Source organism: Coffea eugenioides, chromosome 11 (assembly GCF_003713205.1).
Source record: "Coffea eugenioides isolate CCC68of chromosome 11, Ceug_1.0, whole genome shotgun sequence".
NCBI lineage: Eukaryota > Viridiplantae > Streptophyta > Magnoliopsida > Gentianales > Rubiaceae > Coffea > Coffea eugenioides.
In genome coordinates, this window is record NC_040045.1 from 17,903,419 (window position 1) to 17,975,507 (window position 72,089).

At 35.7% G+C, this 72,089-nt stretch overlaps 2 protein-coding genes across 2 annotated transcripts; both read right to left on the minus strand.

Annotated features, from left to right (window-relative positions):
• Nucleotides 1-7,478: 7,478 nt before the first annotated feature.
• Nucleotides 7,479-10,728, minus strand: LOC113753792. The gene is made up of 2 exons (XM_027298038.1): nt 10,439-10,728; nt 7,479-8,336 (listed from the first exon to the last, which is right to left on the minus strand). Exons 1-2 carry the CDS (start codon nt 10,604-10,606, stop codon nt 7,794-7,796), a joined length of 711 nt encoding a protein of 236 aa, XP_027153839.1. The 5' UTR covers nt 10,607-10,728; the 3' UTR covers nt 7,479-7,793.
• Nucleotides 10,729-49,813: 39,085 nt separating this feature from the next.
• On the minus strand, nt 49,814-66,854 carry LOC113753016 (delta-aminolevulinic acid dehydratase, chloroplastic-like). Its single transcript, XM_027297094.1, has 12 exons — nt 66,281-66,854; nt 61,938-62,049; nt 61,691-61,764; nt 56,805-56,873; nt 56,646-56,729; nt 56,500-56,569; nt 54,048-54,103; nt 53,672-53,793; nt 52,578-52,649; nt 52,406-52,487; nt 52,242-52,319; nt 49,814-50,259 (listed from the first exon to the last, which is right to left on the minus strand). Exons 1-12 carry the CDS (start codon nt 66,581-66,583, stop codon nt 50,092-50,094), a joined length of 1,290 nt encoding a protein of 429 aa, XP_027152895.1. The 5' UTR covers nt 66,584-66,854; the 3' UTR covers nt 49,814-50,091.
• Between the last annotated feature and the right edge of the window lie 5,235 nt (nt 66,855-72,089).

Below are 72,089 nucleotides of genomic sequence, written 5' to 3' on the forward strand. Positions count from 1 at the left end.
TACTTAAGAGTGACTTTTAGGTGAGAAATAATATGTGATTAGGAGCAATGATAAAAAGTTAGTGAATAGGAAGTAAAAACCCTAGTACGTGTGATTTGAGGAAAAAATGTGCGAACCGACGTGTGCCGTGTACTACCGATTGAACCCACCACTTGATCACCACTTTCTTACCGTACAAGATCATTATTATTTGAGCAAAATATCCCCTCAATTCCAGCTGGCTTTGACCAAAAATTTGGACCAAAATGGCAAGGAAAAGAAACAAAAAAATGAGTGGAGGTTGGTGAGGACACTTGTCGGCCATCTAAGGGCCTTGACCAAGACTAATTGTCTTGCCTTCTTATCACCATGGAGCAGCCTTTCTTCCTCATTTTTCTGCTACCTTGGCCGAGAGAGAGAGAGAGAAAAACCCAAGGGAGAGCTACCCAAATCCATCTTGAAATTGGATCATCCAAGTGAGGAAACAAAAAACTAAACCGATTAAAACCTTCCTTGAGTGTTTAGCTAGTGAGGTGTTGGTGAAATTTTGGAAGGAAGAGCTAGGGTTGCTCTTGGTAGTCACTTTAGCAAGGTAATAATGCTGATTTCCCCATTTCTTGCACTTAATCTTGTTTAACTTGGCTTAGCACCTTAAATTTGTGGTGGATGATAGCTATTATCAAGATTTGGGTGGATAGTGTATGTTTTTTTTTAGTTATATGAGTTAGGGTTTGAAAGATTGCTGCCTATACTTGCTGTATGGTTAATATATGTTGTATCTAAGATTATATAAGGGGTTTTGGTAGTGATTGAAGCAAGAAATGAAGAAAGTTTCCTTTGAAACCGAAAATTTCAGATTTCTGGAAAATTGTAGCCCTGTTCTGTCTGGTTCCATTTTGTGATGTTAGAGGCTGAATTAGGCTTAGTATAAAACAGAAAAGTTGTAGATAATGATATTTTATAGTTTCCTACAAAATTTCAGCCCAATCGGAGCAACGTAGCCTGTTAAAAGACAAAATACCCTCACTACCCTAGGATGCATTCCAGTGATCCGTTTTAGACAGTTCATCCGTTTGGCTGTGTTTATTCACTATGATCCGTGCTGATTTAGCCATTTTCCAAAACATAAAAGTTTTAGTACTCTGCCTTAGATTTTCAACTCCTCAAAGAATGCCTTAAACGGAGTTTGGTAGCCTGAGATATGGCCATTTAAATGTAGTACGGTTAATCAGCCGATTAGTTGGAATTTGGTTCTGTAAATTCGGAATTTGACTGGGTTACACTGGAAATTTGACTAAGTGATCTTCATGGAAGTTGTAGGCCTTCGGCTTAGCTTCAAAATGGTATAGGATTCACCCCAATCTGATAAGCGTAGCCTCAGATGTGTTCTTTCCGCAAAAACCCGTCAAATCTGTCTTTTGTAAACTTCATTTCCGCACTTGTTGTTAGCTTGATTTTGACCTTGTATTGTCTTGAGCCTATTGAACGGCTATTGAAATGGATTTGTGTTGTGTGTACCTTTGGGTTTGAATGAGGAAAATAATGAAGCCATAAATGGCTGGAAATAGGAAAATACAAAAGGGCATGCTGCCCAAATTTACGCTCGAGGACTAGAGAAATATACTTGCGAGTAAGGGTTAAGAGTGATTACCACTTGAACTATCTAGGATATTTGCATCTTCTTTTACCGAGGTATATAGGTAAGGATTTGGCCGAACTTGTACCCTTGAGAAATACAACTATGACTACTAGGAATACGTTTTCCTTGTACTTTCGACTCAAATGGCATTTCCAAGTATAAATGTTACAAAGTTATATAGTTTGAAAAGCGAGCGAGTGTTTCACGAATATTCTCCAAGTGAATTTCCATTTCTTGATTCTTATTGAACGAAACGTCTACGTTTCGAACCTTAGTTGATTTTTAAAGTTCTGAAACAAAGTTTTATCGCCGATTTGGACTCCGAACCCGGAGTATAACCCAGACGTGATTACTAGGGGCACTTCATTTTGGTGAGTGCTTCCAAATACCTGATTGAACTGGACACTTGTTTCCAATACTTGATCAATATGATTAAATGATATATGATTGGTTTGATCGGGCAAGAGTGTACTTTATCGCACTTGCCCTTATTTGATATATACTTGTTTATTGTAGAAATTGAATTGATATACTTGTTTATGTTGTGCGCACTTCCTGGAATTCCAGAAACCCTGCGGCAAGTTACTCGAGTCGAGCCGGCAAGGGCTTGGTCGATTGGGTAACGAACCCTGGGTCTCATGTTTGTCGAGTGGAGTGATATCTCCTCGACTAATCGGTATACTCGAGTATTACCACCCGTGTTTATTGAGGATTTTGGGCCCAGTAGTGGGTGTGAATGGTGGACGGAGAGTAGTGTAAGTGGTGTTCTACTGGATTGGTTACTTACTTGAAAGTTGACGGAGTGTCAACTATTACGTGATCAAGCTCCTGATGATGAATGGAAGTTGGCTCCTGAGAGCCATCCGTATCCTTATGCTTTGGAATGATTATTGCTTATTGGATTATTGTTTATTTTGAAAAAACTTTTACACTCGCTCATTTTGAGATTGCTACTTGACGTGCTATTGCTCACTTTTATGAACTCTTCATGCTCGTTACTTTGCTATATCGAAAACTTGTACTTATAAATAATGGTCAATTTGCTATTTTGAACCTCACTGGGCTTTTAGCTCATACCACGCCATTTGTTTTCCTTACAGGGGTACGAGCGAGGCGTGAAATATGTAAAGACTAGCGTAGACTAGTTGTTTTTGACTTTTGACTTGTACTCGCGCTATTACTCGAATAGAATGTTTTGTATCTGGATTGTATACACTTTGAACCAGTTTGGGTATATTGAGGTTTTGTATCTTGATTGTGCATCGATGTAAATTATAAGTTTGAATTGTGTCATTATTTATGGTCTATGGATGTATGCACGTGATACGAGTGAGTGAGTCCTGGCGAGAGCTGGGCAGGCGGTCCGCCGAACCCTTTGGTACGCCTTAGGGGGAGGTGGGGTCGTCACAGATAGTATCAGAGCTTCTATTGAGCTCGTGCCGGGAGAGGGTTCTCGGACTGTGGGGATTGACTTGTTAAGTGTGGAATGATTGTCTATTGTTGGGAACCTTAGATATGTATGTTGGGTAGGAATCTCTAATACGGGTGATTTGCTCTTGAGCCTGGCCAGCTTGAGTGGTGAATTATCATATTTTCGGATTCTTGTCCCCGAGTACCAAAGAGTGATACCTTTACGATAAGTTGAGATCTCGCGTAATATTAGGATAAGTTTGGATGGCGAAAGCAAAAGCACGGGGAATGCGAATAGTCTGGACTTGAAATATATTGAAGAGATTCGTGGGATTTGGGATCCTTATGATTCACGTGCTTCGAGTTTTGATTAAGTGTAGTGCCTGAGTAATACCCAAGGTTAATGTACCGTAGGATGTGTTAATTGCTATGATATGTATATAAAGAAAGTATGTTATTTTCAATGTGTTTTGAAAATGCTTTTATTTGCTTATACTTATTTATGAATAAACACATGAATTTACGAATAAATGCATGAATTTCGAGGACGAAATTCTTTTAAGGAGGGGAGATTGTGATACCCCAACTGTTAGGATACTATTGTTGTTTAGTCTCAAAGAGAATATTACGGTTTCTTTATTTTATTGTTTTGTTTTACAGACTAGAAACCCTAAATTCTAGAAATAAAGTCGAATCAAAACCCTAGTTTTTACTTGTGACTAACCCTTTTCTCAAATTTCTCATATTTTAACCGAAACCCTAAATTCAATTTACGGAATTGTAAAATCCCTCACGTTTTCTTAAAAATGCCCTTTTTATTGGAAATTATGATTTTATAATAGCCCTACCACCCAATCACCCCACAATAAGTGCAAATGAACATGAAAGTGAAGGTTTTCACTTTTCGTTTTCAAGTTGGAGCAAGTTAGGGTTTTCACGTTTTTCCGTAGGGTGATTCTTCGGTATGGAGTAAGGATCAAATTTGGTACTTAAGAGTGACTTTTAGGTGAGAAATAATATGTGATTAGGAGCAATGATAAAAAGTTAGTGAATAGGAAGTAAAAACCCTAGTACGTGTGATTTGAGGAAAAAATGTGCGAACCGACGTGTGCCGTGTACTACCGATTGAACCCACCACTTGATCACCACTTTCTTACCGTACAAGATCATTATTATTTGAGCAAAATATCCCCTCAATTCCAGCTGGCTTTGACCAAAAATTTGGACCAAAATGGCAAGGAAAAGAAACAAAAAAATGAGTGGAGGTTGGTGAGGACACTTGTCGGCCATCTAAGGGCCTTGACCAAGACTAATTGTCTTGCCTTCTTATCACCATGGAGCAGCCTTTCTTCCTCATTTTTCTGCTACCTTGGCCGATAGAGAGAGAGAGAAAAACCCAAGGGAGAGCTACCCAAATCCATCTTGAAATTGGATCATCCAAGTGAGGAAACAAAAAACTAAACCGATTAAAACCTTCCTTGAGTGTTTAGCTAGTGAGGTGTTGGTGAAATTTTGGAAGGAAGAGCTAGGGTTGCTCTTGGTAGTCACTTTAGCAAGGTAATAATGCTGATTTCCCCATTTCTTGCACTTAATCTTGTTTAACTTGGCTTAGCACCTTAAATTTGTGGTGGATGATAGCTATTATCAAGATTTGGGTGGATAGTGTATGTTTTTTTTTAGTTATATGAGTTAGGGTTTGAAAGATTGCTGCCTATACTTGCTGTATGGTTAATATATGTTGTATCTAAGATTATATAAGGGGTTTTGGTAGTGATTGAAGCAAGAAATGAAGAAAGTTTCCTTTGAAACCGAAAATTTCAGATTTCTGGAAAATTGTAGCCCTGTTCTGTCTGGTTCCATTTTGTGATGTTAGAGGCTGAATTAGGCTTAGTATAAAACAGAAAAGTTGTAGATAATGATATTTTATAGTTTCCTACAAAATTTCAGCCCAATCGGAGCAACGTAGCCTGTTAAAAGACAAAATACCCTCACTACCCTAGGATGCATTCCAGTGATCCGTTTTAGACAGTTCATCCGTTTGGCTGTGTTTATTCACTATGATCCGTGCTGATTTAGCCATTTTCCAAAACATAAAAGTTTTAGTACTCTGCCTTAGATTTTCAACTCCTCAAAGAATGCCTTAAACGGAGTTTGGTAGCCTGAGATATGGCCATTTAAATGTAGTACGGTTAATCAGCCGATTAGTTGGAATTTGGTTCTGTAAATTCGGAATTTGACTGGGTTACACTGGAAATTTGACTAAGTGATCTTCATGGAAGTTGTAGGCCTTCGGCTTAGCTTCAAAATGGTATAGGATTCACCCCAATCTGATAAGCGTAGCCTCAGATGTGTTCTTTCCGCAAAAACCCGTCAAATCTGTCTTTTGTAAACTTCATTTCCGCACTTGTTGTTAGCTTGATTTTGACCTTGTATTGTCTTGAGCCTATTGAACGGCTATTGAAATGGATTTGTGTTGTGTGTACCTTTGGGTTTGAATGAGGAAAATAATGAAGCCATAAATGGCTGGAAATAGGAAAATACAAAAGGGCATGCTGCCCAAATTTACGCTCGAGGACTAGAGAAATATACTTGCGAGTAAGGGTTAAGAGTGATTACCACTTGAACTATCTAGGATATTTGCATCTTCTTTTACCGAGGTATATAGGTAAGGATTTGGCCGAACTTGTACCCTTGAGAAATACAACTATGACTACTAGGAATACGTTTTCCTTGTACTTTCGACTCAAATGGCATTTCCAAGTATAAATGTTACAAAGTTATATAGTTTGAAAAGCGAGCGAGTGTTTCACGAATATTCTCCAAGTGAATTTCCATTTCTTGATTCTTATTGAACGAAACGTCTAAGTTTCGAACCTTAGTCGATTTTTAAAGTTCTGAAACAAAGTTTTATCGCAGATTTGGACTCCGAACCCGGAGTATAACCCAGACGTGATTACTAGGGACACTTCATTGTGGTGAGTGCTTTCAAATACCGAATTGAACTTGATACTTGTATTTGATACGTGACCAATGTGATTACATGTTGTATACGTGAATTGTTAGGGCAAGAGTGTACTTTATCGCACTTGCCCTTACGTGACATATACTTGTTTATTGTTGCAATTGACTTGACATACTTGTTATGAGGTGCGCACTTCCTGGAATTCCAGAAACCCTGCGGCAAGTTACTCGGGTCGAGCCGGCAAGGGCTTGGTCGATTGGGTAACGAACCCTGGGTCTCTTGATTGTCGAGTGGAGTGATATCTCCTCGACTAATCGGTATACTCGAGTATTACCACCCGTGTTTATTGAGGATTTTGGGCCCAATAAGGGGTGTGAATGGTGGACGGAGAGTAGTGTAAGTGGTGCTCTACTGGATTGGTTCCTTTACTTGAAAGTTGACGGAGTGTCAACTATTACGTGATCAAGCTCCTGATGATGAAATGGGAAGTTGGCTCCTGAGAGCCATCCGTATCCTTATGCTTTGGAATGATTATTGCTTATTGGATTATTGTTTATTCTGAAAAACTTTTACACTCGCTCATTTTGAGATTGCTACTTGACGTGTTATTGCTTACTTTTATGAACTCTTCATGCTCGTTACTTTGCTATATCGAAAACTTGTACTTATAAATAATGGCCAATTTGCTATCTGGAACCTCACTGGGCTTTTAGCTCATACCACGCCATTTGTTTTCCTTATAGGGGTACGAGCGAGGCGTAAGACGTGTACAAGCTAGCGTAGTCTAGTTGTTTTGAATTTTGTACTCGCACTAGTCGCTCGATTAGGGTTGGATGTACTGAGAACTTAACTCTTTTGATGTATTTGGGACTGTATGGATGATTGAGATAGAAATGAATGTATTCGTATGTTCCAAACTTGGGAACCGTTATTTCGTTTATTATTGAGATTGCACCTTATTTTAATTAATGCGAGTGAGTGAGTCCTGGCGAGAGCTGGACAGGCGGTCCGCTAAACCCTAGGGTACGCCCAGGGAGAGGTGGGGCCGTCACAGAATTTATCTCATATCAATTGTGGAAGGAGCAGTGTGCTTGGTCATAACTATGAGGAAAAGTCTCACTCTTTGAGCTAACTTTTGGAGCGAAAAGGTCCAACAGCACCCAACACTTAGAGTTTAGTTCTGACAACTCCCCCAGTAAAAAGACTCAGATGAAAGGTAGATGATCTAATCCAACTTAAAGTCCAATGCAAATACTCGAATAAAAGATTGATATTGTCCCAACCGAATGTTCGATGTGTGATGGGAGAGATTATTGAATTTATCTCATATCGGTTATAGTAGAGGCAATATATTGATTATGAGTGTGAGAGAAGGCCTCACCTCTCGAGCTAGTGTTTGGGGTGAGAAGATTGAATATCATATAATATTTTTCGTACCACCTAGGCTTCTGTACCAAATGACTTTCGCTTTGATAAAGAGTTGCTGACTAAATTTCAAATCAACACTAAACTCCAAAGTTTAAATTCGCTGTTTTGTAAGGCAAAGCATTGCTAGCGCCAAGCCACCAACTCCATTAAAATGTTGCATCCCAATTGACATCCACTACAAGAGATGAAAGCTTTTTCATTAGAAGGAGCATAGAATAAGGACTTCATTAATAAATCATTTGGAAGGAACACGGTTGCAATTCCAAAAGAAACTCAACTTAACATCATTGTCCATTAATTCTCCAAGTCTTTGGATTGCATCACGATTCATTTCACATGAAAATGTATATTGTTCAAATTGTCCCTAAATCACATTCATGCAAACTCAGAAGCTCCATTCTCATCCTGAAGATTGAACTTCCCTTTCACATTACTGACGAAAACAATGTCGAGATTATAAAGCACTGGAACCAACGTTATAGAACACAGGAAAACAAGCACTGGTCCAAAGATCCAAAGCAGGAGAGGCAGTGCAGCGTAGAACAATCTATTTCCTACCGTGTTTAGTACAAATCCCTTTTCCAGCAGCTCCGATACGTATTCCGGCGTCACTATCCCCGTCTCATCTCGCGGGCAGTTGACGAGGAAATTTACCTGGTTGGTAAACCTGATTGACAGAGAATGGCAGATGAAAGAGAACAAGAAAATCAGGAGCACTGAGACATATTTGAGTGCCACCATGAACTCCCCGTGAGCCCCAAATACAGAGTCATTGATTGGTTTTTTCACGCTGTACGTACTGCTTATGACAGCAGCAAGGCCAGAGCAGAGAAGTATCGATGTGGTGGCCATCAGTGTCGAACCCATAATCGTATTCCGAAGTGTTTGTACAGCCAGGATGTTTTTCTTGTCATTATCCTGCATTACAAGTTGGCATAGAAATTTACACTTTGTTGTTGATTTTTTGCATAAGACTCAAAATGTCTTTGACAAAAAAGCAACATTGTCGTTAGATAGTGCCGCACCGGATGGAACACAAAATGGTGACACTTATGAAAGTCCACAGCAAAGAAATAGTACTAAGTTTTTTTTTTTTTTTTTCAAGATTGCGTAGCTTCCGATTTATCATAAATTGTCTAAGCAGAAGAAGTATTTTAATGGTCAACGATTGTTTTAATGATTTGGCTATTTTTTACTTTGGGGTTTTTTTTTTTTTCCTTCTTTGGGTAATAAAAATTTAGGAACTAGGAGATAAATACATTCCAATGGAAAGCATGACATGGCGCATGGAGTTTATGGTAGTATTTATATATCGCCTACCAATGAAAGATTGTTAGCGATAAAGTTTCGATTTTATATTGGTGAGAAAGCATTTTGTGTCTGCCACTTGCAAAAAATAAAAAATAAAAAATCCATGTGGAATATTACTTGCCGTGCTTTACAAGATCAAGCGTGTCAGTTAAAGATCTACTCGGAATAGATTGGATGCTTTGAACTCTAAATGGCAATCATGCAATTTTGGTGTAAAGAAAGCTGTACCGGAAGAACCAATCGATCGCTTTTTGGGGAATAAAAACAGATAAGAGAATATACGTAACTAACAGCAGCTAAGTCACCAATACTTCAGCAGAAAACAAATGCTTAATTGGGCATTAAACAAATTCCTCGAATAATAAACTCTTGTATACCTGATTAGATTGCATATGTCAAGCAAAAATCATCCATTGGATTGTGACTTGGCTGAGAACAAGTTCTTTAATTAAGAATTAATTAACTTTGTATCTTGGAATTGTGCCAAAAGATATCAAATGTGCAATTGTCATATTCTCATTCATGGCATTTCAGTGCATATCTTGGTTTTTATGAAGAAAAGGGAGAGATTATATCTAGTAAGCGTTTCAACATATGCTTATTGTACCAAAAAGATATCGAATATGCAATCGTCACATTCTCATTCATGGCATTTCGGTGCATATCTTGGTTTTTATGAAGAAAAGGGAGAGAATGTAAATAATAGGACAAAATACACTTTACTGCCTATGGTTTAGCATTTTTTACATAACCTTTTATGATTTTAAAAGTTATACATAACCTCTCATGATTTGAATTAAAGTGTCAAAATGATGGAATTTGCATTCTATAACTGAATCAACTAAAATGTTAAAAGTACTCCTATATAAAATTAAAAATTATTTATTAACCACAGGGAGTTATGTATATATTTTAAAAATCATAAGGGAGTTATATGGTAAAATATAAAATCATATGGAGTTAGAATGTCATGCATATTATGTTTATATATTTTAGTTTTTAAACAAGAGTAATTTTGACATTTTCATGGGCTCCGTTACAAATGATATACTTTAATCCAAATTATAAGGGGGTTATATATAATTTTTAAAATTGTCGGGGGATTATGTAAAAAATCACTAAATCACAGGATAATAAAAATGTATTTTACCTTAATAATAAGCGCTTCAACATATGCTTTTTATTTTCAGTTAAAGTGGAGACCGCTAAGGACAGGAAACTGTTACTTTTAAGTAAATGTTATTCGATATATGCCTTCACGATTTGTTCAATAACGTCCTATTAACTATTAATCCACTATTATTAAAATAAACTGCGTTTCGTTAAGTTGAAAAATTTTTCCCATCTTAGAATATTTATTCTACCTAATTAAGGAAAATTTTTTCTATCTTGGAATACTTATTCTGCTTAATTAAACTACAAATTAACTGGATAGCTATACGATTCTTGAGCAACAATTTAAAATGTCTCTTACAAAATCTGTGGAAAATGAAAATTTGGTGGTTGTAAAATCCAATTGATAAAGATTTTCTTTATCGAGAAAGTGTTTATCTAAGGTGGAAATCATGAATGATGGGCTTAGCTTATTACCTAACGTCAGACTCTCCAAACGTTTCACATGAAAAACATTTTAGCAATTGTTTCACGGAATGATCAGCAAAGTGTGTAAAACAAAAAAAAAAAAAAGAACGGCGGAGCTGATATGATACCTTCATCATGGCTGAGACCCACAACCGGCGACCTCTAGCATTTGTTCCGATGATGGTGGAGAGGGGGTCGGTCCGAACCTTGCGCCATAACCAAAAATGATACCCTATGCATACTAGAAACCCTAAAGGTACAAGAACAACATCAAGGTAGCATTTCCTCCATTCCATGTTGGTTTTCTGTTTGATCACACACTCTTAGTGACTTGTGATGACTCTCTGTTGGAATGTTATTGTTGTGTGCGTGTGTGTGTGTGTGCGGGTTTTTTTATAAGGATTTCGGCTGTGTGTATCCTTTCCTTTTCTTCATGTTTGGGTTGGTTGGAGCCTTGGAGGACTATATATACAGCAGCAAGGAAATGAACCCGGACTGGTTTGAGTGCAGCATCCGACCTTTCGAGTAAAGGAGGAAAAAAAGGCAAACTCCCACTTTCTTAAAGATACAATAGGGACAAGTTCTAATCATGTGGACCTTTTTGTTCCATTTTGAGCATTCTATCCTAAATATATTTGCCTCTGTTTTCAAGTATATTTACAGTTCTATCTAGGGTCCAATAATTTTGAGAACAGATTTAGTGTTGTCCAAAGCTGGAAAAAGAAAAAAGAAAAAGAAAAATGAGAAGAGTATCCGTTGAATCCTACATCATAATTCTGGTTTGTTACTGAGTCAAGTTGGATCATTAGGTACACTAACAAACACAAAAAAAAAAAAAAAAGATCATTGAACCTTGTGGGGCACTTTAGAGGTTTTAAGGACCCTGGAGAAGAAAAAAGATATTGCATAAAGTTTGTGCTGAACTCCGAATGACAAAATTTGAAAACGGTAGTTAGAAAGAAATATGTGCAAAACAAATGACTTGGCGATTCTGAGCATCAAGTCAGATGCTTAAAAAAATACATTAAATTAGATTTTTCATATGCTTTCGTCAAGCTAGCCTTTTCCGATTAGAATTGCTGTAGTTGGCTTTCAGATTCTTAAAATTCCCAGTCTGTTATCTTGCTTTCATTACAATACATAAAAGACACAATTGCCAAAAATGGTCAGGTGTTGATAAAAATATATATTTAGTTAGATAGGCTTGGTTCAGGAGTAGAATTGTAAAACCATATAAGATATTAAACTATACCATAGTCTTGGTGATGTATGCTGATTGATGTATGAAAAGTGATAATGAATTTTGTACAATAATGTAAGAAAACTTCTGTGACCGTTGAATATATCACATGATTTAGAAGTAGAGTTATAAACACAGTCTATTAAAGTAGATGAGCAAGATGGCACTAAATTCAATTTCAATTTTGCTATTTGGGAATATCAATGAAAAGTATATCTTACAAAAAGAAAAATAAAATCCTTACACATATTTGGGTAATTCAAGATTATGCTTCTTTAAATCGAAAATTGCAATTAAGTTCCAATTCCACTATATAGAGTGTAATGCATCCTAAGAGAATATGGAATACTCTTTTGGGTATTTGGCACTGAAAGCAAATTAGTGGAAGTTGATAAGTGCACAAAGTTATCCGATGTTACAAAATAAGCAAAACAACAATTGGTGGTGCAAACACAAACCGCAACTTATGCCGTTATGAATGTTCAAAATTTTCCTTTTGCCTATCTAGAATAACATTTTCTGGCTTGGACCCCATACCGCATCACCTAGCACCCAAATCTAAGAGTGCACTTGATAAAATTAAAATTTGAAAACTGAAATATGAAATTTAAAGTCTAAATCTATTAAATTATTGAATTGTTAAATATTAAATTGAATACATTTGAATACATATTACATTTAGTAATAAACGAATAGTTTATCATTTATTTTTGAAAACAAGTTTTGGTTAGAAAATTTAGTGCCACTTAATTAATTTAGATCTTTAATTTTTTATTATGAAACATGTTTTAATATATTAATATCTAAATTCATTAAATTTAAGTACTGTATTAGTTATCAAATGGGGCCTAAACCGAGAATTGGCCTCTTACTGCTGCACCTACGGCCTTGAATCTGTTGATAAGTAACCAAATGGTGGAATCTGCAAGTAGTGTAGGATTCATTACCCATTTCGATCAAATCATGATTTGAGCCAATGACTCTTCATTGTCACACCATGTGTGTTTGTCTAGCATTACTGAAAAGGATATGTGGAACTTTATTCAGTTAAAGAACAATCCAGTCACATAATAGGCTTTATGCTTCGTTTACCAAATGGTGGCTAGGGGCTTATTAGTTGCAAATGGAATGAAAACAAATTTTTTGCATGATTATCCTCGAATATATACTTACCAAATGTATATTACTTGCAGCATCAACAAAAAAAAATGGCCGCATATGTTCATTGAAGAATGTATACTCTATCAATCTATATTTATTAGCTAAATTAAGCTAAGAAAAGAAAAAGATTTATGAATGAGATGAGGAATCCTTTGATTCTAAAACGTGATAAGGAAATTTTAAGACAGGGTCAAGATGGCTTTCCACTTGCCAGTGGATTTTGTCGAGCAAGCTGCATGTAGAGATCATGGATTTCTAGTTTGTCAACTTGTTTTGTCTTTTTGAACATTTTTCGCTATTCTGCTTTTTTATTGAGTTGAATGGAAATGTGAATCAACAAACTCTAGTACATGCTATTCTTAAGTCTTCGTTTAACTCATGGCATTGCTTAATTTCTTGCGTTTGTCAGAAACATGAAATTCCGTTAGTAACAACTGGATTGCTGTATCCAAGCCACAACCATGAACAGGCGTTGGTGTAAAAAAGGTACACCAAGAAGATTGGTCTTCCAGCAACAAACAGAGCAAAAAGCTAATTCATACATGTGGAAATAGGGACTCTCCAGTTTCAGTTCTATACAATTATCTAAAATGATTGAATTTCGATGTAAACTAGTACAATTTTAATATAAACGTGAATTATAACTGAATTGGTGCAAAACTCATGATTGCACTAAAAATATATTAATTTATACAAAAATTGTGCAAGTTTATATGATCGGATGGAACTGGACAGACTTAGGGAGGTCCCAAATCCCATACATGTAGATGTGCAGATGTGTGCATATATATATATTGTTTTGTACGTATCCAATTTTCGTACATGGGCGCATATATATATATCCATTCTGACATTTAATAAAGTTGCTCAAAATTACCAATTCCTTGTACGCGGAGCACGTAAGAATTGGCACTGACTTATTTATTAATTTTTACTTGGTGAAAGTTGTTGAGTTTTGTTGTTAGGTTATTAATTTATAAATTATACATTTTTTAAAATTGACATCCTTAATTATTATTCGATAAGTTTACAAGTTAATTACAACACGGGAATTCAGTTGAATGTTACTATGTTATAAAAACTTTGAGCTTGCAGTAAGCCAATACTTCATATTCAATTTGTGTACTTTTGAGCACTTCTGTTATATTTGGGAATTACTTTAGACCAAATAATTTCCAAAGAACTCGAGTTTTGTTATCTTGTAATTTTGGAACACTACATTCTTAAAAATTTGAAAACCGTAATTATAATTGCTTTTTTTTTTCTCCTGAATTAATTGCATCAATTTATTTTAATTTTGCTACAGATCTTCAAGTAAAATGCACATGAGGCAGTTGAACATCATTATGAGGACACTAACAAAAATGAAGATTATATTGCACTTTGGCCTAATTAGGTTAGATGCAGCAGTTGAGTATAAGATTAATAAATTTGCAATCAGCAGCTGTTTGAATATTTTTCTGAAATTTGTCCAATGTCATTAGTTCCAATTTCTTCTTCATACTTATTATTACTCCAAAATCGGAGAAAAAGTTAAAGCCTTTCTTGTTCCTTTCAAGCCAATATTAGGCAGCTAACTTGTAGATTTGATAATTGAAAAGATACATACATACATACATACATATATATATGTCCATTGGATTATAGATGATTTTAATTTAAATTTGGAATATATTTTGGAGCTTACATGTACTAATGAATTATGAAGTTTATTTAGAAAAGTCTAATTAACTATTGAAGAGTCCTGTCAATCTTTTGGCTCAAAACTGAAAAACACCGCAAGTGCCCACCCTAGGCTTTGGCTCTTCCACATACTTGGAGGAAAACTCCTACGGTACTGGTTAGCTACGATGGGAGTTGCTTTTTGTCCTTCAATTTATCCATTAAAAGAATGAATGTTTAGGGGCGACTTATTCAGCCAATGAAACAAATTCAACAATCGGAGTATCCATGTATAGTCTATTATTTTTATGAATTAATCTTTCCTACACGGTCAATGTATATACTGACAGAGTTGGATGAATATCACATTATCTGAATCTGAATTTAAATATTAAATTTTGTATATGTGGCACGCATCTAAATCCGTTAGTGTATACATTATCAGTGTATAAAAAATTTATCCTATTTTTATCCAACTCGACAATTTATACAGCTGTAAATAACAAAATTATGTACGTCATCTCAGCCAACGCCTCTCTTACTTAAAATAGCTACTCCTTCCGTCCCTATACAGCAGACTGGAGTCATTCTTCGTTGTTGTTTTTCCAACTGAATTGCTTGTGCATAATTGCATGCGTGGACGCGTTTGCCAACAAAGGTTTCATAGCAAAAAAATTGTTGAAATTGAAATTGTCACGTTTTGCTCAAAAAGAAAAAACTCGGCAATTTGGGGGATTCAGAACTCCTACAAATACCACTAAAAAAATTGCAAAGGCGCTGAAATTGTTAGCTATAATTACACCATAAAATAGATATAATAATTGAATTCCTATAATGTTCAATATATTTTCTGTCATTAGTACATCTTTTGAGGACCGTTTTAACAAAAAAAAAAAATTATTGCTTTTCTTAATTGGACACGTTCCCAGTATGCTAAATGATTGTCCTAGTCCGAAAACTATCTTCTTAAGGAAATTGCTTCTAATTTCACTTGAATTTAGGGAATTCCCAATCTTCATGTGACGGCAAGAGAAAGAGAGAGTTATACTTTTCAGCATTTTGACCTATTCTCAAGATTCCTATTATTACCTTCGCTTATAAATTTTTGGTCAGAGCTGTTTTCAAGATTACGACATGTGAAATTGTGGGGTAAATGTGAGTCATGTGACTACATAATTTAGAGATATAATTAATAAAATGATTTTTTGTTTACTTGAGATTTCTTTTATGAATAATATGGAATGGCCACCGACGGCAGTTTTCTTCATGGTTTCTGTCCTGTCTCATTAGATAACCTATTCTACCTCAAAAAATCAAATTCAACATCAATTGGTAACACAATTAAAAGCGTCCAAGACGAAATTGGCAATACAAGTTGCTTATTTTTTTTGCCCTTATGTAGGAAAGTGTACAGGCTTTATGATGTTGTACAAACCAATTTGTATGTTTACTGTGCGCTTTCCATGCACGGAAGGTATATTGGGATCATCCAAAGATTTTATTCGAAGTGGTCCACAAAATTACGGTATATAATGGCTATAATAATAAGATTACCAGTTAGTTAACTGGTCTATAAATGTACAATATGAATGACTAGATTATATCGTGAAAGCAAAACTTTGCTCCATCCCACCTATCAATGTCGTTGTAACTGCTCTGGTATAACCACCTATGGTTATGGACAAATGATTAAAATTTCTTTCCATACAGGGCTTTATTTTATGGTATGTTCCTTAATTGGACACCCCTGTATTTAATCGCTTATCCTATTTAGCTACACTTTGTTTTTGTTGAACCATACCAAAGAAAGTAACGTCATTAAGCACCGCCGACATTTGGCAGCCTTATCTGCATGCTTTGAGTGCTAATGTTTTCAATTACTTCTGATTTTTTTAATTTTGTGAAATTGACTATTTAGGATTAGATTTTTAAGTAGAACGTGCGTGTAATAAGGAAAATTATTTATTTAATGTTATAAGGAGAAAAGGAATAATAGATAGTGCATGGTATGCCAGTTTTAAACCAGTTTTCCAACAATCAAGAGCAAACTTTAAGCCAAAACACGTCCTCCTCCTCACTTCATTAATAAAAAATCAGTTTGGCTAACAGGTGTCCCATGGACACTTGTTAAGAGAGGTTCGAAGTATTAATATTTTTTTAGAAAATGTAGTTAATTTAAAAAAGTGTCTAAATATTGAAGTGCATTAATTGTGGCTATATATATTAATATGATAAATTAAATATAATTTAGATGTATTAGCGAATGTCCACCAGACACCTATTAAAAAAGTCCTTGTCAATAATGCCAGAGGAGGTCTTATGGATTTAATCAAGCCTGTCACTTTAAGCTTTTTCAAGACCACCACTCGAAAATGCACTTTCAAAATTGCCATTACCACCTTTCTCCATGTAAAATCCAATAACATCTTTTTTTCCTTAAGGGGAATTTGAAATTGCATTGATGTCATACTGAAAACTGATTTTCAATAATTAATTATATAAAATCAACTTTACGTATAATTTGTTAAATGAGGCACGCACTAAGGTCCACCAAAAATGAGTAGTGTTTGATGAAGTTCATTTCTTTAGTACAGTTAAAAATAAAAAGTGTCCATTACATAAATTTCTGTGTAGTTGCCATGTTTTCTGGGAAAAGGTGTCTAATCTGTTACTCAAAGCGCGTCTCCCGTTTTCTTTGTTGATGCACGGGGACGGACATACCCTTTAGATTACCGCTTCTCTCCCAAAATGCATGATAAAAGGCAACCTGGCTAAGTTAGGCATGTTTGATAATCTAATTCAATATTTAAATTTAATAAATTTAGATTTTAATATGTTCGGACGAGTTTCATAATAAAAAATTGAACATCTGAATTAATTGCGTGGTATCGAATTTTTTAGGCAAAATTTACTCTAAAAAATAACTGATAAACTATTTACTTATCACTAAATGTGATATACATTCAAATATATTTGATTTAATATTTAACAATTTAATAACTTAATGAATTCAAACTTAAGATTTCAAATTTCAATTTTATTAAACACACCCTTACTAAATAAAAATCAAAGTTATTAAACCCGCAGACAAGTAAAATGATATTTATGAATACAAATAGTGTTTAGTTCAAGGTTCAAAAATTGGCCAAAACATGTGGTGTTTAGTTCGAGAAACAAATACCAACGAGGCCTTGATCAAACCTGCAGGCCAAACGAGTTTGATTGGGTTTTAATCAGATTACTTCTTCAGTCAGATTAACAATCCGACTCTGCTAAGTAGTCTGTTCATCAGGCCAAGTGGTTCAATTTCCAAGATGGGATAGACTGATTTTAAGAACTATGCCTCTAATGATTTTGTTGTAAGCAATTCTACATAGACGCGTCTAAAGAAATCACATAATAAGTTAATGCATCTGCTAGAGATAGATACTCCATAGTTTTTGTTCCCATTTTCGATCTCTTTTCACTCTAATTACACAGATTTTCTAAACTTAGACTACATGCACAATCACAAGTTGTTGCTTAACTTGTATTCTCACGCTTTTAAGTAATGTGGTGTATAATATATAGTGACAAGAATATGTGAAAGAAAGTGAAATAGAACTATGTAATGAAAAAGTAAGACCGACAATTTCCAAACATGTAAATTTTCTCCTCACAAATAGCCTTACTATAAATAAGTATATTAAGTAGTGACTTTCATTATCTTCCCAAATTAGTCAAAATCCTCACATAAAACCTTCACAAACAACAAGTACTCCAACTTCTTCAGTAAATCCTAACAATATACATGGGCTGGCGCCATCAACTTTTCAATTAAGAATTCTCCATCAATTTGGGCAGACTGCCAAAAACCTCAAAAAAGTAACGACCTAATTCGCACAATCCCCTTGTCCACTAAAAACAAAGAATTTCGGGATGAACTTCACCAACTCACATCACTATGTACTACAAAAAATTTGAGTAGTGGCATAAAGATCATTTTCCAAAAATTCAAACCCCATCTGCCAAAGCAAGAAAGTGAGATCTGACTAGGATAGTAACAAAACTATTTGAGTTTTGCCAAATGATGCGGCATTTGATTGCGGGTGGGGTCTCTAAGCAGCACTCGTAAACGCCTTTCTCGCGAGGGTTGAAAAGCAATAGGTAAACCAACGTAAAATATATAGTATTCGGTAATGGGCTGCAACCGTTTCGTAGCCGCTGGGGCAATAGCCAATAGCAGGATAGGTTACGTGTTGGCCTAATGACATTTCCCGCTTTACACGACATGACAATATTAGAGTGGCATACACGTGTGAGGAACTAGTTTCGATGACTTGGATAGGTATTGTTCGATAAAATTTCGGGCTTCATTTAGTGGTGATTGGAAACTCTTCCAAATTTTTTGTGAATGTTTTAATAATTTATCAATTAATTGCTTTTAGTGATGTACCAAACCTTACTCCCCGAGTTGACTCGTGCCCCAATTGGTCCAAGAAAGATAAGTTAGGCGCAGTATTTTGAAAATTAATTTACTTTGCCTACACTAATTTGTAAAAATTCTGTACGCATACATACCTCAATAGTGCTAGTTTTGAAGGAGATTTTAAATAATGAAAGTTCTGAAACAATGCACTCACTAAGTAAGGCATTTCGATGAGTTCTTTATTGAAAAAAAAGGGCTTAGACAAATAGAAACTCATGCTGTGAATGCTTTTTACCAGAAAATAATGCATTCACTGAATGCGTTTTTCACTTTGCGAATAGATGTTTTAGAAATACCTCTGTTTGAGAATTAATTTCAAGAAGTCTCACTATTTGGGAATTAAATTGAAAAAGTCACACCTTTTGAGAATTTACTCTGAAATAATTATTTATATTTATTGATTTATCAATTATTAGTAATTTCTTATGAAGTCAGAACTAAGGATATATATATATATATAGGTAGACAAAATTGTTACAACAATTAATTTTGGAAAAAAAATACACCAGACAGTTGAAGGGCATTGTTGATCAGTACAGTATATGAGAAAAGCCGCCTTGCTTTGCATGTAGACAAAGTTGATGCAGAAGAAACAAAAATATATAGCAACAGGGCCTGCTTGGCGAAATATTTGCCCCCTGGATTTTCTACATCGACAAAGAGAATGAGCTTACAGCTGTTTTCTGAATATAAAAAAAAAAAAAAATCATCAACCAGTGACGATGAGTGTTTTTTGGCATTTTATCAGAGTTTGACCTGTGAGAGGTGGGGCTTTATCTCTTGGGTAAATTCTTGCATTCAAGTCTATGAAGTTGGGTAACACACTTTGTTAGTGGCCACTTCATCCCCCTTCAAACATCAAGCTAATAGATAGAACTCAAGTTGGCAAAGACACTTGAATAAAGCTAATAGAAAGAATCTCATTGTTGAGCCTTTTTAAAAGATAGTAAAAAAAAAAAAAAACCCAAAACCAGACTTTTGTTTAGATCAATAAAATTCAAGAATCCAGCCCCCCCTCCCCCGGTCCCCCCTTTTTTGAGGTGAGGTGGGGGTGGAATGGAGAGCTGGAAGGCCCAGTTATAAGTTTTTAGTTTTGAAGGATGTGGAGAGTATCTTGCCATATAGAGGGGGAGGAAGAGCGGATGGTGTAAACTTCTTGTTACTTAATTTGTTTTTGCTTATTTACCCTCCGCTAAATAGTTATATAGTAGAAACCTCCAATAACCGTTAGTAATTTTTGTTAACAAAACAAAAATTATATCAAACAAGCTAATAAAACCTTTTAGTAACTGCTTATTATATTTTCTTATATATATATATATATATATACATGTATATTTAAAATTTGTACACACACAAGGTGTGCATTCCCACTAATAGAAGATTAAAAGTAAAGTTTACCTGCACTGAATTGAGATGGATCTTGAGGCCTTTTTTCTAGTGAACTTAAGCTCCAATTTGGACTGAGTCTTATTTTGGGTTGGAGGAACAACATCCTAAGCAATGCTTTGTTGGATAATTTTGGGCCCTTTAGATATTATATGTCATCGAATTCATTAACTGCAAATAAAATGTTAAGGGTGCACAACAGATTCTCTGACAGTATTCTTAGAACAAATTAATAATCCAAGGAAAAAAAAAAAGGTAGCTGTTGCTCCTGTCGTGAAATTTGTATATTGGAAAGTTTTATTGTAACATTTGATTTTAGGACACATAGTCAGAGCTAGCATATGGGGAACTGTGAATAGATGAAAAAGGTCTGATTTCACCGTAGTAAATTTCAAATGCTACTACGCGGAGAGCTGGTATGAAACCACTGGGCCAATGGCTCAGTGGCCACCAGGGAGGAACTTAAATTCTTCCTTGGACTGTTGGTGAGGGTTGAACCCTCACCAGTAGCGAAAAAAAAATCTAAGGGATATGTCGTAGCACTCCCTTGAACTAGTTTGATCTAGGAGAGCTGGTATGAGAAACAGTCTTCAATGTGGTTTACCACTATCCTCAACGTTCTTGTGTGTTGGAAGTGCAAGTGGAATGGGTCTCCAACATAGTGAACTTAGGTTCTGGGCCAAGAAACGATGTGTCGGCCACCAAATCTTCAACAACAGAGCCCAACCCTTGTTAAAAAATGGATAAAGACACCAACCACCCAATCATTGTTTCTTTTAGATATACTTGCGCGGGTCCGTTTGGATTCCTTGTTTTTTGGTCTGTTTTTGAAAAATTGTTTTTCACATTCCAAATGTTACAGTAAATGTGTATTTCAAAAATAACTCCAAAAACACCATATTCAAATAATATATCAAAAACAACTCCAAATACATATTTAATATGTTTATTTCAATTTGTATATTTCAATTATGTATAGGATATATATATATATTATATTAATTTAAATATATTTATTTATACATATTATAAATATATTATTTTATATAAAATATATTTTTATATATTTATATAAATATTATATATTATTTAAATTGTATATAATATAAATATGTAATTATACATTTATATAAATATTATATATTATATATTATATATTATATATATACATAATATATATTATACATTTATATAAATGTACATTTATACATAATATATATATATTTATGTATATTTATAATATACATTTAGACATAATATTAATACATTTATATATTTATATTTATTATATTAATACATTTATACATAATATTAATATATATTTATAATCTATTAATTTATACATTAATATAATATTCATTTATAATTTATACACATTTATAATAATATACATTTATACATTTATAAATATATTTATATTATTTATTATATATAATATAATACATTTATATATTTATTTATAAATATAAATATAAATATATTTAAATACATTTATAAATATATAAATATATTTATTTATAAATATTTATAAATGTATTATAAATGCATAAATATATATAAATATAAAAGTTATAAATTATAAATTAAATAAATTATAATATACATTTATATAATACTCGTTTATAATTTATACATTTATAATAATATACATATATACATTTATAAATATATTTATATCATGTATTATATATAATATAATACATTTATATATTTATTTAAATATATTTATTTATAAATATTTATAAATGTATTATAAATGTACATTGTTATAAAAATATAAAAATTATAAATTAAAAAAATAATCAATAATATATTTTAAAAATACATCTAAAAATAATCCATAAAACATCTACAATAAAAGTTTTTCATATAGTTTTTGAAAAACAACCCCAAAAATAACTAATCCAAATGGACTTGTATTTGAAAAACGAAATGCTACAGTGTTGTTTTTGAAAAACAATCCCAAAAACAGTTAATCCAAACGGACCCGGGGCATTTGCAAATGCACACTTGTTATAAAGTATATAATATTTAAATTTATTTTAATTTTCTTTTGAAAGTTGCCATATTCACTATTTTGATTGTCGTGGAAACTGTCATACTTATTATAATATATGTCATTTATGTGGAACTATTACCTAAAACAATTGCTAGTTATTCTTACTCAAGAATAAAAATAGCAATTTGGAAAAAAGGATTGCTAGAGAGAATGTTTAGATTTGCTCATTAAAAGAATTGTCTCATCGTTGAACAAGACATTTTGTGATCCCTATTCTACTCGATAGAGTTGAATACATTTTTGGTGCCACATTTTTAACTTTAGATTACTTAATTAGAACTTATTTATTTATAGCCATTAAATTATTGAACTATAGTTAATCTTGGAATTTGTTTTGACTAATCTAAAAATTTTTGGCCATTGGCTAATAGCCGCTCATTCATGCTAGTTTTCTTCTTCTTCTCTGACAAGTCAATAGGAAGTTTGTTATAGACATCACGTTTGACTGCTTCATTAGATACAATTACCTCCTTGGATTAAATGTTTAATTATTTTGCCTAAAATCAAATTGTCCTTTAGAACAACCTTAGCCATTTGATAACATTTCAATTGTATTTTTTCTATCCCTTTACCATTAGATTCAAGAGAACTCTCAATGTAATTTTATTAATCATCCAAAAACTCCATGTAAACAACGACTTAAGGCTATTTGTAACAGCTCAGCGTATGGACTACAAAGGTGGCCCACATGGCCTAGCCTATGGCCAAAGACTGACAACGACTAAGGCCCAACCCATAGGCATGTTGGACCTCTTTATTACACTCTACTAACTGATGAAGGGCCATGGGCCCTTGGCCGAATCTTGGGTAGCTAATCCTCTTGTATGGCTGCGAGTAAGATCACATCTCTAGCTTCGTTGAGGCCCTCAATAGACTTTGGCTCTCCACTGGTCGCTTGGGCTGCACGAACCAATATTTGTAGTGCTTCATTCAATCTCTTTGCGCGGGCTCGTGTCATAGGCCCCAATGGCACCTTCACTTGCTCCACGTGGATAGCTCTCTCGACCTCCTCATCATATTACACACTATCACTTGAAAATCCTTTCTTATCAGGAGAGGGATTGTACACTTGTACAATCTAGAAAATACCATAGAATGGGGCTTTACTTGCTCAAAATTCAAGGTTCTAAAGTAGTATTTATTAACACAAGGAAAAACTGATTTCCTTCATGAAGACAAGTTCAAAATGGTCAATTAGTATTGAAGGATAGGGAAGAGTTTCAAAAACTCAATTCCCGTCAAGTTTGAAAATTTCCAATTTGAGGTTCAATATTTGAAAAATCGTATCTCACTCTTCGTATGTCCAAAATTGGAAAACTTGGTACCGTTAGAAACTGATTCAAAAGTATTAAAAGTTCCTAGAAGACATTTTTCCAAGATTCCAAATGGATAACATTCAAAATTCGGCTCAAAGTTGCTGTTTTGGACCATTGAGACAGTTTATGGGTTGGTTTTTGGCCAAATTTGAAAATTCGGAAAAATTCACACAATGCGAACTAGCCTTTGAAATTTGGAACTCAATTAGAGTTACAAACAAAGTTCAAAAAAAAACCAGCGGGACAAGAATTGGAGTTTTGAGCACCAAGATATGGATGCTCAAAGTTACTGAAAAAGTGAGACCGTTAGGCCAAATTCCAGATTTAATTCATGAACGTTGGGACTTTGATTGAACATCGAAACGGACTGGGAATGGCACCAAATTTAGTAGTATTATCCTACCATATAAGGCCTATTCCTCTACCAAATTTCTTAGGAAAATTCATTCGGAAAGTTGGTTAACAAAACCTTCAAAGTTTCTAAATCTCCAAGGCAAAGCTGCCTTGCACCTTTAGTTTTCTTTTTCTCAAACCTTTGGCCAATAAAATGCCTAAAACATGTCTCATTTATGATAACCAGGTCTAATAAGGATCAAGACATATTTGGTAGGTGATTTACACCAAGAATTTTGAATAGAAAGTCTCAAATCAAGATTGGTTACAAATCTGTCCAACATGAGGGTTTTCTCCCACAAAGTCAGTTTCGAAATCTGGTCATAAATCACTCAATTCAACTCAGAATTGAGCGTGGTTGGTGGCGTTGAAAACTATATTCATTATGATAAAATTTCTTAGAAGAAATCATTATCAAAATCTGTCCACAACCAGCTCATATGTGAGCATCAATTAACTGCTCAAAACAGAACTCCCAGTGTAGACGTGAAACAGGACAGTCATGTTCAAATGATTTGTATGGACGACTCAGGTAGAACCAGAATGTACATTTTATACCATTAGAAAGCTAGGAATGTCTAGTTTCTAGTTCCACAAACGGCACTCAATTTTGACATCGGGGCAAAAAGTTATAGCCAAAACAAGAACACTGCCAGAGCAGTTACGGGAAAAATTTCCAGTTTTGCTGATTTCCGAAAACACAACATTTGGCCAACCAAATCACGTTATTTTTTTATGAAACTTTTTACACAACTTATACTACATATATACATTATAAACAAGTCATTAGAACCATGAAAAATCACCCTATGGGTCACGGACAACACAGGGGCAGAAATGGAAAAATTTCCCTCTTCACATCCTTTGAATTTCCACCAACAACACAACATTATTCCACTAAATTAAGCACTAAACCAACATTAATAACACCATAATTCATCAAATCAGTCCATCCAACCATAGTGGGAATTCATAGAGCCCACACAATATTTTTCAACATAAATAAGACTACCCACATGCATGCATGAGTTTATAAATGCTATATTACTTCCATAAGACAAGATTTGAGTAGTGGATCATCACTTACTTCCTTAGATGAACCAAGCAGAAATTTTTGGTCCTAAGATGCTCAAGAAAACCGTGAAAAGCAGTCCTCTTTCCTAGCTTGATGTGGTCTCCAAGTGATTAGCTAAGTGTGGTTAAATTTTGGTGTGATTTGGTGGAAGATTTGATGAAGAAATGAGGAAGAAATTGGAAGAGCTTCTTGGTTCTTTTTCTTTCTTGATGGCCGGCTGTTGAGGTAAGAAAATGAGAGTTTCAGCCGTGCACTTGAGGTGAGAAAAGAAGGGTTTTGATCTGGTGTGATGCTTCCATGAGAAGCTTAAGAATGTGTGGCCAAAATTGTTCCAAAAGTCAACTAAGGATAGTGCGCGTACGTGCGCGTTTCGTGCTCGATTCCTCTCGAGTTTGTTTCCCTTGTGCTCTAAACCTCTAATGCACTTGTATTCGTACTATTATTATTCACTCTTAATGGTTTAAAAATAATGGTCTTAAGTCCCTCAATTAATCGCGCACGCGAAAACGCGTATTTCTGAATTGTACGTGATAAAGTGGAATTTTCAAGAAATTCTTATAACGATAGTATCACTAACTAATAATTGAACACTTAAACATAAAAATACCTATTTGAAGATTAATGTACTCTCGGATCAAACATAGTCTCGAAAAATATGAACTCCTTATTTCTCGCTAAACGAGCTCTAAAAAAATTAATTTTACTAACGAGGCGTGTTAAAATATAATTGAGACATTATTCCATGTAAATAAGTTTAAAATAGTTGAAATAAATTATTCGGAGAAAATGAGTGAATAAATATTTAATAGAGCCATTAAAATAATACAAAAGTAAGAAAATAAAAATCTGGGTCCTCACATTAGCAACATCCTTAGGTAACTGTAGCCCCCTTTCTTACTTGGTTTAACACAATTTTTATGAAGGATGAAGCCCATTGAACATGAACTTTTGAACTTTGGCTGCTAGTTTGAACTTTTGCTTGTTCTGTTGCTTTGCCATGCTATTTGTTTGATAATTACTGATTCGATAGTGGCCATTTAGAGGCTTGATGAAATTTCAAAGAAAGGCTAATGCTCTTTTAAGGCCAGAGATTTCGCCCAACCTGTTTCTCTTGTCTCTTCTTTTCCTGCAATTTTTTCTGCTTATCTGGCATGTGACAGCCCCACTTTCCCCTAAGGCGAACCAAAGAGATTAGCGGACTGCCTGCCCAGCTCTCGCCAGGACTAACGGTACAGTATAGAGCAATCTACCACGTTCCGGAACTTATAACGCGCGTAAACAAGGCAAAAGGGCAAAATAACCCAAAATAAAAAAAAATGAAATCCGGAGTCGGTCATGAATAGTAACCGACCTGTCTGAACCCAACCAAACATCGAAATACATATACAACATAGCATTAAGCATTTACAAGCCAAAATGGCATTTAAAATTGATATAAAAGTCACTACATATGTGGTTTGCCAAAACAAAAGTGAAAACGGCCCTAATGATACATTTAGGGTCCCATTTTATATACAACACAAAAGAGACATTCATCTAGTTCATTCGGCAACCATCTATCAAGATATATTCCAAAAAAGTCATATTCCTGTAAGGAAAACAAAAGGAACGGGGTGAGCTAATTGCCCAGTGAGAATACAACTCAAACAACCAAGTTCATAGATGCATCAAGCTTAACAGTCCAATTTACCAAAAATAAGTAAAGCCACACATCAATAATGAGGATAAAAGGATACGGGTGGCTCTCAAGAGCCCTTTTCCTCGTTTGCATTCTTGATCGAATCTCATTGACTCTCCGTCAATGTTTAAAAGTAACCAACCGTAGACTCCACTTTACTCCCATTCCATTCCTCCTAACATCCCCCAACCGGGCCCGCAATCCAAACACATGCATTGTGGTATTACTCGAGTATACCGGAATCGAGAGTCTCTCATACTACAAGATTCCTTATAACTTTACCCAAGGCTCATTAATTGTCACGACCAAGCCCTTGCCGGCTCGATTCAATCAACTACCAATGGGGTTGAGCTCTTTGATAACATTTGTAGTCGTTGGATACTCGTCCGATCGGCACCAAGTCAATATTTCATGACAACAATGATATAAGGCATATAAGTGAGAGTGATAAAGTACACTTTCACTTCAATCAATTCACATTCAATTTACTTCAAGCAATTTACATTCAAAGCCATACAGTAACACACAAGTGAGTAGTATACTCACCACGCTAGCAAATGTGGTTTCAAGCACTTTAGTCAAAAGAACGTTGTGCACCACTGTCACGCCCTAAAACACGTAAACAAGTACAAGTACAATGAGACTCGATAACGAGTCATAAACCAAGGCCAAACATGACCCCAATAGGGTTCCATAAGCATATATAAACATTAAAGGAAACCAGAAATTTTGGAAATGTAGCTAGCTTTGGCCTAAAAAAAAAAATAGTTTTTGTCCTCATTTTACGGTAATGGCACAACTTTCACTACGCTTATCGGACGAGGGTAAAAGACCTACCATCTCGAAGCTAAAAGACAGGGCTACAACATCACAGAAGGTCACTCAACCCAGTTTTGAGTGCAAACAGGTCAAAAATGCAAGAGACTACATCAACAACGTAAAACAGATTCACCAAAACGTATTCTAGCGGAAACATCATAACTCAGGTTCTACAAGTCCAAATCCAGAAATTCCAAAACCAGATGAAAGCTAAGAGACAGGCCTAAATTTCATCAGAAGGCCTCAACAACCAATTCGGAAGCATTCCTAACCAAAACAACCAATTATAGTCACAAATCCCAATTTCGGGTAAAACCAGAACAGCAATAGTAATTTCGACTTTTCTCACTCTACGCTTCTCCGATTGACCTAAAATTTTGTAGGCATCTATAAAATGTCATTCCCTACAACTTTGATGTTTTGAGCTAAGGCCAATTCGGCCTCTATCTAGGACCTAAAAATTCGGGCAGAATGTTCCTTCAAGAACCCTAGTTTTTTCCAATTTTCTTCCAAAACAGAAATTGGTTGCAATTAATCACTTTTTCCACCTTCTAGAATCATTATATACCATTTCCAATCATCATAGATAGCCACACAATCATGCTTATATTAAAACATAAAAATCCCCAAAAATAATAAAACTTCATCATTTCAACCACAAATCAAGAATTAATCCATAAACTTGCATCTTATACTACCACTAAGCATGATTTAAACATCAATTAAAAGAGGAGGGTGGTTCTTCACAACTTACCTTTAAAACAAGAGAGAGAGAGCTATTGACCACCTTAACTTTCCAAATAACTTCACCAAACAACTCACAAACACTACTTGAAGGTGTTTTATGGAGTAATTTCAAGGTTGAATGGTTAGTTTTGATGATTTGGGACAAGATTGAAGTGTTTTCTTCCTTATGCTTGGAGTAAGAGAGAGAGAAAGAAAGCTTGAGAGGGCCGGCTCTTCTTGTTGTTTTTTTTGAAAGATTTTTGGTCATTTTTAAGCTATTTTAAGTCAAATGGTAAGAATAGGAATAGTGGTCAAATGGCAAGACTAAATCTTATGGTGACACTTGTCACCTTTTATTAAATGCTCACCTACCTTGTCTCCCTTATATCAATCCACTTAGCACCCTCTACTTATCTCTTAACACCCGATAAATTTAATTCCAGTATCCAAAACTTCATCTAGTCGGCCGAATTTTTTCGAACTTTTCGCACTAGTGGGTCCCACGTCCGGTATACACTCTTAATTTCTCAAAAACTAACCGATACCAGAAAAATCATCTAAAAACTATATCTACTCCTTAAAATTATATAGAAAATATTCTAATCACGAAAATGCAGAAAACAAGCCATGAAAAAATTCTAAAACCGAGAAAATGAAAATTACGGGTTCTCACATTAGCAAATATAATTGAGACATTATTCCATGTAAATAAGTTTAAAATAGTTGAAATAAATTATTCGGAGAAAATGAGTGAATAAATATTTAATAGAGCCATTAAAATAATACAAAAGTAAGAAAATAAAAATCTGGGTCCTCACATTAGCAACATCCTTAGGTAACTGTAGCCCCCTTTCTTACTTGGTTTAACACAATTTTTATGAAGGATGAAGCCCATTGAACATGAACTTTTGAACTTTGGCTGCTAGTTTGAACTTTTGCTTGTTCTGTTGCTTTGCCATGCTATTTGTTTGATAATTACTGATTCGATAGTGGCCATTTAGAGGCTTGATGAAATTTCAAAGAAAGGCTAATGCTCTTTTAAGGCCAGAGATTTCGCCCAACCTGTTTCTCTTGTCTCTTCTTTTCCTGCAATTTTTTCTGCTTATCTGGCAAGCCATGTGGCTATATTTCATGGCATGATGTTGTTTTGAGCGTTGTCTGTGAATTCTGGGGTGTATAATCTGTGTTTTGGTCTGAAATCTTGGTATTCACTTGGTATGGTTTGCGCATTTGATGAACCCAGAAAATTGCAGAAAAGCTTACAGTTGCAAAAGCCTTCTTCGAAGCTTTGCATGAAGTTTCTGAAAAATTTTTAATTTGACCACCTCTTTTCCATATAATTTCACTATGGCCCAAAATCTGGAAAAATAAATCAATTTTTACCCCTTTTAAGTTTAAATCCTCTTTTTCATATTTCAAGTGGGGCAGATTAGTTCTGGATTTTAACACATAATTAGGCCTTAATAATTTTTGGAAAGATTTATTATCTTATTGGGTTTAGTAAATGGTTTAAGAATTTGGGTAATGTTATTTGGTTGGGCTTTAGAGAGTGGGTTTGATTTATTTTTTCTGAGTTCTTGGCATGGGTTTAGGAAGACAAAACCCATGCATTTCAGTTGGGCTTAATAGGTAAAAAGGATGGGCTGGCCTGCTCTTTTTCCTTTGGATTTCGATTGGGCTAAGATGATTTTTGACCCAAAGAAGAAGTAAAAATGGCCCAAGTGGCCTTCATCTTGCAAGACCAAAAATGAAATTTGCATTTCAATCCCCGATCTTTCAAGTTATTTCACTGTGGTTCTAAAAACTTTAGATTTCCTTCAATTAAGTCCCTAATTTAATTACAATTTGGTCCTTGAACTTTATTTTTCTTTCATTTCTACCCCTAAAGAACGGATTTTCCTTTAATTGCAATTTCTTATCTTATATAGGATTTTCCTCTCATAATAAAGAACAGGTTTCTCTCTGTGGATGTAGGCTCAATGGTGGAACCAAACCATGTTAAATATTTTGTGTCATTTATCTTTCATGTTTGTGGGTTGTTCCTCATTAAATTGTTGTGCACTTGATGTCTCAATAGTTGTTTATTCCGTGTTTGGTGTGAGACCCCAAAATTTTACTTGTCTTTATAACCCTTATGTGAACTCACTTACTTTTGATTCTTGGTTGCTTTAATGGTTGAATTTGAGTCAAGGGAGTAAATTTTGTTAAGAAAAGTTTCATAATGTCAAATTGTTAGAAATTTTTGAAAAAGGCTCTGCGCAGCTTTGGGAAATTGGCTATAACTTCGTATAGGAAAGTCGGAATTAAGTTTCATTTGTTGCATTTGAAACTAGACTCATAGATCTTCCAACGGTGTAAAATTTAGAGTTTGATTCAATCTCTATAAATTCCAGAAAATTGGCAAAGTTGACTGAAAATTCTGCCCTGCACAAGTAAACATAGGAATGTTGTAGTAGCTTATGGCTCAATTTGGACCAACTTATGAGCTAAATTTCTTTGAGGTGTCTTCTAAAGATTATTAGTATTTGAAGTCTAGTTTTTAACAGGCCAAGTTATATGAATTTTTGATATTTATAACTCAAGTTATGATTTTTCTAAAGGAAGGGCATAAGTTAGGGGGTTTTTGTGCATACTAAGGTTTTTGGTGTGTTTTTGGTGCATTTTGGCCGTGTGATCACTTGGTGAGGTATGTGTACTAAATTTCATGGTTAAGAGTGAGTTTTAGATAAGAAAAAGTGTGTGATTAGAAGTGATAATAATAAGTGAGTGAACCATAAGTAAAAACACAAGTACGTGTGAGTTAAGGAAAAACGGCTTGAACCGACGTGCACCGTTTACTACCGATTAAGTGCACCACTTGAACACTACTTTATTACCTTAATCTCTTTGTTATTAATTGAGCAAAATCAGCCCTAAAATATCTCCTAAAGCAGCCAAAATTTTGGACTAAAGAAAAGGGAGAAAAAAAAAGAAGCCATCTTGAGTTGATACTTGTTGGCAATCCATGCAACTTTGACCAAATGATTTTCCTTCCTTCTTATCTTTTTTCTTGGCTCATTTTTCTTCATTTTCCTTCATGTTGGCCGAAATTCTTGGAGAGAAAAACAAGAGAGAAGAAACCTTCCATGTCCACCTTGATCTTGCTTGTTTGAGTTGGAACCAAAAATCTAAACCGATTAAACTTCTCTTTTGGTGGTTGAAAAACTTTGTGTGGTAAAAGTTTTAGAAGAAAGGGTGTAGTTTTCACTTACAAGCAATTATTGGAAGGTATCATGGCTGCCTTTCCTTTTCTCTTCCTTAATCTTGTTTAAATTTGGATAGAAACTTATGTTCTTGGCTTATTATGGTTAATGATTCAGTTTTGGATGATATAATGGAAGGGTTAGCTAGGGTTTACATTTTCAGCCTTGACTATGGTTGTCTACCTAGTAATTAATGGTATTGAGCTAGTAATTGATGGTTTTGATGATATAGGACTTGATAGTATTGAGCTAGAATATAAATTATTAGAGTAGAAGTGAATTTCCAGCTTTGAGGATGAATCTGTCCTATTTCTGACCTACATATTCGTCCATGATAGAGGCTGAATCAGGTATTGTTCAAAACATGAAAGTAGTAGGGAATGGAGTTAACAATCTACCTGTAAATTTCAGCTCAATTGGAGTACTGTAGCATGTGAAATGACTAAAATACCCCTGACTGCCAAAAGCCCTATTTCACAGGCAACTTTCTGATTTCTCTGAGATTCCACATTTTGACCTTGAACATGCACGAACTGGGTGTTGATGTCTTCATAAGAAATGTAGCTCTCTGTCTTACTTCGAAACACCATAAAATGTAATCCAATCCGATAAGCGTAGTTTCAACTGTGACCAAAACGTCAGAAGATGTCAAACCTGTTACTTAGTTATTCTTCTTTAATACTAGTTTCCAGGTTTGATTTTGATAGTTGCATTGCTAGAATTGCCTTGTAGTGGGATGACATTGAACCTAGTGAAGATTACTTATGTGTGAATTTGGGCTGAGTTGAGGAAAATAATGAAGCCATAAATGGCTGGAAAATAGCTAAATACAAAGGGCATGCCGTCCAGATTTTCACTCGAGAATTAAGCATGTGTACTCGCGACTTGAATGAAGATTTGAGGTCGAATTGAACTTGGATTGTCCATGGTATCAAGTCTTCTTTTGAAAAGGTATATAAACTGAAATTTGGCCGAAACTCGTACCCTTAGAAAAATGAAAGTAGTGACCACTCGGAATGTGTTTTCCTCATTTTTTGGACTTAAATGCGAATTCCAAAGTTTTAGTTGCTTCTTTAGCAACACCAAAAGAGCGAGCATGAATTTTCTAGAGTTTGATACGTAACATGAATTGTATCTAAACGAGTTTCATTTACTTGATCTGTTTAAAGCGAAACTCTTAAGTTTCGAACCCTAGTTGATTTCAAACTTTTAAATGATATTGTATCGCAGATTTGGACTCCAACCTAGAAGTTACACCTAAATGTGATTTTGACAAGCACTAAATCTTTGGTAAGTGTTCCTTGTGTCTGTACAATAAGTGACTATGTGACTATTTGTGAATATTTGCTTGAATGTTAAATGCTTTCTAAGGATTACTAAATGGATTTTCGATGGGCGAGTGTGAACTTTATCGCACTCGACCCAAGCCAAAGTGAATTTTCAATGATTGAATGCTACTTGTGCATGAATGTAAGCCTTTTGGCTGAATTGGGCCCTTTCCCTTCATTGCCAGCCGACTCGAACCAGAAGCGGACTCGGTCGGGCGGTTGGTGACCCTGAGACAGTGTTTTGGTATACTCAATTATGACCACAAAGATTGGTGGAAACTGGCCAGTGAATTGGCTAGTGGCGGGAAATGAAATGAATGAATGAATGAATATCAAGAACATTGGAGGAGTTTTCACTTGCAAATGTTTTCTAATGTCGGAGGGATAAGAAAAATGATTGGCGAATGAATGAATGAATGACTTGAATGAATGGCTCCAAGTGAGCACGTATCCTTCCAATGATTGAGTGTTTATTTCTTGAATGACTGGATATTACTGTGCAAATTGTTAAATGTAACATTTCCCTGATTTCTATACCTGATTACTTGTTTGGGAACCTCACTGGGCTTTTAGCTCATTCCACGCCATTTGTTTTCCTTACAGGGGGTACGAGCGAGGCGTGAGACTGGTACAGGCTAGCATAGTCTAATTTTTTAAATTTTGCGATTGTACTCGCGCTAGTGCTCGGTTAGGGTTGAATGTATCTGGAATTCACAACTTTTGTTATATTTGGGATTGTATGAATGTTTGGGAAAGATATGAATGTAAGTACACGTTCCAAGTTTGGGAACTGTTATTTCACTTATTCTTGAGGTTATATCTTATTTTATTTGTTAAGAGTGATTGAGTTCTGGCGAGAGCTGGGCAGGCGGTCCGTCAAACCCTGGGGTACGCCCTAGGGGGAGATGTCACAGACTCCACTGGGGACTTTTAGAGAGTCCAAGCACTGGGTGTGAGAACCCGTAAATTGCATTTTCGAGGTTTTCGCATTTTTCATGACTTGTTGCTGCACTTTCTGTATCCGAAAAATTTTCTAGATAATTTTTATGAGTAAATATAGTTTTTAGAGGATTTTTCTAGTATCGTATAGTTTTTGAGAAATTAAGAGTGTATACCGGACGTGGGACCCACTAGTGCGAAAAGTTCGGGAAAATTCGGCCAACTAGGTTAAGTCTTGGATACTGGATTTAATTTATCGGTTGTTATGAGATATTTAGAGGTTACCAAGTGGTTGGTGTGAGAGAGATAAAAGGTTAGGCAAGTAATTAATGAAAGTGACATGTGTCACTTAGAGATTCCTTCTTACATTTGACTTACTATTTATCTTTTTACCATTTATTACATAAACCCAAAAAAATTGACCAAATATCTTCCATTTCTTCCAAGCTTGTGGCCGAACCTCTTGCTCAAGAGAAGAACAAAATCCTCCAACTTCCTACCTCATAATCTTGCTCCAATCTTCAAATTAAACCGATACAATTTCAAATCACTCCATAAAATCTCTTCTTTAGGTGTTAGTAAGTGGTTTGGTGAAGTGTTTTGGGAAGCTAAGGTGACAAACAACTCTTCCTCTCTTGTTTACTAGGTGAGTGGTGATTGAACTTTCTCCTTCACTTAATGAAGCTTAATTAGTGCCTAGTGGTAGTTAAAGTGATGAATTTTGTGGTTTACTTCTTGGTTTTGGATGAATTGATGAAGTTTTCAATTTATTGATGAATTTTCTGGTTTAATATGAATGTGATGTTGTGGCTATCCTTGATGATGGGAATTGATGTTTAATGACTCTAGGAGGTGGAAAAAGTGGAAGATTGCAATTAATTTCTGTTTTGGAAGAAATCTGGAAAATTAGGGTTCTTGGTTCTTCATTCTGTCCGAAATTTTTGGTCCTAGATAGAGGCCGAATTGGCCTTACCTAAAAACATGAAAGTTGTAGGGAATGACATTTTATAGGTGCCTACAAAATTTCAGGTCAATCGGAGTAGTTTGGAATGAGAAAAGTCGAAATTACTATTGCTGTTCTGGTTTTACCCGAAATTGGGATTTGCGACTGTAATTGGTTGTTTTGGTCTAGATTGCTTCCGAATTGGTTGTTGAGGCCTTCTGATGAAATGTATCCTTGTTTCTTAGATTTCATCTGGTTTTGGAATTTATGGATTTGGACTTAGGTAGCCTGATTTATGATGTTTCCGCTAGAATGTGTTCTGTGAATCTGTTTTTGTGATTCTGGTATGGTATCTTGCATTTTTGACCTGGTTACACTCGAAACTGGGTTGAGTGACCTTCTGAAATATTGTAGCCCTGTCTTTTAGCTTCGAAACGGTGGGTCTTTCACCTTCATCCGACAATCGTAGCGCCTTTGGTACCATTACCGTAAAATGACGTCAAAACTATTTTTCTGGTTTTGAGCTTAACTTTCATTTCCGGACTTTTCCCTAGCTTGACTTGTACTAGTACTACTTGGAGCTTGCTGAATGGCTATTGGATGAACTTGTTGTTGTGTGTGTACCTTTGGATGGAATGAGGAAATAATGAAGGATGGCTGGAAAGGAAATAATGAAGATGAATGGCTGGAAAAGTTAGCAAATTCAGGGGAAGTGCTGTCCGAACTTTGAAGGGATTTGTTTGCATTGAGTTTTGTGATCTAAGACTTGGATTTGAGCAAGGCAATGTTATATGCTGGATGATTTCTGAGCCGTGGAGGTGAGTGACCCCAAACTATTGTTAAAGCTTCTTATGAAATGTTTCTTGCATTATTTACTCGACTGCATCTCATGCGTGCTTGCATGTGAATTCATGATATGATTTTGGCTTCAATGAGTTCTTGGGGAGTCTTGTGCTGGACACCAACGTCTCCACTTCTGTTTACTTGGAGCAAATGGCTCCGGAGCTCAAAAAGGGGCTCCCTCTTAATGTTAATGTTAATGTGAATGTTAAATGTTCTATTTGAGCGTTGGGTGTTCAAGTGCTATGACTTCACTGGCTCACGAGAGCAATAAACGGACATTTGATCTCTGAATCATGACATCATCGAAATGATCGAAATGCAACATTGTGAAATATATTTGATTTCGGATTTTACTGGTTACTCGCTGAGCTTCTAGCTCACCCCAAAAATGTTTTATTCCCCTCCACAGGGCTCGTGGCGAAGGAAGGCTTGTTGTGATTTTATTGTTGTGGAATTCCTCTGGTATAAGAATTGGGATCATGGATCAGAGTGGCGCAGCGGAAGCATGGACGCTTCGCTCTTGATATGTAATTATTGGAGAATTTGATGTAATATTTGAGATTTATCTTGTAATCTGTTTGAGGAATGTAGTGAACGACTGAGTCCCGGCGAGAGCTGGGCAGGCGGCCCGCCGAACCCTCTGGTTCGCCTTAGGGGGAGGTGGGGCTGTCACAGTTGGTATCAGAGAGGTGGGGCTGTCACAGTTGGTATCAGAGCCTGCTTCGCGTGGTCTCTGCGCGGAGTGAGCCTGGACTAAGTGGTGGATAGGTATGAAGGATTAAGTGCTCGTTTGAGCCTAAGCTCTGAATTGTGAATGTTATAGGCTTTAAATTTTCTTGTGGTATGTGAGGACCATAGATAGGTACGTCTGGTAGGAATTTCGATTTTTGATGATTTACTCTTGGGACTGGCCAGCTCGAGAGGTGAATTGTCTTATTTCGGATTCTTGTGCCTGAGTACTCCAGAGTTGAGGCGGTGTTCGTAGGTGAGAGTTGCATTTTGGGAACATGAATAGGCTTTGTTTGACTGGAATGAGTACAAGAGGTTATTGGATATCTAGTTTGCATAGTAAGTGACGTGAGGGATCGGACGGGGTTATTTTAATTGGGTCTGGGACTATATCGCCTTTACTCTTGATTTGCTTTGATACCGCTATGACATAACAGTGGTTTGAGTATTGTGCATAGGATTATCTGTCTAATTTGGCATGTATTGGTGTAATTGGTGTGCTAGAATATGATTACTTTTGTCACTTTACTGTATTTATGCGTTGAATTACCTTGGGGAAAGGGGAAAAAGAAAAGGGAGGAAAAAAAAAATATATATATATATATATGAGGAAGAGGTAGTCGTGGACGTGGTCATGGCCGTGGAACTAAGCGAGGCCAAGAATCAAGAGAAGAAAAGGGAAACAATAGCTGGACAAGGACCGAGAATGCCACTTGTACTTAGGAATGTAATTGACCCATTGTTTTGCCCGACAGGCTAGCATCTGAGTTCCAGCAACTCCGTCCGATGACACATTGGGTTGATACGTATCAAGAAATCGCGGTTCTCCGAGATGAAATAGAGGTTCAAAGGAAGCTAACCGAGTACTGGGAAGGGCGATGGAAGCAGGAGTATTCGGAGAAACTTGAGCTCTTACACCAAAACATGGAGCTAAAGAGGAAATACGAAGAGATTTCCAAGGAGACCGTAGCAATGGCACAAGGTAATACTTCTAGGGGGACTCCAGAGGAAGCTCAAAGGACGGGAATTGCAAGGCCACAACTGAAGATCTTTCATGCAAAGAAAAAGGGTAAAGCTGGTAGATCAATTGCTAAGAAGGGCCGTGGAGCGGGTGGTGTGACAATTTGTGGTTATTGTAGAAAATCCAATCATATTGAAGTGGATTGTTGGAAAAAGGGAAGGAGATGTCTGCGCTGTGGGAGCGCCGAGCATCGAATTGCTCATTGCACGATTAAAGCGCGTGAAAAGAAAGGAACCCAACAACCAATCAAGACCGACCCTGGACCGTCAAGTGGAGAAGGGACTGGAATGAAGAACCTCGTTTCTTCTGACTCTGAAGACGGAGAAGGTACAGGCCAATGGTTACTTAAAATTTTGAAGAGAAAATTTCGAGGGCGAAATTTCTTTAAGGGGCACTGGGTGTGAGAACCCGTAAATTGCATTTTCGAGGTTTTCGCATTTTTCATGACTTGTTGCTGCACTTTCTGTATCCGAAAAATTTTCTAGATAATTTTTATGAGTAAATATAGTTTTTAGAGGATTTTTCTAGTATCGTATAGTTTTTGAGAAATTAAGAGCGTATACCGGACGTGGGACCCACTAGTGCGAAAAGTTCGGGAAAATTCGGCCAACTAGGTTAAGTCTTGGATACTGGATTTAATTTATCGATTGTTATGAGATATTTAGAGGTTACCAAGTGGTTGGTGTGAGAGAGATAAAAGGTTAGGCAAGTAATTAATGAAAGTGACATGTGTCACTTAGAGATTCCTTCTTACATTTGACTTACTATTTATCTTTTTACCATTTATTACATAAACCCAAAAAAATTGACCAAATATCTTCCATTTCTTCCAAGCTTGTGGCCGAACCTCTTGCTCAAGAGAAGAACAAAATCCTCCAACTTCCTACCTCATAATCTTGCTCCAATCTTCAAATTAAACCGATACAATTTCAAATCACTCCATAAAATCTCTTCTTTAGGTGTTAGTAAGTGGTTTGGTGAAGTGTTTTGGGAAGCTAAGGTGACAAACAACTCTTCCTCTCTTGTTTACTAGGTGAGTGGTGATTGAACTTTCTCCTTCACTTAATGAAGCTTAATTAGTGCCTAGTGGTAGTTAAAGTGATGAATTTTGTGGTTTACTTCTTGGTTTTGGATGAATTGATGAAGTTTTCAATTTATTGATGAATTTTCTGATTTAATATGAATGTGATGTTGTGGCTATCCTTGATGATGGGAATTGATGTTTAATGACTCTAGGAGGTGGAAAAAGTGGAAGATTGCAATTAATTTCTGTTTTGGAAGAAATCTGGAAAATTAGGGTTCTTGGTTCTTCATTCTGTCCGAAATTTTTGGTCCTAGATAGAGGCCGAATTGGCCTTACCTCAAAACATGAAAGTTGTAGGGAATGACATTTTAGAGGTGCCTACAAAATTTCAGGTCAATCGGAGTAGTGTGGAATGAGAAAATTCGAAATTACTATTTTCTGTTCTGGTTTTACCCGAAATTGGGATTTGCGACTGTAATTGGTTGTTTTGGTCTAGATTGCTTCCGAATTGGTTGTTGAGGCCTTCTGATGAAATGTAGTCTTGTTTCTTAGCTTTCATCTGGTTTTGGAATTTATGGATTTGGACTTAGGTAGCCTGATTTATGATGTTTCCGCTAGAATGTGTTCTGTGAATCTGTTTTTGTGATTCTGGTATGGTATCTTGCATTTTGACCTGGTTACACTCGAAACTGGGTTGAGTGACCTTCTGAAATATTTTAGCCCTGTCTTTTAGCTTCGAAACGGTGGATCTTTCACCTTCATCCGATAATCGTAGCGCATTTGGTACCATTACCGTAAAATGACGTCAAAACTGTTTTTCTGGTTTTGAGCTTAACTTTCATTTCCGGACTTTTCCCTAGCTTGACTTGTACTAGTACTACTTGGAGCTTGCTGAATGGCTATTGGATGAACTTGTTGTTGTGTGTGTACCTTTGGGATGGAATGAGGAAATAATGAAGCCATGATGGCTGGAAAAGTTAGCAAATTCAGGGGAAGTGCTGTCCGAACTTTGAAGGGATTTGTTTGCATTGAGTTTGTGATCTAAGACTTGGATTTGAGCAAGGCAATGTTATATGCTGGATGATTTCTGAGCCGTGGAGGTGAGTGACCCCAAACTATTGTTAAAGCTTCTTATGAAATGTTTCTTGCATTATTTACTCGACTGCATCTCATGCGTGCTTGCATGTGAATTCATGATATGATTTTGGCTTCAATGAGTTCTTGGGGAGTCTTGTGCTGGACACCAACGTCTCCACTTCTGTTTACTTGGAGCAAATGGCTCCGGAGCTCAAAAAGGGGCTCCCTCTTAATGTTAATGTTAATGTGAATGTTAAATGTTCTATTTGAGCGTTGGGTGTTCAAGTGCTATGACTTCACTGGCTCACGAGAGCAATAAACGGACATTTGATCTCTGAATCATGACATCATCGAAATGATCGAAATGCAACATTGTGAAATATATTTGATTTCGGATTTTACTGGTTACTCGCTGAGCTTCTAGCTCACCCCAAAAATGTTTTATTCCCCTCCACAGGGCTCGTGGCGAAGGAAGGCTTGTTGTGATTTTATTGTTGTGGAATTCCTCTGGTATAAGAATTGGGATCATGGATCAGAGTGGCGCAGCGGAAGCATGGACGCTTCGCTCTTGATATGTAATTATTGGAGAATTTGATGTAATATTTGAGATTTATCTTGTAATCTGTTTGAGGAATGTAGTGAACGACTGAGTCCCGGCGAGAGCTGGGCAGGCGGCCCGCCGAACCCTCTGGTTCGCCTTAGGGGGAGGTGGGGCTGTCACACTGGGCTTAGTCGATCCTTTTCTTTCTCTAACTTTTTTTACATATCACATTGAGATGGTTAGGTTGCATTTTTCTTTTTCTTTTTTCTTTCTTTTCTAGAATTATTGCAATTCACACGCGCAATTGCCTCTTGTTTTCCGTGTATGTGATGAATAATTTATTTACTTTCATTTATGTTATTGCACATTTGCATTAGGGGTGGGAGGAATATCACCTTAGAGCCTTCACGTGCGCTTGATATTAATCCCTCCACTCAAAGGAGCATTTCATATGTACATACACTGTTTCTTTATAACCCTTCATCTCATTTTCTTTTTAGTGGTTGTCACAGCACTCCTCCCTGTTATGATTAGGATCGATCCACTTGGACATATGGTTGTGGCACAACGTGCGCATAGCAATGTGTGAGGGATCATTTGAACCGCCGACTGAAAGCCTTGGGATTGATGACACTTCGCCTCTTGGTCTGAAGGTTTGGGAGCCTAAAACCTTAACGAGTCTAGATGTATTAGTGAGGCCAACCTCATGCATCCATACTAGAAATTACTTAGGATATAGTCAACCTTACCCGTTTAGGAACACTAAACACGAGGGAAGGGATTCTACCTCTCTTTCTTTACTTCACATTTTTTGTATCATTTTTTTGCTCGAACGTGTTATGTGTTATTTATTAAATTAACCTCTCTTTGTTTTCTCTTCTTTTGTATTCACAAACCTTAGAAAATAAGAGTCCTAACATGGTACTCTTTTAAGAACCCACCTTAATAGATAGATTCTTACACGTTTGAATTACGAGTTATTGCATTTTAATACCTTCATTGACATATAAAAAGGAGGTTCCTCTAGGTCATGTTTAATTTCGTTACTGCATATTTACTCGCTTTAATAAATTGTGATCATGCATTAACCTTATAGGGAATGCCACTTAAGGAATCCCGCATTAGTAATAAACTATCCTTTTGTCTCGGATATATAATTCAAAGAGATTTGCATGTTTATATTTTTATATCATCCAAAGGGGTAGTGTACAAGGTAAGGTAGGATCCGATCCCTTCCACGATGATGGCATTGAAAATGATAGAGCAGTTTTTGCACATTAGAATATAAGCCTCTAATATTCACTTTTTTGGTCATTTTGTCAAAGTTGATAAAGTCCCTTTATTAAAGGATATTAAGTCGAAGAAATTCAGAAATGATTCCTTATTGTTGAGATAATATATATATTGAGGCCAAATCTTGATTTTAGAAATGCATTGCAACGAAATTTGTGAGATTTGAAACTACAAATGGGCGGACAATCCAGTTGATTTTCGAGTAAACCATCAATTCCATCCAATCCATTTGACTAGTTTATTCACTTTTGGAACGATCCAGTCAATTTTTGAGTAAACCATCAACTCCATCTGATTTATTTGATCAATTTATTCACTTTTAGGGCAATCCAGTCAATTTTTCAATAAACCATCAACTCCATTTGATCAATTTGATCAATTTATTCACTTTTAGGATAATCTAGTCAATTTTTGAATAAACTATCAATTTCATCCAATCCATTTGACTCGTTTATTCTCTTTTAAGGTTTCGATCTATCATTCACTGAAGAAACTAGTTGAGACATTGCAATCATTTCAAGAGTAAATTCTTTCATACTAAATTGACTTTTAACATCTCTCCATGTATCAACCAAAACAGTCAATCCATTAGACTTTGTCCTCAATCTGTTAAGTCAGATATCCTCTACCATTTCAATTGGCCAAATTTTTTTAAATTATTTTTTTAGTCAAATGTCAATAAATTGATCTGATCCATCATGTATTATATGATGCTTACCCCAGAGGATTGCATTTTTCATACTAGGCCAACTCTTGGCATAAAAGGGCTCACCTATAGGACATGCATATCGATTTTATAGTTTTGCTTACTAACTCTGGATATTTTTTCTTTTATTTTTTCCCCTCCTCTGCATTTATAAAAGATGTTTCAATAAGGTGAAAATATTTTTTCTATATCTGATAACAATTTTGGTCTAATAAATTTTGAAAAATTACAAGTATTACTTGATTTTTGGGCAGATTCTATAATGTAAAAACATGAAAAATCCATCTAAAAACTCTACTCTAAAGCATTTAAGAGAATTCATGATGTAGTTGTTCCAAAAAAAAACTCTTGATTTGTTGCTTCTAACGCATTTTGTCTTAAAAGAAAGAAAAGAGAAAAAGTGTGTGTACGTGTGAATTGGAGCTTTTTAGAAATTTCCTCTTTCCTCATTTGTATTATAGTTGAAATTTTTTTTTAAATATTTGTAATAATATAAATTTTTTCATTTAAACAATTATTTTTTTGTATATAATCATGTACATTTCATTCTTTATTTATTCATTGGGAGATTTCATGATGGATTTTAAAAAATAAGACTAAGTTGAGATTTCTAACCTCTTGCATGAAAATTCATAAGTGTGTGTTTAATTTTTTTAAAAATCTTTGCATGAGGTCATTCAAACTTGGTAGTTTGTCTTAAAAAATCAACCACGATACTTTTTTCTTTCATTTTACAATTCATATTTGGTCCACTTCTATTGACCCTCCAAAATCAGTCACCTTGGTTTACAAGTTTCAAAGTGGGGCAATCTTTGCTTTTAAAAAGGCCCACTTTGTCTAATCAGATTCAATCCACATCTAAATGAAAGCAAAAATGTACATTATTCTTGTTTGTTTTGAGAATTTGGAATGATACTTTAGGCGTTCATTTCTCTATCTATATAGATTTTATCATTTGCTCTTCCATTTGAACATTTAAAAGTACAATTTCGTTTCAAATGAGAGCTTTAATGATCATAATCTTACATTGAAAAAAAAAAGGAATGAATTCTCCCAATGGGTTATTCTTTACTTTGGTTGTCTTGTGAAATAAGAATGATGCTTTGGCCATCATTTCTATTATCTAAACACTGTTTATCCATTATATCTACATTTTTATCTTAAACTGGTGGTTCGGTTCAAAAGCACTTATGATCGCACCCCGCATCGGGGAAGGAAGTTTGAGAATTTTTCAAAATAGCAAAGATGCTTTTTTTTTTTGAAAGGGACATGAAGTATGAAAAAAAAAGAGAAGAAAAAGGGGCATATATCTTTTAAAAGTTTGGAAATTTTCAATTCTATCATTGGTATTTGGGATTTCGGTATTGGCAAGACAAAAAAAAAAAGAGGAGAAACAAAGAAAAAAGAGAAAAGAAAATGAAAAGAAAAACACAAAGAGATTCAATGCTGAAATCCCTCTAGTGATTGATGATAAAAATTAAAATAGAGTCCAAGATCTTTGAATCCAAAACTGGGGCAATTTTGGAAGGAATGCAATTTTAAGTGCAATGTCTTTGAAAATCTTGTTTCTTTTAGCTATCGTTGTCAAAGCCACATTACAAACTCATAAAGTTCATTGCTGACTTATATCTTTCATGACAACTTGAAGTAAGGATCAGACCTCTAAGGGATCTACCAATCACTTATGATCACAGGGTTATAACATGTTTTATATGTTTAGTTATCTCTTATCCATATATTACAAATCTATAAAACTTATATGTTAACTAAGTTTTCTCAAGAAATAAAAGCAATAAACCATTTGCTTTCACCAAAATGTGATATTGAATAGGTTAGACTTAATCTGGGCACAAAAACAAGACAGATCCTGACATATCGTTTCTCTTAGCCACATCAAAATCAAGAATAATATCCGATTGTTTGGTCCTAAATGATGAGCTAATAAAAAAAGTGATCATTTTCTCTAAACACCGATCGTAAAGTAGGAAGGAATTGTTTGGAACCTAGTCTTGTTTTGAGAGATTCATCACAGAGTCTTCTACATGAGTTTGAACACGACATTTAAAATTCATCATTTGAAAAATGCAATTTCTATTCACATTGCATGTTAGTATGTGATTATTTTTTCTAAATTTTAGGAAATCCAGTTTTCTTGTTTTGTCCAAATAAATGGATAGTCAGTCGAACAAAATTTTTTGCAATTAAAATAAGTCCAAATTGGAGTAAATTTTTGTAATACATTTGTGGGATTCAACCCAAGAGTCAAGTAATATACTTTCGAATCGATCATTCAAAATTCAACTTCGATAAGACTACTCCTTTCATGAATAGTAATTGCATCATTTTTCAAAATAAAGTAAAAATTTTTTGTACATGTTGTACTTTGAAAAATCCCATTGGTGTAGGTGTTTATGGCTAAAATTGACGAAGAAGTGCAAGTCAGAATCTTGTAAATTTGAAGGTCAATCACAAATTAAAAAATGGACAATAATATTATATGATAAAGTGAAAGATTGGCTTATTTATTCAGAAGGAGTATATACTTCAGCAAAAAAAAGAAGAGGGAAGTCCAGTTAGAATTAAATTGGGGCAATTTTTTTTGTCTTTATCAAAAAAGAGCCCTAGACTGGAGCAAAACGTTGAAAAATGCGATTTTAAAATCTATCTCAAATCCACTGTATGATCTGCTTTCAGACACCAATCGTTATTTTGTTGGTTTTGAGTTTTATCCCACCAATCTTTATTTTGTTGGGTTTGGATTTTTCAAAGTACAGCATGTACAAAAATTTTTTACTTTATTTTGAAAAATGATACAATTACTACTCATGAAAGGAGTAGTCTTATCGAAGTTAAATTTGAAGGTCAATCACGAATTAAAAAAGGGACAATAATATTACATATGGTTGTTCGATGGCACTTTTTCTATTGGAATACATATGTTTTTTATCTAGAGAAATAATGATGTTACTAAGAATTTTTTTCTTTTTTTTAATAATACTGTATGTCATAAGCATATGCTATGTTGTATGAAGGAATTATGTCATTGCATGTGTTAGAGTTCACTGGGTTTTCACAAGTAGAAAAATCGAAATTCTACATAATTTTATTGTAGTATTTGTTACTTACATAGAATGGTAATTTTTTCTATACAATGAAAAATACTATTATGAGAATATATGACCTTTATAGAAAGCTAGAAGGAGAGAACTGCAATTGGAGTTTTGGTGTTTAAATTTGATTTAAATATGAATTGCAAACTACTCTAGCTACTAAAGACCAACTATTGTCTGTGTGTAGCTTCTCTCTCTAGACCAATAGTCCATTGTAGAAGAGTGAAAAGCTTTACCTTCTAGCTTTTGGTTGTTATTTCCCTTGAGGTTCTAATAGCATACTTGGATCTATTTGCAATGTTTTTGAATTACCTTATGTTGTATTCCATCCTTGGGAAATCATACACCAGACATTGAAAGATTAGCACCTTTCAAGTATATGACTTTTGTATAAAAGTGTGACAGCCCCACCTCCCCCTAAGGCGAACCAGAGGGTTCGGCGGGCCGCCTGCCCGGCTCTCGCCGGGACTCAGTCGTTCACTACGGTCCTCAAACAGATTACAATATAAATCTCAAATATTACATCAAATGTTCCCACAATTACATCCAAGTCTCCAATAAATTACATGTCATAAGCGAAGCGGAAACAATTCTCAACTATACATAAAATGATTTCCAAATCCAAATTATACAAAACATAGGCCATCCAGTCACGTGCACAAGTACTACAAGTCCTTCCTTCGCCTTGAGCCCTGTGGAGGGGAATAAAATATTTTTGGGGTGAGCTAGAAGCTCAGCGAGTAACCAGTAAAATCATTAAACAAATATATTTCACAATGTTGCATTTCGATGATGTCATGATTCAGAGATCAAATGTTCGTTTAGTGCTCTCGTGAGCCAGGGAAATCATAGCACTTGAACACCCAACACTCAAATAGATCATTTAACATTAACATTAACATTAAGAGGGAGCCCCTTCTTGAGCTCCAGATAAACATGAACATGAACCATAAACAGAGTGGAGACGTTGGTGTCCAGCACAAGACTTTCTCAGAACTCATTGAAGCCAAATCAAGTCATGAACTCACATGCAAGCACGCATGATATGCAATCGAGTACATAATGCAAGAAACATTTCACAAGTACTTTGGAAATAGTTTAGGGTCACTCACCTCCACGGCTTAGAAATCATCCATCATATAACATTGCCTTGCTCAAATCCAAGTCTTAGATCACAAACTCAATGCAAACAAATCCCTTCAAAGTTCGGACAGCACTTCCCCTGAATTTGCTAACTTTTCCAGCCATCATGGCTTCATTATTTCCTCATTCCAACCCAAAGGTACACACACAACAACAAGTTCATCCAATAGCCATTCAGCAAGCTCCAAGTAGTACTAGTACAAGTCAAGCTAGGGAAAAGTCCGGAAATGAAAGTTAAGCTCAAAACCAGAAAAACAGTTTTGACGTCATTTTGCGGTAATGGTACCAAAGGCGGTACGATTGTCGGATGAAGGTGCAAGATACACCGTTTCGAAGCTAAAAGACAGGGCTACAACATTACAGAAGGTCACTCAACCCAGTTTCGAGTGTAACCAGGTCAAAATGCAAGATACCATACCAGAATCACAAAAACAGATTCACAGAACGCATTCTAGCGGAAACATCATAAATCAGGCTATCCAAGTCCAAATCCAGAAATTCCAAAACCAGATGAAAGCTAAGAAACAGGGATAAAATTCATCAGAAGGCCTCAACAACCAATTCGGAAGCAATTCCAGCCAAAACAACCAATTACAGGCGCAATTCTTACATTCGGGTAAAATCAGAACAGCAATAGTAATTTCGACTTTTTCTCATTCTACACTACTCCGATTGACCTGAAATTTTGTAGGCACCTCTAAAATATCATTCCCTACAACTTTCATGTTTTAAGCCAAGGCCAATTCGGCCTCTATCTATGAGCTATAAATTCGGGCAGAATGCACAATCATAAACCCTAACTTTCCAAAATTTCTTCCAAAACAGAAATTGTTTGCAATTTACCACTTTTTCCACCTCATAGAGTCCTTAAATATCATTTCCAATCATCATATATAACCACACAATCATATCCATATGAAAACAGAAAAATCCCCAATAATTATAAAACTTCACCAATTCAACCAAAAATAAGATATAATCCATAAAAGTGCATCTTATACCACCACCAATCATGAATTGAACATCATTAGAGGAAGGAGAGGGGTCCTTCACAACTCACCTTAACAATACAAGAGATAGAGCAACTAGTCACCTTAGCTTTCCAAACAACTTCACAACCAAGCTCAACTCCACCAAACTAAGAGGTTTTATGGAGTAAATTCAAGTTTAATCGGTTGGAATTGAAGATTGAGTGAGATGAGAAGCTAGAAAGTTGAGAGATTTTTCTTCTTTTCCTTTGAGAGAGAGCCGGCCATGAAGCATAGAAATAGGATGATTTTTGGTCAAAATTGAGTATTAGTAAAGGTAAGAAATAATGGTCAAAGTCCAAGATTAAATCACAAGGTGACACTTGTCACCTTTTTGGTTTAAAACTTATCTTTTTGTCTCTCCAATACAAATATCTTAACACTTTGTAAAATAATATCACTTAATACAAAATTCCAACAAGTTGTCAAAAATATAATGCATTTACGCACTTGCGGGTCCCACGTTCAAAATACGCTCTTAATTTCTCAAAAACTAACCGATACTAGAAAAATCATTTTAAAACTATCTTTGCTCATAAACTTTATCTGGGGAATTTTTCTAATAAAGAAAATGTAGAAAAGGCGGGCGATTAAATAAAATAAACCCTAGAAAATTAGAAAATTTCCGGATTCTCACACTTGTACTTTTCGGGGCGTCACAAAAAGCACAAAAACACACTAAAACAAAGTTGTTTCAATGCTTTAAATAGGACTTATTTTGCATTTGATTTTCTTAAGCAACATGTATTAACATATTAGATATATGATTTCAAATTTTGTAGAACCTGACTAAGCCTAGTAAACTAAAATGCAGCTGATAAAACCATTCCAAAAAATTGGAATCCAAACCTCCAACTGTACAAGAAACGCAGAATCTTTAATGTAGCTATTAAGTTTGTGTCTGAGCAAGTATCAAGGTTCAGGGATTTTCTTTCCTGGTTACATTATACCAGATCATGTTGCAGTCCTTATAATTTTCTCTTTGGTATGTCTAAACTCTGTTCAGTTGGAAAATCTTGATAGCTCTCTTTATTATGGATACAACAGACTGCAATGTGTATTATTTAAACTCTGAAGCTTCAATGCACCTTAACTTTATTACTCAATTAACACATTTAACTACCCTCTGCTGCACTGTAATGGTTTTCTTTTTCATTTGCTTCATACATTAAACAACATGGCCTTATAAATGGAGATCAAAGACTTATGCATTCGTGCTTCCATTTCCGTCTAACCCCTCTAGCATAAACCATCACTTTTCCAATGGATAGATCTAAAATCCTTTCCAAAATGGGAAGCAGTGGGAACATATAAGATTAAGTTTTACCTTTGCAGACTTGATAAGGCATGAGTCCATGCTACAATAGCTAAGACATCAGAAGAAGGAACAACTATATACTATATCAGCAGAAAGTTCATTGAAGATTATCCAATGGTGGTTGAAATACATAGGTGAACCATCTCTATACTCTATCGCCTCCGTCATTCAATGGTTGCATAACGTCATTGATATCAATCTAGAAGCTTTTGCAAATGCAGGTATCTACACGTTTTAAGCTTTTTTTTGTCCTCAAGATGAAAATAATTTCTTTACTTATTGCTAACTATAATGGTGAAAGAAATGACCGCTCAAGAAGTTCCCCAAATACTAGAAGGAAGACCTTTGCTTCTATCAATTCTATCTATCAAAGTACAAGTACAAGCTGGTATAGTTTTGCATTTCCTCACTTTATTAACTCTCTCTTTTATTTTTTTGTGTGTGCACTTACTGATCACCTTTTTTTTGGTGCATTTATTGGATCTACCAGAACTGGCAGATCTAAGGCTAAATGAAGATAGGATGCCAACTATAACTCTTGCAAATGGTCACAAATACTATCACGTTGGTATGATCGGCAGATGTTTTGATCAAAATTGAAACCATTTCGTTATTGATCATGAATGCTGCTCTTTATTCCACAGTCCAAGACTTCCTTTGTTGTACTGGTGTTTGATCGAAAAGGGTTAGAAAAGTTGTATCCATGGCACTTTGTGTTTTGCATTTGATTAGGCACCTGGTTTATGCTAATTCTATTTCAACAAAATGCACTTCATTCGCTGCATTTCTATTTTCAATATAGCATAAGTTCTTGTTCGAAAAATGTTTCCACAGCACTAGAAGTTTAACGTTTAGCAAGTTGTTGCAATTATTTAATGATTCAAGCTTTGATAAAGGATGTTTAGCCACAAAATTCATGTTAAGCTACTCGCTGCACTTATCAAGCTTTGAAAGTAAATGTTTGAAGTGTTTCTTTGGTTACTTTAATGTCCTCTTTTTCTCTTTTAACTAATAACTAGTCATTGCAATTTCTTTTACAAATAGTTTCCATACAAAACAAATTACTAAATAGGCTTATCTCCATAGACTACACGTTTAAGTATCCAACCCTTTCGAACTTTACTAATAATCAGCATACTTTTTCTTCTTAAATTACTATTTTTATTACTTCAAAACTGTGTCAGGTATTTTACATTTCCATCACGCGAAACGCATTTATGCCTCCTAATTCATTTATCAAATGCCATTGTTTCCTCTTTTATTGGTTGCTTTTGGCATGAATTTAAGTCCTTGAGGTCCCTCAAGGCGGACGAACAGCAATCAGTCTTGAGGTCAAATTTTCATCAGCGCAAATTTTCTTTCCTTTTTCTTGTTAAACGCAAGACAATATTAACCGCCGAAGTGGACGTGTACGACACCTATGCATGAAACAAACAGTCCCTTCCCAACTTACTCTACACATGAAACAAACACCTATGCATAAAAGCAATTTCTTGTTTCCCAATTGCTATTATCTGTTCTCGTCGCACAGGCATCTAGCAGCTTGTAGAGCAAAATAAGTAAGGATGATGTCAGCACCTGCTCGTCGAAGACACATCAAAGATTCTAACATCACTCTTTCCTCGTCAATCATTTTAAGAACGCCACCAGCTTTGATCATAGAGTATTCTCCTGAAACCTGGATAGAAGGGGGGAAGATAGGGCCAAATTAGATATAAACAAAACCATAGATGTTAACTGATTTATGCAAATCTGAAAGAACAATCATTCATCTAGTATATACTTTCAAATTCCTGAGAAAGTAACTTTTTTGAAGCATCAATGGGATACAGATTAATTTTCACCTCATTTTATGCAAAGTACAAACCATGCACAACTAATTGGACCATACTGGCTCTAATTCCAAAGGCATTGCTTTCGTAACTTTATATCCCAAGGAACAACACATGTTTCATGTTTCAGTGTGATTAGTACCAGAAATCAACAGTTACAGCAAAATTGGATTGTGTGCCAAAATAGAACAGCATTTTTGCTCCCTGTAATTGAGCCATCCATCCAGTCTTATAGAAAGAAAAACTGCTTAAGTTCCTCAGTATGATCACTAAATTCAATCACAGAGATAAATTGATAGGAATAGGTCCAACCTCTCTGACGTAAGCTCAAGTAATGTATAACCATCTTATCAATTAGAACTTGACCCTTCACTTGGAATTAAATCTTCATTCCTATGGCTGTCACTTTTGAAACTTGGCCATTTTATCTCATTATTTGTATCATATACAACTCAAGTAAACAGAATATATCACCCCAAATGAATCATCCTCCAACCACAATATCTCAAACAAAAATAAATCAATAAATACCAATATTGCTATCCACAAGAAAGCATTATGCTTATAATGTGGAAACAAAGATGCATCAAGGCTGTTTCCATGTTATAACTATGAGTTGGGAAGCAGAACTTGCAGCAAAAATACAAGAAGTTTGCGGGAGATTTTTTGTTTGGGGGGGGAGGGAAGAGGAGGATTTCACGAAGCCATTAACATTCAAATAATACACTTAAAATGGTCTTCTTTTCTGATTAATCATGCACTACCCATATCATTTTAAAGAATTTTAAGATCCAAAAATCGAAGTGAAGTCCAGCTGCAAGTATGTATGCCCTTATGATGCAACAAACAAGAGAACAGGAAGAACAAAACTAATGGGTAGATGCATGAACTAAGTAGCATAGAAAGGGTTTTATATCAAGTGACATCATTGGGCTTATTCAACATGCATTTGTCAGACATTGTTCCTAAAATGTTAGATAGCCAATCAATACATGAGTATAAAGATCAAGTACTCTACCAAAATCAGTAGTATGAAGTACTTTATATCACTTAAAAGTTGAGCCCGAAAATTTTGAATCACAGGAGAGTTTCATGTCAATGAGGAATCTCGAACTTTTAGGATTGTATCTATTCTAAATTTGGCTCATCGGTTGTTTAATTCTACAGTCTCCACCTTAAAGGAGTAATTGTTTCAATATTGACTAATCGTTGTGAATGTTTTCCCTAGCCATTCTCCTCTGTAATTTTCTGTGTTACTGACCCAGTATCAGACCCAATTTCATCAGGATGAATGGTCATATAGCTTTTCCTGCAATTAAGTTAGTTCGTGTGCTCATGCGTTGAACTCGCTCATGTACTTATGCCTTGAACCCATCACTCCAAAGATAAAGAAAATAAGAGAACACAAATGAACAATGACAACAGATCATCCCAAACTTTCTTTATTTCCATTGGTTATTTCCTCATTCTTGTGGAACCTGTGCATTCCATCTTATTCAATCCCCAATTTCCATACCCTTGTCCTTGATCAAATTATCACAGCAATTTAGGTGATTTATAGGTGTTAATCTTTCAATTACCTAGAGCTTTATCTTCTTTGTTTCTCCTATTTAGAGAAGCAATTAAGGCAAAAAAAGAAACACGTTTTCATTAATGACTTTCTTAGTTACTATGCCCATGAAAATATTCTGTTCACAATAAGAATTGTAGAATTGGAATCACATTTCAAAACATATTTGCTCCACTTGTATAATGAAGCTGGCACAAGATTGATACTGCAATTCCTATATCAATTTCAGAGTTGAAAATCTAAAAGCATTTCAGGTACCTGATAAGCAGCAATTGGCAAAGAAGAATTGTCACGAAGAAGCCGTATAATATCTAAATAAGGTAAACCAGGTTTCACCTGCAGCACAGGTATCACCAAAAGTCAGCAAAGCAGTAAAAGAAGTAAGGATTTGCAGTCAGATAGATGCAGAAAGCAAAACCTACTAGAAGGATATCAGCTCCCTCAGCCTCATCTTCACTGGTCTCAATAAGAGCCTCCCTATAGTTTGCGGGGTTCATCTGATAACTGTGTATGCCAGAAGAGAACTATGTCAGAGGACTTTCTCAAAGACAACATCTTGAGAATGTGACAAAAAACTTTCACAAAGTATGGTACGTTTTCTTGTCACCAAAACGGGGATTTGAGTCCAATGCATCTCTGAAAGGGCCATAAAATGAGCTTGCGTACCTACAATACCGTTTAAACAAAATTCAAGGAACCAATAAGAAACTCAACAAAATACAGCTATCAGAGTTGGATTGATAGATATTTTAACGAGTTACTAGTTTGCTGACCATGGTATATGGATGAATAGTTTTTCCGGTGAAAGCAGCTTGTGACCAACTCATGTTTCAAATATTACCAAGATCAAAGAAATAAAGAAATGTTGGCACAGGGAAGCCATGAGTTAATTGTACCCTCTCATAAATGAAGTTGATTATTCTCTCCCTCTTTCCACTGATCAGGAATGCATCCATATTATCAGGTAAAGCATATAAAGGGCAACCTATGCCTACAAAAACAAAAAGCTAGAAACTATGGTGACAGATAATGCCTCTGTCAAACTAAGGTTGCTAAAATTGAATTCCTGCAGTCCCATTGTCTGGTAAGATGATTATTTTTCTAGTATATTTCCAACTGTCTGCAAGTTTCAGATCTCATATAGAAATTTGGTAGTATAAAATTAATATTATTCGCACAAAAAAAAAAAGAAAAACTGTTGCAAATCTGGAATATCTTTTTCTATGTATATCCCATGATTTTCTGCTATATCCCATGATTTCTGCTCTATTTTAGGATTGAATAATTTACTCCTAATGTATTTTAGGATAGAATAAATTAGCTCCTAATTTTTAGGAAATTACAGATTTCATGGAATTGATAAAAGTCAAATTCCATTTGTATAAATGCTGTACAGAGCCTAGAACAAAAGATATGACAGAACAATTCAGTTTTTCTTTTTGTTCAAAAACAGATTACTATTATTCGCACTGCAAAAACAAAAAGTAAGATCACAATTATTCAAACAAACATCAATGTCAAATACACTGCTAAAAATGCCCTTTGGCATGAAGAAAAGATTCTTTTTTTGGGGGGGGGGGGGGATTGGGTGGGATGGGGCAGAAAGATATTAGAGAGTAGATTGATGTGAAACTTGTCAAAGTAATGATAAATCAGTCATTCACATATCAGTTTAAGCAACAGATTACTTGGCCGTGTAGGACATTATGGACACATGCTGGAAGCCTTCACTGTCAAGGGCTGCTCGAATTGCTCCAACCCGACCATCCATCATATCACTGGGACTAACAACATCAGCCCCTGCCCTGGCCTACATTTTAGAGACATCAAAACATAAAAGAGAGGGAGATCCTGAAAATTGAAAATGATCGCAAGCTTGATGGAATGCGGGTAGGATCCCAGATATATCATGTACAAATTTTAGAAATCTCCCCAAGGATGCCGTGCAAATCAATATCTAGAAACTCAGAAGAAGAGATATGCATCTCATATTGATTATTACCAGGACATCAGGACAGAAGGGGAAAAAAATGATTGATAAGTTTCCATAGAAGACTTAGATACCTGTGCAATAGCTTGCTTACACAACTGGTGGACAGTTTCATCATTCATTATGACTCCTGCAGATATTTAAATGAGTATAACAATTAATAATACCCATAAAACAGCTTCTAAAGGAGTTCCAATCAATTAGAGAATACTTGAAGGTGCTGAAGCTGAGAACCACAACTGGTAGAAAAAGCCCAACACTCTTTTGGCTAATCACTAATTAAGACCTTTCCCACAATAAAAGAGTTGGATAAAATTCTTCCACTTTATTCTTTTTCCATGTTTTACTTATAATCCTCAGAAATCCTTCAATCTATGAAAATATTTTCATGATACTAACAACAAAGCATTGGCTATGAAATTTATCATTGATACGAAGAATAAAGCATTTCAAATTTCATTTCGCTCAACTTATGTAAATAGTGAGCCTAACATATATCATCTATGATCAAAAGTGCAAGCTACAGTCTGTTGAAGTTACATGTTCAAATTGCAACTACAAGCCAGTCTACTGCTTGACTATTACTATGAAAACTTCAATACTGCACTGACATTGTAATTCGCCTGTCAAATGGAGCTTTTAGTTCTCAAACAAGTATAAAGTCCAACCTTTAACAAGTGGTACATCAAACTTAACAGCTTTCTGATTGTTACACATGATTTTCAGTTTAAGTTGATATGTTTGAGACATGAGACAAACCTAAGGTTTTAGTTTTCCTTTATTTGGGTGGGGTGATAACTTAAAGAATCCCAAGATGCTCCAGTATCTACTATACAAGAGGGCCAAAATATGAATGAAAGTTACAAATCTTAGTAGGATATTTTTCTAGAGGATCCCTTATCCTCTTCATTTGTGGCTTCTCAAAGTTCTTTCTACAAATTGAAATTTTTTATCTGCATTATGACAATGGAAGTTCATCATCCAGATTTAGGTATGGCGTTACATAACCATATCCAGTAGGAATAATTTTGCAAGTTGTGCCAAAGCTTGAGCGTAAGTACTTGTATAAGAACAGTCATCCTCAAACTTCAAAGGGATTAAGTATATGAACATTGTGCAGTTTCTCAGGCCAAAGATGTCCTCAAGAAAATTGCATACAGTATATTCCTATTACATGTACTTATAAATATAATGTGCAAGAGACAACTATGCTTCAATAAATAGTAGATAACCAGAAGAATCATAATGGTAGACAAATCCAGTGCGCAACTATGAAAGAATCACTAAAGCGAATCAGAATGCTGGGAAATTTGGAAACTATTACAAGCGAAATTCGACCTTGAATTCCAAAGTAAACATGACCATTCAGAAATGATCAAAATTTTAAACTAGGTTTATTCAGCTGTTTTGTATATGTTTTGAGGCAGCGGGAGTTTAGTAACGTGGCCTATAAGCTTCCCAGTATGCAACTTATAGGAATGCAGTTTTGTGGCTCCATCATAGCCTAGGCCAGCTCTCGCAATGTAGTCATGTGCCGTCAAATCTGGGCCATGAACTGTGCTCAGTTCAAGACAACTACAGTATTTCAGCTAATAAAAGAATGTTGCCATAACACCGCCACAACATATTAAACATCCACCTTCATTAATCTTTGAATACCACATACCAGAATAATTGTTAACATAAAACCCTCACCTACTTACACAGTATTTCCTTCAAACAAAAAATCCTTGGGGCTACATCAAGCTTACTGCTAGTAGCTTTTGTTTTCTGCTGCAATCAGAAATCCTACACCAATCTACTTATGACAAAATAATCAATTATTCTTTTCTTCCACTAAAAGTGCCAAACATCAAAACATTAACTTATACCAAAAATGTGTGTTAAATTTGACTTATATTGTACAACTGCATTTGTCGAGCTATAACATCCAGTCTCAAGTGCTTCGTAACAAAGCCACCGCATTTACAACTCTCTTCCAAATTAGTATCATTGTGCTGCTGCAGTTTATCATACACTTGTACAATATTTGACCACATCTAACAATTTACACACTTCTTAGGCTAATTTAGTTGCAACAATTTCAGAGAAGAATTAAAAGACAAAAGGACACATGACAACACCAAGGTACAAGGGGGAAAAACAGACAAAATGGGAAATCAAACAAATACATTGCTTGTGCCATGTCTCTTATTGAATTCAAAAAGAGTAGGTTCATGTTTTATTAGAACCTAAATCTGCAAATCCACTCAAAATAGATAGCCAGGCCAAATTCGCTTAAGTGCCCCATGAGAGGGAACAATGGACCACCAAGGAGAAACTTTTAAAGTGCATGCAGTAGAAGTTCAATAGTACTCATAAACAACCCCACCATTAAAACAAACAAGAAAAGCATACATCAATATACTTAAAAGTGAGCAACAGCAATAAGAATAAATTTATCAATTCATCCCTAGCTTCGAGAAAGTGGGCAACAAATCAATGCAGAATTTAATCCTAGGATTGGAGCAAAAAAGTAAATCTTACCATCTTCCCTCACAATGCCATCATGCCCATCTGAAGAGTAAGGGTCTAAAGCAACATCTGTGTAGATAACCTATTAATTGATGTGTCAGACAACATACATTCCTACATTCGAATGAAAAAACCAACAATGAAGTGTTACAACATACAAGATCTGGATATTTGTCTTTGAGCAGTCGAATGGCACGAGGTACTAATCCATTCTCATTGTAAGCTTCATCTCCTGTGGGGGACTAAATGAAGAAAGATGATCAAATTCATCATTTACTTAATCCTGAAGGACAGTCTTAAACAGAATAAGCAAGAACCTTCAGAGCATCTGGAACTTTAGGGAACAGCACAATGCTGTTGACACCAACATCTCGAGCTTTGGAGACCTGCATCAGAACAAGATTAACAAATGACTTCTTGATCTTTTGGACAGATTATTTTAGCCAGAGCAGGAAGGGATATGACAACACACTCAATGTCACATGATAAACCATTCACTAAGGTAGGCAAAATGAAATTTAAAATCTCCTCAGAGTTCCAATTTAAAATCTGACCCTTCTGGTAGCCTTTGTTACATGACCTCAGGTTGGAGTATCAGTACGGGTATGCATCTAGGTGTTAGGCTTGATAATCTTCTATAACATGATATTGGCAACATGGATACCATGCAGGACACACTTTTATGAGTATTATCAAATAATATTAGTGGAAACTTTGTAGGTGTAAGCTGTAACCTTCACTTGGTATATCTGACCTATGTATTTCATGTAACTGCTCAACTGTAACTAAATGGATATTTTTTTCTTCGTTCAATATTCTTTGTAAATGTACTTATTTACGTACACTAATAAGATCATTTCTGTTTCAAATAGGTAGTTAAAGTAGTTATGCCTAGCTGCCAGAAAGTTACTAAGCGCTGGAAGTCAATAGTGACAGTTCCTCCATATCTGAATAAAGGCACAGAGCTACTATTGTAATCTTATTCTGGATGTATAAACTTTTGAATAACCAATTCTTCTGTCCCATTCTGTTCTCTTTCCAATTTCTGTTCTATCTGCTTCCTCTCCACTCTCATTCTGCCATGCTCTCTTCTGTTAGTAGGGATCATAGCAGCTGGTATCGGATCTTCCAGTCCTTGGATCTTGAAGTTTTGATTTCCCTCCAACGGCTGAGGGAACTCAATTGTACTCTCTAAGGAACAAGTTAAGACCGGAAGACTCATTTGCAGAATTATATGTACTCCATTAACGCGATTCTAAAGTCTGCAGAAATGAAAACTTTCATGGCAACCATTACTACTTTTATGAAGAAAGAGGAATTCTTGCTATTCCTACAGGCTAATCACAAAGATTCAGCAGGGGACATAGACAAGGAGAAGGTGGTCATTTGGTTACAGAAAAAGGGGAAACCATTTCCCCAAATTTTGTGGGCATCAAGCCAGGGAATGTGACAGGAAGTGTGTGAAGCTTTTCCAGTCGTATGGCATTACTGATTCCCAAAAAATGTAGATGGCAGAAATCCATTTGGAGAAGAAAGTAAACATCTGGTTCCAGAATCTAAAATTGGACAGAGTGGAAGGAATTTAATGAGGAAGAGGTAGAGGTATTGGTAATTTGGGGGATGAAGATGGAGTGCAAGAACTCAACAAGCTACAGCAAACCTCTTCAGCTTTGACTTATGAAGAGAAATTTCAAGAATTGAAAGCCTTAATTTTGCTTAAGAACCCAGGGTTGAGTGAGAACCTATCACTTTGCAAGCAGCCTTGAAGTTGCTAGATAGCAGCAACAAGCTCTTATGGACTCACCAAGACAAATAAAACAGTAACTAGGTCTGCCCCTTTTCCTAAGTCAGGTTCGGGATCAAGTTTTCAGATGAGCAAGGATTTCATTTCTCAGGCTGTGAGTTTTCATTAACCAAAAAAGATAAATGATTGGGTGGCAGCATGCCACTGTGGCACCATGCTACTTCCTTGATTGGTTCTCATAAACACTGAGGAGCATCAAAAGAATGCCTAGATTGTAAAGCAGTACTCTGAAGACAAGATCCAAGAGCACCATCTCAAGTCAAAGCACCCAAAATACCCTCAACCATATCCGACACAGATCCCAAACTAGCATCCATGACAAATCCGTTGAGACAGGTACATAGGCGATGGCTATTGAGTTGATGTAAGACAGTACAAAAGGAACTTCACTCATGAGAAGGTGTTCATGAAGCTGCAAAAATGACAATAAGCAAAAAAATTGACCTTTGAAAAGCTAACATTACATCATCTGACAGATTCAAGGTCCTATGAATGAGGCCTTGGTTAATGAACAATGAAATAACCAAGATTGAGGCCCAAAAGCATGACGTCGTAGACTCAAGTCTTGTTTATAGACATAGGCAAGAAATGCAACTTGACAGCAAAGCAAAACTGAAAGTGATTTTCAAAAGAGAAGACACTATATGCTAAGCTTGTTCATGTTAACCACTACTGAAAATATCTAAAAAAACTATGAATAAAGAAATTTAAGCAAGATTACTAGCATCTAAGGAACTTCAGAAAGCTGATTCTGAATCCAACTAAAACTCCTTTAAAATCATGCAAGCAACTAAAGACCATTAGTGCTGCTGAATAAGAATTATGAGCATCTTGATTCACAGCCAGTGGAAGCAAAACATGATTTGATTGGAAAAGCATGGAAAACATGCTTCAAGAAAGAAAAAAGATTAACTGCAACTATTCATGCGTGCAATAAAAGACAAAACTAGAACACATCTAGAGATGGATTTGGCTAAAAGTGAGAAAGCTACTAAGTCTTTTGACTTCTCCGTAGGTACCCCAGACCCAAAATTGAATGGGACTACATCTTTGCTAACATTAAAACAAAAGATTCAGAAATTCCTATAGCTGATGTGGTTGATGTTTGTGAGGTTGGAAGATAGCCTGTAGTTCAGAATTTCACAAAAGAGACCACAACTGAAAAACAGAAGATTTATTTCACATGAATTTCCAACAAATGTAATAATTACCAAAAGGTGGAAGTGCTAGAAAAAAGATCTCATAAAATCACTGAAGAAACTGAAAAATAAATGGCTAATTTAAAGATATTAACTCCCCTGAAGATGACTAAAACCCACTCCAATACTAAAATGCTGCACTAATAAATTCCTGCAGCCCAGATAGTCTTCAATCTTTTTCTGAACTCCTAACCGTATCACATGTGGAGAATATTTTAGCTCATGCAACAGCTAATGGAGATAAACAAAAAGGCCCTAACTGAGGTTTTCTCTCAAAAATAGGAACCTCTTACAGATAAAAAGGATGTTTTGATGGAAGATAAGCTCAAAGAAGTAGATTTGAAGGTACTTAAAGCAACAGCTCATGAAGATATCAAGACTACCATCTTATTTCTACAAGGAAAGTCCACTTATTTTCATCCCTCTTGTATTCAGATACGACAAAGAGTTAATAAGCAGTGGATTTTGATTCTTTCGGATTTCAAAGCTCAAGATCAACTTTTCACCACGAATTGAAGCAGAAAACTAAAGCCTCAATAAGATATCAAATTGATCTAAGCACTTTAGCCCTCATATCCAAGCTACTAGTAAGGCCCAAGCACAAGCTAGTTACTGCCATAATTTGATACCTCAGACAAAGCAACGCCTTAGTGAACTTCTTAATTTGACTCCTTCAAGCTGTGTTTTGTGTGTAGTTCATCGTATGACTTGGACTCCTATAATCGAACACTTAGTTCTGAAGCTATTCGAATCAAGTGGCCAACCTCATATAAAATAGGAGACTACTTCTAGTGAAGTAAAATCAACTAGTTCCCATTTAATGCAGTCAGAAAAGAGTTCACTGAAATCTAAACTTGAAAACCTTCATGATATTTCAAGCCTCAACTAAGCAATTCCATCCCTGGAAGATTAGCAGCCTGACAAGGAGCACAAAACATAGATCAAATGCTTAAATGAAGTTTCATTGTAGTTTTATTCTTTGAGCTTTTTGAACTTTCAGGAGTTTAGTACTGAGGACTGTGATGGTCTTTCAATTATTTTATTATATTAGGAAACTAAATGGGATAGTTGTTATAAGGAAAGGAGTCCCAGAAAAGTTCTAAAAGCATTTTGCTTGGAATACAGGAGTTCATTTCTTAATAGCGTCCTATCTTTTAGGGGAGTTTATGGCTTTTAAATGCTCTTGTTACAACTTTTTTTTTGGTCTTTTATTTGGCTCATGGGAAACTCCAAACCTTACAAAAGGAAAGGGGAAGGGTTTGAGAGTCAAACAAGGACCTCTAGTTACCTAATTAATGTTCATACTAGCTGAGCTGGATCTCTGGGATGTTACTAAGTTATCCACATGGAGATTGATCAACAATGAATTCAGATGTTGGGTCATTAGATGTTTTCTTCCTTTCTTCTTCCCCTCTTTCTCCTCGTGTTACTATTTGTGGGTACTGTTCACAGCCCAAGATCATTTCTTCTACTAGCACAGTAGCACTAGGCAAGATTATCCCAAATTTGTCCTAGATCACTACCACTATGTACGCATCCACTGTAAAAGAATCTCAAGATCACCATATCATCTTAAGGAGAAATTCCTTACTCTAGGGGTGGTTCCTGGTAAATCCTAGATATGATTTCCAGACTTCCCTTCTTCCTATTTCCTAAAATCACTTCTTCTAATTGCAGTCCTTAAATCAAATATTTCTTCTGCAATCTGTTGAAATCAAACCTCATCATTAAATTGAATAAAGAACCATTAGGTCAACAATTCTCCAATCAAGTGAACTTGAATGACTCGCAGCAATAGAGCTGTTAGTAAATTCCATAATTCATGAAATTACAAAATATCCCTGATACTGGAATTTAATATGTTTAATGACTACCTACAGGAAGAATACATCAAATATATCATACAAGGCACCTCCTAGGCATTAAATCCATTTTAGGCTGATCCTTCTCATATTAGCTCAATTTGTATGAATTTTGCAACATTACAAATGAACTTGATGGTTTTTTTTCTAATTTTCTCATTTTTCTAAGCAATCTAACAATAGCATTACTGCCCCTTCAATTAATAAACCTGCAAATTATAGTACTGTAAAGGAAATATTTCTCAAACGCGCTTCACGTTCAACAGTTTGATTTCTAAGAAACAAGGTAAGAATTGCATTTTTGCAGAGATGAAAAGAATTTGTAAGAGCCTGTTAACCTCTTCTAGTAAACCATGTCTCCATCCAAGCCTGTAACAACCAGGCATCGCTCCAATTGGTGTGTCCTCTTCACCTACAAATATTGTTAAATAACTGGAATCAATTACATGCCAAGACACGTATAAACAGCCAATATATGAAGTATCTAACCACATCACGCATATATAACAAATACTAGGATGAATGTAGGCCTGCACATTAGATGTAGAAAAAATACACATAAATGAACAGCATTATATGACTGACCTTCATGAATGAAAAGTGGATACACAAAGTTTGCAGGAGATAAAGTCGTTTCCTGGAAGGCAGCCCGCAATGCTGGTGATTTACGATTTCGACGAGGACGTCGACTTAGTGGCTGATGCAAGAGTACATATTAGTGGAGCAGATTAAACTATATAGCAACTATATGCTTTCAAGTTACGCAAAATAGACATACAGTAAAAGGATTTTATCAATCAACAGACTCAAACAATCACCATGAGTTGTGCAATACAACATTAAAGAATAATTTCACGTTTAACATTAAAAAATGCTAATATGCATGAACAATGGCCACCATTTGGATTGGGGATTTGAAGGAAGGCAAAAGTGATGGTTTAGGGAGGAAAGTGAGGCAGAAAAAGGCAACATAGAGGTCAAGGTATAATTAACTTCGAATTCTTCTTTCCATCCAAAGGTTGAACTAAAAGAAGAACACAGGAAGATTATTCATAAAACATCGGCTAATGCCAAAACAAGTCTTTCTATTTATGGTTACAGTACAAATAATCCTGGAATTGATACCAAAGTTGTGTCTAATCAATTTTAACAGCAGTGACAACTACAACCACCTACAAATGTAGAATGAACTTCTAATTCATTATACTCTAAGCAAAACCTCTTCCATTAAATACAAAACTTCTAAATCTCCTTGCTTGCAACTCCCATGCTATTATCCCATCCCATTGTTAAAGTCCTATTTCCATCTTAAGTTCCTCTCTCCCTTCCTTATTCCTAATTCCAAGAGGCACATTTACATAATTGTCATCACTACAATAATAGCTGATTGTGGTTTCTCAACACTATTATGAACTTTTTCCAATATGAGTGGTAAAGTTCCAACTAAAGTTGTTATTTTAGTCAGCAAATCTTGTACCAACCATCATAGGAATTTAATCCATTGGTGGTTCATCTCTAGTTTCAAATTTTAGTAAGGGTTAAATCTTAGTTTGCAATTGCAAGAACTGGAATAAGTGAGGCAAACTAGGAAGTACACCCAGATTTACCATAACAAATGGTATGAGACCAGATCTGGAACTGACTATTAATTCTTTCAAAATCTCCTCCAGATTTGCATCTCCCATACAAGAGGAGGTGCACATTCTATATGGTTGGTAAACACTTCATTTTGAAGTAAATCTAAGTTATATCAGCTTTCCAGTTAACTAAAAGTACTTCAGTCCTTAGTATTTGGCTAAAAGAGTCTAGTCATACCAGGAAACTACATGTCAGGTTGCTTTAAGAAAATACAAAAAGAAGAAAAAGTTTAGTTGCAAAATTGAACAAGTAACTCTCTAAGGCTTGGGCCTCATAGGAGGCTTGACTTCTAATATTAAAGATCTCAAGTTCAATTAAAATCAAATCAGGTCAGAACATTCTTTATCCAAAAGGTATACACATGGAACCCTTACAGAATAAGTTTCAAGTTCCCATCCAACACCATTGTTAGCAAAATTAATTTTCTCATCTAAAACATAAACCATTTACATCCCACCAAACAAACCTAAATTCTGGTTTACTGAAGCCAACAACTTAACATGTACGAACTCAAATCATGTATTCGTACTACTCCTTATTTCTCTTATTGATGTCTATTTTCATAAATACATTAGCAAAATTCTACAAGTCATTCTTAATAGCTGGGAATACAGTCAAGTGCATCTAATTCTAAAGGTTGTATACCTAATGGTGGATATATTGGTGCCCAAATTTAAATTAAAGATCATTAACTACAAGGCTCTATACATTAATATGAGAATGCACGTCCTAAAATTCATGATTAAAGCAGTGTACCCACATTATGCTAAGGCCTCAATGACATGTAGAGAATTATCTGTTTGCATTGTCATGAGCTCACAAGGTATTAATCCAGGAAAGTGCTAAATAGATTACTCAATTTTTGAGAAATTTGAACAGTGAGATGATGCATCACCAGTTGGCTCCAATCATTCAATATATTAAGAATCTAAGCTACAAAAGAAATGCTTGGATTAAAATATTAAGAGCAAAGGTGTCCCAGAGAGTCCAAATATGATTCCAAGAAAAAGTTTCTCAAACAAAATATGGCAAAGATGATTTGAAGTACTTATTTGGTATTACGAAATTGGATCCTATGCCAAAATAAAGATTGACAACAGGAAACACAGCCAGAGTGTCAGACCAAAAAAAGTGTAAATGACAACAGCAGGTAAGCCAATAAGGCAGATATCAAGAACTCATACAAATAGGAACTACATCTCATAATAATCTCCTCTCCTGAAGATGATTAAATGTGGAATCAATGATCTACAAACTATGTTGTCCAATTATGATAGGAATAATTTGCAACTTTTAGATGCTTAACTGCGTAACAAACACAAGTGCTGAATCATCTAATGCCTGGTGAAGAAAGAGGTGAAGAAAGAGGACAGCAGACCAGTTAACTCTAGCTCATTTTACAAGATATTGAATAGTATTTTCGAGTATAAAGAAATGACTATTTGAAGAAACTATGATTCAGAAAGATTTCATCTTTATTTGATTTGACAATCTTATCCACATATTTGTATTTCTTATCCCACCATTAGTATAAACACTATCAAGTGCCAACTTCAATTATTTAGGGATGTTACATGTGTCATTTGGTTTCCTTTGCAATTGGAGAATCACCCCTTATAATTTCCCAACATCATCTTATTGTGACCAATATACCTCATAGGACATTCATCCCAGAAAGTGTAAAGGCCCAATTTATTTCTTGGATTATTCATAGAATGTAAAACAATACGCAAATGAGAAATATAAAGTAAGTAATTGTCTGCATTGTTTGGTTAATATGCAGATAGATTAGAGTATAAACATTCTTACCTGCATATTTGATATCAGAGCTCAGAAAAGTCAGTTCGCCCAATTTATTCCTAGATACAACCCATACACTATCGCATGGACTTAGTTGACACTCAATTTTAAAAAAGCACTAGTGCGACAACAAACAAGGTTTTTTAAGGTAGGTCCTTGAAAAATTACCAAGTTGGTAGCTCCCATATGAAGTAAATCTTGCACTCTAATTCTTCTCTGAGGGTATTTACATTTTTAAAATAGCAGCAAGCAACAGTAGCTATCTGCTTCTGAAATGTGCAGCAATATGATTTGCGATATTTAACAAAGGCAGCTACCTGCTCATGCTGCACAGTAGCATCAGTTTGTTCTAGTCAACAGACACAGGAGTTTCTTCTCAACAACACACATAGGGATTCACTATCTTGAGCAAGGTTCTTATACAAGCAAAGCTACAACTGAATTGTTGTTCTAAATCTTCTAGTCTATTGAATGGTTCAATATTTCCATATGCATTCCCCTGAATTTGACCTTTATCTAAAATAACTTCTCACCTTGCTAAGCAACTAAATTACACTCCCAAACAATCGAAAGGAACTCATGCAATTGTTTCAGTTACTGTTGTACTGCTTTTGGTTAGAAATAAATCAACTTCAAGTTGGACAACCGTGAAGTTCAGATGATGCAAAAGCATGTTGTGCCTCAAACTTTGGAAATTACACGGGCAATTTTTGAGCCAAAAGCCATCACATTTCTTTCAGAAGTTAGAACATCCACAAGGTACAGAAGAAGAACTCTATATAATCTTTCAAAACATGACTCATACACAATAAAGGTTGAACCTCACAGTACTAACTAGTAGCAGTTGCATCTTCGTCCTTTTTCACAGTCCTTTCCAATGGACCTTTGAGAACTTTTGTTTCCTAAACTATATTTCCAAGGCTAACAAATCTTAGAAGCCATAATGGTGCTCATTTTTACTGAAATTCATGGTATTCATGATTTGTTATTATTATATTTTATCATGTCAACAAATTTTTAGAAAAAATTCTTTCTTGTATTTTATCAAAATATGCATTTTTTTTCGAGACAGGGGTATCCGGGCCGAACTAATCCCCAGCAGCCTGAGAGGAGAGGCCCATTCCTCTCGAACGCGTTAACCCCGGACTCGCTCCATGGTGACCATATCCTAAAAAGGAGCAACACAGCACACGAGCTACCCCGGGTTGGGCGTTTTATCAAGATATGCATGCCGCATCAATAGATGTGTGATTTTTTCCCATGACTTAATAAGTTATACAAAAGAATCTCTGCATCAATACATAATCAAAAGGGGTTTCATATGGATTAGATCATCATCAACTAAAATCAACTAAAAAAAGCCCAATAAAACTCCCAAATGTAATACGTCAATACAACTTTTTTTTATCAAAAAACAAAAATAAATGAAAACAAGTCCCATGACAACAGCAATTTAAATTACAAAAAAAAAGGGAAAGAAAATTATTTACAAGTGAGGGCACCACGGGAGAGCCAGAAGGGGCGGCAGGCTTAGATGGGATTGGGGGCGCCTCCGGCACATTTCCGGCTACTACAGCTGCTTCACATTCAGCGTCAGACAATCCCAATTTCTTCGTAGGCCCATCAGCATGAGTTTCACTCGCTCTGACTGTAAACCTGAGCTTCGGACTTCTTCTCCAACTCTGTTTGACTAACGTCGACGATGATGGCCTCAAAAATAAGGGATTGCGATTCACAACAACTCCTCCTACATTACAGCCTGAATTCAAAGCTGTGGTTGAAGCCATTATCATCCTAATCACAATTCAACGACCAAATCACTGTAATACGCCAAATTGGCCAGTAGAAAGATCAGGTGATGTTAATTTGCTTAATTTGTGAAACCCAAATAATCAAATCTCCGTTGTTATACTCTTTGAGATGAGATGAAATACGACAATTTTCCTTAATTTAAAACCCCAAAAAAATGGACAAGGTCAAAAGAGGGAGAGGCGAACTAGATGCCGAAGGTGGGATTTGGGAGGTGAATCTTATCTGGAACAAAATTTTATTACATTCTTTTGTGTGTTACTAATGAGATTTCCAGACTCATATGATTGGGCCACATCATCACTACGATTACGTGTGATAATGTTTTGGAGAAATGTCCAAGGTATAACAGTGGGATTCACGGTTATAGTGGGATTCATCTATGGTGCAAAATCGAGTCACCCGTACATAATTGGAAGAGCCAAGGGAAAGAAAATAATCCATCAATGTGAACCAATGTTGTACGACTTGGATCAGATTGGTCGGTTCGATCGATCCAATCATGAACCGGTCTTCTACTTATATAGTAAAAGTACGAATGATGGTTGTTGTGTTGATGTGGCTGTGTTTTATTGGCTGGAGGGTGATCGTCATTCACGTGCGAGCCGCGTGCTTTTCCCCGGAGAAGAAGTGGGATTTTTGTTGTCGTTTGTCCGAGAATGAGGACCTTTGGTCCTTTGGTTTTTTTGATGATTAAAGTTGTTTCCAGCGACCATCATTTCTCTAGTCAGCAGATAACCAGTTGAGTAAGTTTATGAGGGTTGGTGATGGTTTGATTGATGACAAGTGTTAGGCGATGGACTCAATGTACTTTTGCATGATTTTACGATTTTGCTCTTCTTTTAAAATCAACTACACCGTTGTATACTGCTGAGCTTCTTTCTTGTTTTCGTTCTCTTGTGAGAAGAAGTTTTAGCTCTGGTTTAGAGAGCTGCCAAAAATAGACTTTTTGCTCTTTCCCTTTGATTGAAAGGACTGAAACCTCTTTGTTTCTCCATGTATGTAGAGGTTTCTATGCTTCTGGTGCCGCCTTTTCCAGATATCCTCATCATGGTCCGCGGTAACTATGCCTCATTTTCATTTTTTTTTCTTCCTCTCCAACTGCTTGCTTCTATCTGCTACCTTTTAATCGCGTTTCTTTTTTCCCTCTTCCTATTTTCTTTCTCAAAGTTGCTGTCTTGCTACCTTCTTTTGTCGAATTTAATTCCGCTGTTATTGTTTACTCTTAACTCCTTGTGAGTCTGTTGTTTGCACTGTCATGTTTATTTGGTTTTTTACCCTAAATCTTATGGCCTGATTAGCTGTTACCGTTGCATTGGCTGTTTGCTTTGCTTTGCGCCTCATTCTTGCTTCTTCTTTTTTCTTTTTTTTTTTCCTTTGCATTCCTTCCCACAGCTTTTCAACTTTGTGTTCCATTTCCCTCCTGTCAGTGGTTCTTACTTCCCTGTTTTTTTAATCCCTTTTGTTCTACAATTCTTAATGCATACAAGTTAGCTTTCCCCACCTTCTGTTTGATACTTTTTACCCTTTTCCTCTTGATTTCCTTCTATTTTTTTCCCCTTTGTTCTCTGCTGCCTTTTATAGCACATTTACTCTTTGCCATTGTATCTTCTTAACCTTTTTCCCTCTCGTTGTTTTATTGGGTACAGAAGCAGGTTCTGTCCTATTTTCTGCTGCTCTACTATTAGCTGATAGAGGCTTGTTATATGCATCTAAGGTTAAGGTGACATCGCTTATCCTCCCTTCTATATATGCTTACCTTTTTTGCTTTACCTGTTAGCTTGCTCCTGGCCAATAAACATTTGTTCCATGCTTTTGTTAAAGCATTTTTTTATGTTGCAAGTTTTGTTCAGCCTTTTGTCTGCTTTATGCTTATCTGCTCGATTTCATGGTTCTGTGTAAGACCTGTGCTTTACCTTTTCTTTCCTCTGTTTCTTTTTGGAGCAGAGCCGTTTGGTGCATGCCTCATGACTCTGTTATGCCATTTCTTTGTGTTACAATTTTCCTTAAACTTTTGCCTCCTTTGTGCTTATTTTGTCGGCCTTATAGAGGTGCATTAGAAGTGTATGTCAGACTTTCTTTCCCTTGCTAAAGTATGTAGTCATCATATGGATAAGAATGCTATGCGGCTCAAAAAATACTCAGAAATGCCACCTCTGAAGAAAGCGGAACTTTTGCGCTCTCGAAGAGAATCTAGAGTAGCAAAGAAAGCTGAAAAAACTTTAGCTGCGCGCGTTCGTAAAGTTCCATTAGGCTATGTGGAATCTGGTGTGTCGTTCCCAAATACTCATCGCATACCATGTCGTAGTGAGGATCCAACTTCTATGCATTCTCAGCCGTTGGGAACCACAGATGTTGTTCTTCCCGCTGACAATGCCTCTGCGATTGGAGAAGTCTTAGAGTTCATGTCGCACCCTCTGCCTGGTCCCTTTAGTAGTATGTGTAAATAGGTATCTTGGGAGGAAAACATCTAGTCACCGTATTATGAGTGACCAACTAGTATTTATAGGAGTACAAACCTAACCAACTATTTACAAGAATACCCTTACTAACTTATTATCTACAAGAATACTGATATTCTCCTAACACTCCCCCTCAAGTTGGAGCATATATATCATAAGCATCCAACTTGTCACAAATGTATTTTACCCTAGAGCTCTCTAAACTCTTGGTAAACAAATCAGCCAATTGATCTACAGATGGTACATGAGATGTCTTGATGACTCCGTCAAGCAATTTCTCTCGAATGAAGTGACAATCAACTTCAATGTGTTTTGTCCTTTCATGAAACACTAGATTAGACGCAATATGGACAGCCGCCTGATTATCACACACTAAATTCATAGGCTGTTTATGCTCAAACCCAAGTTCAAGTAACATGCTTTTCAACCAAACCAACTCACACACAGTGTGAGCCATAGTACGGTATTCAGATTCTGCACTTAATCTGGATACAACTGTTTGTTTCTTACTCTTCCACGACACTAAATTACCACCAACAAACACACAATATCCTATGGTCGATCTTCGATCTGAGGCAGAACCAGCCCAATCTGCATCACTATATCTTTCAATATCAGTGTGTCCATGATTTTGATACAACAACCCTTTTCCAAGAGCACTCTTAAGATATCTGAGAATCCGTATAACAGCATCCCAATGACTAGTACGAGAGGTATCAAGAAATTGACTCACAACACTCACTACAAACGAAATGTCAGGTCTCGTTACAGTGAGATAATTTAATTTACCCACAAGTCTTCGATATTGCTTAAGATCATCAAGTAATGCACCTTGATCTCTTGCTAATTTCACATTGGGATCCATAGGAGTATCCACAGGTCAACAACCTAACATCCCAACTTCACTCAACATATCGAGTATATATTTTCTTTGACATAAATAAATCTCATATTTAGATCGAGTTACCTCAATACCCAAAAAATACTGTAGATGACCTAAATCCTTTGTCTGAAAGTTTGCCTGCAGATTGGATTTAAGTTTCTGGATCCCCACAATATCATCACCTGTAATCACAATATCATCCATATAGACAACCAATAAAATTTTACCAGCATTAGAATGCCGATAAAATACAGAGTGATCTACACCACATCTTGTCAGACCGAACTCCATGACAACACTACTAAACCGACCAAACCAAGCCCTTGGAGACTGTTTCAATCCATATAAGAATTTTTTCAAACGACAAACCAACCGCTGATTCTCCCCCTGAACAACAAATCCAGGAGGTTGTTCCATATATACCTCTTCTTCCAAATCTCCATGCAGAAATGCATTTTTCATATCCAACTGATGCAATGGCCAATTATAAGTTGCTGCCAAAGAGATAAGAAGACGAACAGAGGTAATCTTTGCAACAGAAGAAAATGTTTCGAAGTAATCGATTCCATACACCTGAGCAAATCCTTTAGCTACCAGACGAGCCTTCAATCTATCAATAGAACCATTAGATTGTACTTTTATAGTGTACACCCATTTACAACCAACAACCGATTTACCAGACGGAAGAGGGACAAGATACCAAGTACCATTTTTCTCCAAAGTAAGCATCTCTTCCTGCATAGCTAACCTCCAACCAGGATCATTGACAGTATGGGTAATAGACTTAGGAATGGATACCGAATCAAGAGATGCAACAAAAGAAGAATATGACAGAGAGAGACGAGAATAAGAGACAAAATTAGAAATAGAATGAGAAGCACAATGTCTCTTACCTTTACGTAAAGCAATAGAAAGATCTGACTCGCAGGAGGGCGTCATACCTGGATTTGAAGATTGAAAGTTAATTGGTGAAGTGCGTAGCATATCAGGAGCTTTTTCAACCATGGAACGACGAGAATAAACTTGAAAATTAGGACGAGATAATCGAGTGGTGAAATCTGGTGAACTCGATAACTCAGGTAATAAAGATGAAGGAACTGGTAAAACAGGAGGAGAAAAAGAGGAACACTAGTCTAAATCACAAGACATATCTTGCTTCATAAAATAGGGAGTGGATTCAAAGAAAGTAACATCAGCACAAGTGAAAAAATGATTTAAAACTGAACTGTAACATCTATACCCCTTTTGCGCTCATGCGTATCCTAAGAAAATACATTTAATGGCACGAGAATCTAATTTATCCACTCCGGGAGCAAACTGATGAACAAAACACACACAACCAAAAATACGAGGAGGTAATTTAAATATAGGGTCCTGAGGAAAAAGAATGGAGTGAGATAGTTGGCCTCCAAGAATATCGGATGGCATGCGATTAATTAAATAACATGCAGTTAAAACTGCATCACTCCAAAATTGTTTGGGCACATTCATATGCAACAAAAGTGTTCGAACAACTTCGATTATGTGACGCCCCCACTTCTCCCTAAGGCGAACCAAAGGGTATCCGCGGGACGCCTGCCCAACTTTCGCCAGGATTCAAGCAATTTCCGTCCAAACTTAATACAATACTAGACGTTACGATTAAATATCATAAATACAATCAGTGCGTAAGCATTCAAGCTTATCAATATTCAACATCTGCCCAATCATTACATCGGGATCTCGAAATATATCAATATTCAAAATATACATCAATCACAAGTCTAGCCCCAAAATGCAACGGAAACCCTAAAAATAAGAGTACGCCAAGAGGGGTTTCTCCAACATTTCTCCAAGTCAAATCCTGTTAAGGAAAACAAATCTACAGGGTGAGCAAAACGCTCGTGAGGCCAAGAACACACATGCAAGCACGTAGTCCAGATAACAGTCCCAAATAACAGTCCAAGAGATAATTACAAGTAATTAATAAAGCCAGTGAAAGTAAGCAGAAACAATTCAAGAATATAGTAGCTCTCAGGAGCTAAGTTCCACTTGTTTTGCCAGTTCATTCGTATATCTTCCCGTGATGACTGTCCGTCAACCGGGCTGATATTTCCAAACTGTAGATCACCACTTACTTCTCATCCGTCCACCCTACACCGCTTC

What these genes read in the sequence shown, in the direction of transcription:
- LOC113753016 (XM_027297094.1), bottom strand. Translation starts at nt 66,583, where the DNA reads ATGATAATGGCTTCAACCACAGCTTTGAATTCAGGCTGTAATGTAGGA. An exon ending in TCCACTTTTCATTCATGAAG is followed by an intron (nt 61,765 to 61,937) that starts GTCAGTCATATA and finishes CAATATTTGTAG; the next exon opens with GTGAAGAGGACACACCAATT. An exon ending in AAGACAAATATCCAGATCTT is followed by an intron (nt 56,570 to 56,645) that starts GTATGTTGTAAC and finishes ATCAATTAATAG; the next exon opens with GTTATCTACACAGATGTTGC.
- LOC113753792 (XM_027298038.1), bottom strand. Translation starts at nt 10,606, where the DNA reads ATGGAATGGAGGAAATGCTACCTTGATGTTGTTCTTGTACCTTTAGGG. An exon ending in GGGTCTCAGCCATGATGAAG is followed by an intron (nt 8,337 to 10,438) that starts GTATCATATCAG and finishes CTTGTAATGCAG; the next exon opens with GATAATGACAAGAAAAACAT.